Raw genomic sequence first — 71,293 nt, 5'->3', positions numbered from 1 at the left:
TTTATAGTGACATTTGCAAAACTGACTGGCAGATTCTGCCAGCTGAGAGAAACTTCACTTCTTGATCTGCTTCTGTGCTTCTAACAACAGTTCAGTGTGCACAGATCACACAGGCCAACACACATTTTGCTTCCTTAAACGTTACACCAATTCCTGGGTATATTTGGGGTGCAGATTCAAAAAATGGCATCCGTTTTGCCTGATCACATCTAGTTTTGGAGACACGGCATAGCCTCTTTAGTGTTCAAGCAGCTTCCTCATGAGGAAGCCTACACCATGGCTTCCTCATGAGGAAGCTGCTTGAACCATTCACTAATGAGGCTATACTATATCTCCCAAACTAGATGTGATGGGGCAAAACAGATGCCATTTTTTGAATCAGCAGCCCAAATTCATATCAAACCACCATAAAGTTTGGGGAAAACTTTTCTGACCCCCAATTTTGTTGTTGTTGTTTGCAACCTTCAGTCTCGAAAGACTATGGTATTGCGCTCTGAAAGGTGGTTCTGGAACAGTGTCTAGTGTGGCTGAAAAGGCCAATTCGGGAGTGACAGTCCCTTCCACACTGGGAGCAAGTGCAGTCTGTCCCTGGCCTGTCTCCCTGGCTATGGGCCTTCCTTCTTTGCCTCTTAGCCTCAGACTGTTGGCCAAGTGTCTCTTCAAACTGGGAAAGGCCATGCTGCACAGCCTGCCTCCAAGCGGGCCGCTCAGAGGCCAGGGTTTCCCACCTGGAGGTCCACTCCTAAGGCCTTCAGATCCCTCTTGCAGATGTCCTTGTATCGCAGCTGTGGTCTACCTGTAGGGCGCTTTCCTTGCACGAGTTCACCATAGAGGAGATCCTTTGGGATCCGGCCATCATCCATTCTCACAACATGACCGAGTCAACGCAGGCGTCTCTGTTTCAGCAGTGCATAAATGCTAGGGATTCCAGCTCATTCCAGGACTGTGTTGTTTGGAACTTTGTCCTGCCAGGTGATGCCGAGGATGCATCGGAGGCAGCACATGTGGAAAGCGTTCAGTTTCCTCTCCTATTGTGAGTGAAGAGTCCATGACTCGCTGCAGTACAGAAGTGTACTCAGGATGCAAGCTCTGTAGACCTGGATCTTGGTATGTTCCGTCAGCTTCTTGTTGGACCAGACTCTCTTTATGAGTCTGGAAAACGTAGTAGCCTCAATTTTGTAGGCCTGTGTTATCTAATGAGGCTTTTTACTGGATGCAGATAAACATAACCTCCTGCTAAAGTCTGCATATCAAGCTACAATTGAAAATATAGAAACATGGCTGGTTAAAAAGTTGGCAGCCAAGTTTTGAAGAGCCAAAGAGGATTTGAAAACCAGCACCAAAAACTCTTTGCTCCAAACTTAGAAAGACAAGTAGCAATTTTCACATGTTACGTCGTTCTGAGTTGGTCTGATCGTTAAAGGTTTCAGGAACAGGGCTAATCACAGCCTTGTTCAGGCCCACTGATCCCAAGTAAGATGGCCCAGGCTGCAACCAAACATTCCAAATGCATCCAGTAAGGATTTTCCAGGCATGGAGATAGAGTGACCAGGACAATGAATTTGCTTAGTTGCTGTATGGCAGGCATTTGTAATGGCGCAGGAACACGACTGGACAAATAAAAAATTAACCACTTATCAAACTTCGCTTAACAACGGACCACATATATGATGGTTTTCAAAGCGCAGCAAAGAGGCTCTTAATGAGGCAGTCAGGTCTCCCATAGCCTGTAGCAGAGTGTCTGTTTACACAACAAAGACGCTCTTGATGCAAAGAAGAGTCAATCGGTCTCCAGTAGCCTGTGCAGCCACTAGTTTCTGGCATTGAGTATCTCTTAACACAACAAAGGCACTAGATTAGGCTGAATGTTCACTTAATGACCTAATCACATAACAACAGGGATCGGAAATAGTATCCTTGTCGTTAAGTGCACATACCTGTAAGTAAAAGGAGGCAACTCTAGACTTGGGGCAAAATGAGTGGACAGCCCAGAATTTAACCAACTCAGGGACACACAAAGCTTCTGCAAGTGTGTGTCTCAAACCATGGGTCTCTTTTCTCCTCTCACAAATGCAGTACTGATATGTCTCTTCCTTTTGGAAACAAAGAAATAAGAAAGTGGAGGTGTGATAGAAACAACCTACCCAATCAGCTCACACTACCTGATCATGGCTTGTGTGTTCACCTGCAGGCTGTAATACTAGCAATATGAAAGTCTTCACCCATTTTTGCCCAGCTCACAGATACACTTTTGATTCCTGTTGCGTATATGCAGAGTTGGGCAGAAATGGTTTAAGAGGGAAATTATGGAATGCACAGCCCAGCAGCTGCATTTTCCAAGATGGCTACCATGTACTGTAAGGTACAGTGTTACAAGTGGATGCAGAGTCTTACATATAACATATAGCAGAAAGTAGCGAGGTTCAACCAAGTCACACTGCTACTACCTAGGGTAGATTTTTGCAAAGGCACAGAATGGTCACAAGGTGGCAGCAGATGCAATGAAATTGGGACATACCATGGGTAGTGTGTCTACAGTGTGTTTGCATCAACTATTTAATCCCCATTACAAGACTTGAAAATCTCTCTCAAATCCCTGGTGACTGTCTCACCCTCCAGCTGATTCTCATTATTTCTTCACAAATAAGACACCTCTTGCTGCTTGAGGGTGATGTGTCCTCATGTGCTATGGAAGCTGCAGGCTCCTGAGTTTTATGCTTGTAATGGGTAACATTTGCTTTGCTTCATCACATTTTTATCCTGCCTTTCCTCCAGAGAGCTCAGGGGGCACATATGGGACCCCTCCTTTTATTTTCACACAAACCCTATGGGGTAGGTTAGGCTGAGTGATGACGTCTGGTTCAGTAGGGACTGAATCTGGGTCTCTCTTGTTCTAGCCTTGCATTCCATGCGATCCACATCACACCACACTGGCTGTTGGTAGGTGCTGCTTTGACCAAACATGGAGATGTTCCAAAGGGAGAAGTGTCATTTGTTGCATTTTTGGTCTGTTAGACACCTTTTAGAGCAGGAGTGGCCAACCTTTCAACGTTAGGGCTCCTGAACTATCAACAATTGTGCAGAGGATGGGATTTCAGCAGGTGCAGCTTGTCATTTGTGAGATGGGAAGCTACACCTGCTGAAATTCCCTCTCTATGCAACTGTTGAAGGTCCAGGAGCCTAAAGCCATTTCTGCCCATATATGCAACAGGGACCAAATGTGTACACCTGTGGTGGGCCAGGCACAAATGGGTTAAAGTTGAAAGGTTGGCCACCCCTGTGTTGAGGATCCTGGCCAGGGGGGGAAAAAAAAACAACTTGCATCACAATCCTCTCTAGCTCCTGTCCATACACAAACATAGAACCTGTATGCACTTTTTCATGTGCAAACATTTGTTATCTTTAAAAATGGTGTCCTGCCTTTCCCCTCCAGTCCTGGAAGTCTTCAGAGGGGTTGACGGAATCGCAATGCCAACATTACAATTCAGTTCAAAAGAAAGATGCGGTCATGCGCTTTTCAGAGGTATAGGAGGAACTATTACTGCGGTGATTCTTACAACACTCCTGCAAGGTGGGCCAGTGTGGTGCTAGGGGGGAAGTGGGACAGAGAGAGTGGCTGGCCAGAGGCAAAGGCTGAGCTGCTATTTGAATGGGGCATTTTCCTCAAAGGCAGCATCACCGGTGGCACTTCTGCCTTGGCATAACAGACACAGGCCCAGAGACCCCTCCCCTTCCTCCCCCCTCCGGAACTGGGCCCTCCTGCCTTCCTCTGACTCATCCTTGCAGACAATGAGCCCTGCTCCCTCTCGCCCAGCCTTTTGCTTGGCTCCAGGCCCCTGGAATGTCTCGAATTAATTCTTGGGACGCGCAAGTGCCACTTGCTGGAGCACAGAGTCTGGGGTGGCAGCAGCAGCAGGGCATGCATGGAGAGGCTGGTGGGGGCAGCCAGCCAGCCAGGATTCCTGGGTCCCTCCTGTGCATGTCTGGGGCTCGAGAAGCCTCTCCTTCCCCACGATCAGGGAGTGATTCACGGTGCTGGTTCCGGGCGGGCAATTCCAGCTCTCCCAGCCCGGCGCATTCCTTCCCCATGACTCTCTCCGTCTGGGCTTCCTCGTCCGCTGGTTTCCGTCCCTTTCATCCTCTCCTCCGCCTCCTTCGCTGCATCCCGGCTTGGTTTGTCTGTTGCGAGGCGAGAAGACTGGAGAGAGTCCCCTTCGCTGCCTGCCTGCCTGCCTGGCCTCGCTTGCGTCTCTGCGGCCAGCGTTGCTCTGCTTGGACCAAACAACACGCAGAGGGTAGCAACGCGGCTCCAATGTGGGTCAGCCGCGACCCACGCAGCCCGCAGACATCCAGGGCTCCACGTGGCGGCTGGGCTCAGTGGCAGGCTGGCACTTCGGGGGGGGGGGCAGTGGAGTAGCTAAGGGGGTGCAGGGGGTAGCAGTCGCACTGGGCAACAAGCTTTAGTGCGGCAACAAGCTGAGCTTGACACTAGTGGCCAAAATTGTGAAAATCTTGGTATGTACGAATAATACCATCATGTTATATATCATTGGAAAGGTCATTTAATGCTGAATGCAATGAAACAAACCACATTAGAATATCTGTATTCTATCAAAAGTTATGACCAATTAACCAGAAAACAAAAACACAACTGCCTTAAGGAACAAAAAGTGAATTTCTTTAACTCAAAACTGGCCTGTGAGACTGTTTGTTCTGAGAGTCAATGAGATGGTATTATGATACAGCATTGAACCAATAAGGTGTTAATATGAGTCGGTTCTCATTTTCATGTATCATAATACAGCTACTCCTGCTATTTGGTAAAGAGGCACTTTTTCAAGTGGCGCTCCTCTTATATTTAGCAGGGAGAGAATAATGGTCCCTCTTCACACTAGCACAGTGTCTCTAACCAGTAAGGGGCATGCTTTTTATTTATTTACTTAATTAAATTTGATTTTGTCATGGGGGGGCTACAAAATCTTCTTTGATCCCAGGTAGCAGATAGATGCCTCAGCTATGCCACTGGTGGGGGGGGGTGGCAGATCAAGTGGGTGGTGAACTGCTGAGGGGAGGAGGCAGGTTTCCCCCCAATTTGGACTTTTTAAAAAAGCATGGGCATGATGTCACTTCCGGTTGTGGTATTACTTCCGGGGCATCATTTTGAGCTCCACACCGGGTTACATGTTCATTAGCTATGCCACTGGGTGGGGGGAATCGTGGCATTAAAGGAGGGAAAAACTAGTTTTTTCCTACATTTTTTCAAAACGGCATTCCCACCTGCAGTCGAAAGTGGTACAGTCCTCTCACCATGTCATGACTCTACCACTTCACTCTTGCCCTGTACACACCTGGGGTAGAAGAATGGACTGCCCCACTTCAGAGGGCTCCTTTCAATGAATGGCACCCTAAACTTCACTGAAAGCAGAAAAGAAACACAATGGGTAGCAGGCAGGTAGCAGTCTTCTCCTTGATTCTTTCAGGATTCATGAGATGAATCATGAGATGATTCATCTCATGGCACACTGACAAGGTGCTAAAATTGTCAAGGCACACCACTGGTTTTTGACAAAGGCACATAGCATTGCAGATGGGGGGCTCACATCCCCCAATAGTCCTACTAATAAATTAGCTCCCCCACCAAAAAAAATTCCATGGCGCACCTGCAGAACATTTATGGCACACCAGTGTGCCACAGCACACTGGTTGAAAATCGTTGCTCTAGGGTTTTGGTTTTTTACTTACAGGGAGTTCCTATGTGGGGGAGTATTTAAAAATGGTTCCCCCCCATGCAGTCTAAAGTGGTGCAGTCCATCAAACCACCTCATTTAATGAGGGGCCTGGTTTGGTAGCAGAGCACCTGCTTTGCATGCAGAAGGTCCTGGGTTCAATGTGGTGTCCCCAGGGTGGGCTCCCAGAATACCCATCCCAATGCCCATGCTGAAAGCCATTTAATGAGGATAATTCTGAACCAGCTGGATCAATGGTCTGACACAGTGCATACCAGTTACCAATGCTGCATGTGACTGGTCCAGCCCGAGACCTCCTGACACCTGAGGCAGCAGGCCAAATGCTGCCCTCCTAACCTGATGGTGATGCTCTTCTAAGCATCCATGTCCCTGACATCCATATGTTTGGCTGAACATGTAGAAGGGGCCCCTCCCCAGCGCATCTTGGGAGTCCCTTTGACATACTGAGCTCAGTGCCCACTGACCATGTGGAGGGGATCATCAAAGAGGGATAGAGGAATCCCCATCCTTGGCTCAACCAGGCCCCTCCCTCCCATTGCCTCCTGGAGTGTGGCAGTATCTGCACTTTGCTAATTTTCCTCTCCCTTTCCCCCCCTTTTCCCTCCCTTTTATTATTATTATTAATTTATACCCCGCCTTTTTGCCCAACGGGCACACAAGGCGGCTTACAACACTTTAAAAAATACAACATTAAAAACAATCATTAACAACAATTTACAATAATTAAAAAATCTAAAAACAAGCAAACCCCGTGGATTTTCATATAAAAGCAAGAACGCCAGCCAGCCTGTCAACAATTAAAAGTTTTTTGAAATAAAAAGGTCTTCAGTCCACGCCGAAACGTTAGCAACAAAGGAGCAGTTCTCAGTTCTAAGGGGAGGATATTCCACAGTTCGGGGGCCACCACCGAGAAGGCCCTCTTCCTGGCCGCCGCCCCTCTCACATCTCTTAGTGGCGGCACAGTCAAAAGGGGCCCCCCCCCAGATGATCTAAGAGCACGGGCAGGATTGTAGGGAAGGAGGCGGTCCCTCAAATACCCCGGACCCGAGCCGTAAAGGGCTTTAAAAGTCAAAACTAGCACCTTGAATTGGGCCCGGAACAGAACCAGCAGCCAGTGTAGCCGCCGGAGCAACATTTCGACAGTGTCAAACCGACATGCCCCAGCAACCATACGAGCAGCCGCGTTCTGTACTAGTTGTAATTTCCGGACCGTCTTCAAAGGCAGCCCCACATTGAGCGCATTGCAATAATCTAATCTAGATGTCACTAGGGCATGGGTTACTGTGGCCAGGTCCGCGCAGCTCAGGTACGGTCGCAGCTACTATATCATGCCTGTTGTCGAACTGGGAATGCTTTGAGTGCCTTGGCAGGAAAATAGCACATAAATATAGTAAATGAATGGCGGGTGTAAGCCTGTGTCTGTGACCCCACCCCCCCACCACAAGTGGTGTAAGACTTTGGCTGGTGTCTCCTGAAAGCAACTCTCTCTCTATTTGGGAGGGAGGAGTGGCTCCCCCAGTGCTTGGCTCCACCTCCTGGCCTTGTCCACACTCAGCAGTTCCTAGGACAGGGGGCTCAGCTGACACTTCTGCAGACCTCAGGCCGCTCAGTTGTCCTGGCTTCTGCCACAGAATCCCTGGGAAGTGGCATTCTGGCTTGGGGAAATGCTGATCACTCTTCTCTCTTATACAGCAGACCCAAAGTGCCCAGTATTCTTTGGGGAAAGCCACAGTCACTCAAACAGGTTTAAATGTGATAGCATTAACTCTGTGTGTACCATTTCGCACAGGTGACAGTGTTTAGTGTTATCCTTAATCTGGAGTAAGAAGTGGTGCTTTGTACAAGACACGACTGGAAGTTCAGCTAAAAAGTGGCAACAGTATCTTCCCCAGCAAAAGAGTTCGGTGTAACCTAAAAGCTTGCATCAGTGAGGCCCAAGCTTACCTGAGAGTCCTGTCTCCACAGTGTTACTTTCTTAAAGCTTGACAGAATAGTTCTTCTGTTACATTTTATATCACTTGTCTTCAAGCGGAGAAAAACTACTTGCTATATTTATGTGAACCACCTCTTAAGTCTAATAAAAGACAAATTTGGCGAAGCTACTGCCATCCCAGAGCAGCCTCTGCTCAGTACAGCCTCTATTTAAAAGGAACTCTGTACATGCTCCAAGCCTTCAAATGTTCCAAAACTCTTCTTGCCCTTTAAAGAGCTTTAAAGTGCCCTTTGAGCACTGAGTCACACTGAGCCCTCCAACAAAGCAAACAACAGAAGCTGGTTCAATGACAGACAACATGTCACTTCACCTAATTTTATTTTTTTTAACCCAGGATTTAAATAGCACCCTTGAGTTTGGTCTCCCTCACAAGCAGAGGCACCAGAACCAAGAATGAAAGGTGAGTCCTGAGCCACAGCAGTGCCCACAATTGAAGCAGGTGTGGGGCAGAAGAGGGTTCTGCACCTTAAGGCTCATCTCCAGGACCAGCCATGCTCTCATCTGTTATGAATTTCTCCACAGCAACCTCAGGCAGAGAGGTACCTCTACCGGCTCTCCTGCCCCTCCCCCACCTTCAGATGACTTACTGGGTGGTGTCAGGGACAGGCTGGTATGAACTAAGGGGACAGGAATGTACAGCCAATGAGGCCATAAGGGCAAGCGCAAGAAAAGCGAGAGTGAGTCACAGGCAGACAGAGGGAGGGAGAAGAAAATTGTGGGGGAGGAGAGCTGGAGGACCCAACAAAAGGAGCTGGAGGCTTAAGCACAAGGAAAATTGGACGGAGTAAATACAATTGAACAAAGCTGAGGGGGAAAAAAGAGCTGGAGGCAGACTTGGAGCTAAAGTACAAAATGAAGAAATTGTGTGGAGGCTGGTTTCATCTTGTAATTAAGAGTTCCTTAGTCTCTGCAAGTCTCTCCCACCAGCTGCCTCCAGTGACATCAGAATAAGGAAACACAACCAAAGCAGGGAATGGTGTCGGAAAATCAGTAGAGGATGTTTACTGCCATGGGATAAAGATATATAACCGCCCCCCCCATCCTAAACCCAGAGGACCTGCAGTGCTCGAGGGCTTATTGAGGGAAAGGCATCTGTTTGTAAGTCTGCAGGTGGAAGGGTTAAATATAGTCACCAAAACAGAACCATGTGCTTCTGTCACTTCCATGGAGGATATGACTGCAAACATCACCCATAGGTCCTAGCATGGGACCTCCTACATGTCCATAGATTAGGTCAACATTTTTTTGCCCCGCCTTTCTACAATGCACATGGGAGGTGGCCAACTGCAAATAAACACATTTAAATATAAGCTAGTCCAACAGCAATGATATAAACTGAGCAAGCCAAACCACCAAGAGTGGTAACTAAAACCAGCAGGCCCTGATGTAATCACTCAAGTGTGCAGACGTACTAGAAGAATTTTCAGCTACCACCCTGACAGTGACATTGTGGGTGCCAAAGGAACAGAGCGCAGGAATATTGGAAGAGTGTTCAGTTACCACCCTGACAGTGACATTGTGGGTGCCAAGTGAACATTCTTGAGAAGGATATTCCAATGACAAGATGCTGGAGAGTGCCTCCCCTGGTAGCTGGTCTCCTGACTTCCAGGGGCAGCAGAGCTGGGAGCCAGGGTCTTGGGCGGTGGAACCATGGGGAATGAGTGAACCCATGTGGGACAGGGTGATTCTTCACCCAAGTCATAGATCATGGTTTGCAGTCACTGGGAGGCTGTTGTCAATTAGGGCTTCTCAGAATGTGCTAAAGCAGTAGTTTACACAAAAGGTAGTCAAATTTTGGTTGCTAGAGACTTCTATTAAGTGAATCTGCAGAGGAGAACATGAAGCTGCCTTCAGCTGCATTAGACTATCCAGCTCAGTGTTGTCTACCTTGGCCATAGGCTCTCCAGGGTTTCGGACACAGGACTTTTCCATTGCTACTTGGGAATGCCAACTACTGGATCTGGAACCTTCTGCATGCCAAGGGTGTGTTCTACCATTGAGGTGCAACCCTCTCTCAGAAACAGTAGAGCACTTATATTTTGCTTCTCATAGTCAACCCCAGCCTTTCAAAGACCTGATCACAGCCTACCAGATTTCCAGGTTGTCTCCCATCCAAGTCCAGACCTGCTTATCTTCAAAAGCCAGAATGGCATTGAGGTGCCTTCTGGGCTTGGACAGGAAAGGAAATGAGGCATACAGCTGTACTTCCAAGCTTTCCTTCTCATAAAGGAAAGCTGAATGTCTCTTCACACCTGGGTGGTTTGCAGCCTGATGCGGAAGTGCTGCTGATTTCTGTTTGATGTGCTTTCTTATTGTATATTTTGGGTCAGGTAGGACTGGAAAAGGGCAAAGACCACAGGTTCAGGGGACTTGATCCAATTGACGAAGTTTAGCCATGGAACGTGTCAAAGTTCCTGACCATGTGTAGAGTGCACAGTCAGGCCCCACACACCTGAAGCTGGAGGAAGCATTTCAAGGTCAAAGGAGGTTGATTCAAGGCATATCAAAACTCCACAAATCTTGAGAGTTTGATACTGTTTTTCAAAATATCTTTCTCCAAGGCAGTGAACAGCCAAAACTAACATCACCAAAACACAATCCCAAGTTATAAGACAGTTGAAAACAGACAACATAAAATAAAAACAGATTAAATAAGTAGAGAAAGAAACACAGAAAACTTTTTTAAAATTCTATTGCCAAACAGGAAGGACTTTGCTTGCCTCCAGATGGGATGGCAGGAAGGCAGCCATACAGCCTTCATTCCTGAGTTCTGGGGTTATGGCAGAAAAGGCCCCTGCATCTTATGGACAACCTGGCAGCCACATAAGAAAGATTTTTTCAGCACTGCCTCATTGATAGATCTCAACTTTTGGAAGCGAGGATTTCAAGTGGATCAGGGTTTTATGGAATGAAAGAGAGAGAAGCTTTAACAGAAAATAAAGAGAAAGAGAGAACCACCACAAAAAGTCTGAAAAGGTATGATCCAGGTCAATATCTGACACAATGAACTGCCTGGATAGGAAGCCACCTGTGCAGGAGCCCTGTGTAAGCCACCTTAAGCTTGCTGGAGAAGAAGCTGCTTAGAAGCACTACAAGTAAATAAAGCAAAGAGGAAGAGGTATAGGAAAAATACTACTACAGGTGGGACCTTGGAATCCACTAATTTGGTATCCACTGATTTGACTTACCACTGATACCGAGGCCCACCTTTAAATGCCTTACAACAAGGGGAAAAAGCACCAAAATCCAATTTCCTACTTCACACTGTTAAATAATTATAAATTCCTTCCATTAGATTCCATTAATCACCCCATGTAGTAGCTGAACGGAGTATAGTGTCTATACCAAGGCATTCTAGGGCAACAATGGAGGAGCAAGAAAGTGGGTCTTTAAAGCTATTTTTCCACTGATTTGGTATCCACTGATGTTTTGTAATCCATTGGAGTTCTGGAACAGAACCCAGTGAATAACAAGGCATGACCTGTATAGGCAAAATATTAGTGAGGGCTGGTATAGCGTAGCAGCCAAGGCCACAAGCCTGGAAGACCCTAATTCAAGTTTCATCCTCAGTCATGAACTCACTAAAATGGTTTTGCACAAGCCACTCTCTCAGCCCCCCCCCCCCCCAATCTGCAATATCAGAATCATACTGATTTACCTTACAGGGTTGTTTAAAGGTTCCTGATCTGATCTAGATAAATGTTAGTCATCTTTACTACTACTGTGACTGCTGAGGTTGAGAAATGGGACAACAATGCAACACATTTATAAAGAATAAGGCTCCCTGTTTCATTTTTTAAAAAAAGGAATCCACAAACTCTGGCTTGTGAAGTGACATGCTGTTTTATTTTATTTCCTTTGCTCCTGAAATCAAACTCATAAAATTAAAATTCTCTATTGGAGCAGAAGATATAAATAGCATCCTCTCTGTGTGAGCACCAAGGTCAGGTGATTGGAAGGAGGAAAGATTGGACATTAGTGTAGATTCTACTTAAGAAGTAGCAACTTGCTCACTTCCTGTAGGGTCCCAGCCACTGACAAAAGAAATGGCAAGAGGCTAAACTGAAAGTAGACCCCGCTCCTCTCCCAGACTTAGCACCCAATATACTCTCTATATACAAATAATCTAAAGATCACATTCATGTTCTCCCTTAAACTGCTCCACAGAGGGAAACACAGTCGATCATGCATTTCCTTGCAGAAGTGCCCCCAGCTAGGAGGATCTGGAAGCTACAAGGGTCCCCACCGCTGTGCCCCAGTATGAAAATAAAATCACCCCAATATGGGGCATTAGACACTGGGAGTTAGAGACCCCTTTTGCTCCGCCCCTAACACTGCAAATATCTGGGGGAGGTGCTGCAGCAAAAGGGACCACCAAAACTTTTTCCTGAAACAGATACAAGGTCACATTAAGAAATGTGTGTGCAAAAGTGTCACAGCCCAGGATTCCAGGGCAGAGGAAAAGGTCCTTCTGGTATCTTCAGGAAAAGTCAGAGGTAATCAAAGTTGATTCGGTCTCCTCTCTCATTCATTTGAAATGTTGACAGAAATATCTGTAAGGGGAAAAAAGGTATGTGTCAAGGAAGGAATTCCAAAGACATGGAGACTGAGACGCCACAGTCAAGCCTGATGAGAGAGCCAAAGCAAGGGGGCATGGGATGGGGGACCCACATTCGTTCCCACATTGGCTGAGTGCTGCATATTTGCCATAGTCAAAGAAAATCCAGGTGATCCAATGAGAATCATGCTGATTCCGGTGAGCATATAAGGCTGCCTTCAACTGGGTCAGGCCTCTGGGCCAACTAGCTTGTTGTTGTTGTTGTTGTTGTGAGTGGCAGGTCTTTCCCCACCTCACCTGTGGATGCTCGAGACTGACCCAGGGACCGTCTGCACTCAGAGCTTCCCTCTGCCACTGAGCTATGGCTCTTTCCCATATAATTGTGCAAGTATATTTGTTGGAGCTGTCTCTCAATTGAAGAAATCTTTGATTAATCAAATTGTTGATTACATTTGCATATGAACAAGCTAACAGTTCTGAAGAAAATAAATAATTCACACTTCCTTTGTTTTTCAATGATGTGTATATACTGCATCATGAATCAGGCACTCATCTTAGAAGAAGCATTCCTTCTTCACTCTCACACTGGTGAGAATGCCTCTTCCCAGATACTGTCTCCAATTTTCAGTTTCCATAAGTACTTGTATTAAAAACCATTAACTCAATTGCCAAACTATTCAGGGGTGCCTTTTAAGACAATTAGAAGGTTTAATAAATTAAATGGCTGCACTCCTAATATTTATCTTGCTGCGGAGAGTGCAAATGCAGGGGAGAGGGTATACTGAAATGGAGGGCATGAAAGGGTTACCAAGTTTTCCCTCACAGTTTCTGAGGACTAGGAACTTTGTTTGCTTAAGTCAGGGGTGTCCAAAGTTTTTGGCAGGAGGGCCACATCAGCTCTCTGACACTGTGTCGGGGGCCGGGGGAAAAAAAGAATTAATTTACATTTAAAATTTGAATAAATTTACATAAGTTTACATAAATGAATATATTAAAGATGAACTCATATGAATGAATGAAGGTCTTGCAATAGCTCAATGCCTATAAAAGGCCTTGTACAAAGCAAAGCTGGCCTTTCCTTTGCTGCCACTGCTGCGTCACAAATATGAAAGAGCAAGCAGTGGAGGGAGCTCTCATCCCACAGCTCACACAAGAGGTCAAACAGTTGCCCTCACACTGAGAGAAGTTGTGTTGGGCCAGTGCGGGCTTCAACAAATCTCTGGAGGGCCAGAGGCTCATTGGAGACTGGGGGCTCCCTGAGGGCCGCATTGAGAGACGTCGAGGGCCGCAAGTGGCCCCCGGGCTGGGGTTTGGGCACCCCTGGCTTAAGTGAAAGATGCCAAGCCAATATAAATTGTTCTGTCCTCTGGCAGTCATGAAGGGGTCAGGCATAGCTGTGGCTCAAGACTGGAAATACTTGTTCTCACCTTCAGTGTATCAGTGATTCCTGAGCTGAATGGCCTCCGGTCTCTTCAATTGGAGCTAGAAACAGGAAAAGAGAGAGCTCTAACTGGCAGAAGAGTGGGGAATGAGGGTTCTTCTGTTATGGGTTGTACCCCCCCAAACCCCAGGAATTAAGTAACAAAGAAGGAATACTCACTGGTGAATTTCTCCCGCCGCCTGCAACGGGCATAGGTGATTATACCACCAATGGCAATAGCCAGAACAACAGCTCCCAGTGATGCTCCTATCAGAAGCCACATATTGAAATTGTCAGGGGGCTGGGGGTCTCTGCCTGGAAGGATGGGGAAAAGAACACTTTAAGTTCATCCCAGTTTCCTAGAGAACTGATCTGTTTCTCATTCAGACTACCTCCACCACCAACACCTTCCCAGTTGTTCAGACAAACTTTCCCAGCATCCATTATCCAAAGCCCCTTTTCACTGTTGACAAAGTTATTTCCAACAAGCCCAGCTAGGTGACCTGCCACTAGGAATAAAACTCAAAGACACAAAAAGTCATAAAAATTCACAATTTTCGGTCCTGAATTTGGAAAAAGGAGTTTGTTTTATCCCAGTAGCATTCACTTTTCAAACCAGAAACCTCAGAAGATTTTGTACGCACTTCGGGGGGGAAGGGGTTGGTAGAGTCACACAGAACTCCACATCTATATCCTGTAGCCCAGTGATTCTCACACCTCTAGCATTGGGACCCACTTTTTAGAATGAAAATCTGTCAGGGCCCACCAGAAGTGATGTCATGGCTGGAAGTGACATCATCAAGCAGGAACATCTTAGGAACAAGCAGGAACATTTAATAATCTTAGGCTGCAATCCTACCCACACTTACCCAGGAGTAAGTCCCATTTACTATCATTATTAAAACAATATACATAGTAGCATGTTTAAAGTACAGGTCTGTAATATCTCCCCGAATGCAGTTACATACCATAGTAGCTTCTAGTCTAATATATTACAAATAAAACATTGAAATGAATAGGGACCCACCTGAAATTGGCTCATGATCCACCTGGTGGGTCCTGACCCACAGTTTGAGAAACACTGTACAGTGTATCCTTAAATGTAGTTCAAAACTGTCACCATCCTCCCCCCTCCCTTACTGCTTACTAGTGGAAGGCCAAGGAAGCACCATGGATGGCAGAAGTGCAGGCCCCAGTGCATGGTGGGTAGGGCTTGGTTTTGGCTACTCACATGTGGAGCAGAAATCATTCTTATTCTGGCGTTGGCACACAGAGCAATCCATACACTTTTCCAGGTCTGGACTCCAGGATTTTCCTCCAGGGCACACAGGAGCTAGGAGGGAGAGGGGAGACACAGGAAAAGGAGGGAGAAAAAATTAACCTTAAAAAAATGTCAACCTCCAGTATTGGCAACCTTCAGTCTCGAAAGACTATGGTATCGCGCTCTGAAAGGTGGTTCTGGCACAGCGTCTAGTGTGGCTGAAAAGGCCAATCCGGGAGTGACAATCCCTTCCACACCGGGAGCAAGTGCAGTCTGTCCCTGGTCTGTCTCCCTGGCTATGGGCCTTCCTTCTTTGCCTCTTAGCCTCAGACTGTTGGCCAAGTGTCTCTTCAAACTGGGAAAGGCCATGCTGCACAGCCTGCCTCCAAGCGGGCCGCTCAGAGGCCAGGGTTTCCCACTTGTTGAGGTCCATCCCTAAGGCCTTCAGATCCCTCTTGCAGATGTCAACCTCCACTGCCTTAAATAATGATAGTATGAATGCACATCTATCAGAGGAACATCTTATCTCTGGCCTCCAGGGAGAACTAAAGGTCTTGGGGGTCTGCAATGCAAAACATGCTTCCTATCCAATATGGGGGAGGGGGTCATCATACTTTTGAGTAAACTTGCTTTGGACTGTGCTGTCACTTGAAAGTTAGGATCTCCTGACATCCACAGACCCAAGTAAGGCTGCAATCCTAGCCACACTTTCCTGGGAGTAAGCTCCATTGACTATAATGGGACATACTTCTGAGTAGACAGGCATAGGCTTGGGATCAAAGTCTGCAAAAGGAGCTGGAAATAGCAAAGGAGGAAGCAGAGAGAAAAGTGATGGGAGAGGAAATGAGATGAATGAAAGGCGAACCTGGCAAGTTAGAACATGAGGAGGTTTAACAGCTGGATGAAAAAGAAAACCCCCATCAATGAGGGACCACCGCCCAGAGCTGCCCTCCCTCCCCCTCTGACGCCAAGGGCTATTTGCAGAGGGGTCGCGTCAGTGGGGAGGGAGCAGTGGGGGGGGGTGTCGTGTTTCACCCCGAAACCTGAACCAGTCCAGGGCAGGAGGTGGGGATGGGGTCGGGGGATCGAGTTTGAGGGGCAGCATCACGTGGCAGGTGGGGGGAAGGGAAGGAGAGGGCTCATCCACCCCCCCACCACCTCCCTCCAGTTTCAAGTGACTTCATTGATAAAATATGCCCCGCCGTGCAGGCAAACAGATGGCACTCTGCCCAGAGCTGGAGCGGGGAAGGTGGGGCGAATGTGTGGGTGAGTCACTCTGTGGGTCGCATGATGCGGACGTCAGCCTGCCTTCCCACCCCCCCCCGGTGCATTCCCACTGCTGCTCTGTCTCGCACTCCTGCCCCATTTACAGGAATCAGGAAACTTTCACCCCCTCCCCCCCAAAATCAGCCAATGCGGAAGCAGGAGGGGGGGGGGAGAGGCTATGCCTGCAATCAACGCGTGGTGGGAAGGGCTTAGGTCCAACCGGGGCTCAGCCCCGCAACGCATGCAAAGTGGCAGCGCGGGAGTGTTTCTGGGCATGTGCAGACTGCTTGTGTTTCCAAGGCAGGCTTGAGCCTCTCTGCTTCTGCAGCGCAGATGAACTGAACTGATCACTCAGCCCGACATTCAACAGGCTCATCGCTGGCTGATCGAGCCATGGGCTGCACCTGTTGAACTAGTCTGGCCAGCCACTGCACCAGTGAGCGGCGGCGGCGGCGACAATCCAAGCCCAGGACTTCCCCACATCACAACCGCAGCGCATGGAAACAACAACAAGGGTGTCTAGACACAACAGAGCTCTGTGGGACGCGAAGGCGCGCACACTTGCCAGCAGCCTGTTCAAGAGCGGCTCGCCCTGTCTGGCTGGCCGCACTCAGTGGCGTAGCCGGAGGGGGGCAAAGCACCCAGTTTGCAGGCAGACTCCCCGCTGCGTGCAAACGGACCCTCCCCGTCCCCTCAGGAACCGGGCGTACGCCTCCGTGTGACTCCCCCCTGCCCAGAAGGGGAGAGGCCACTTGCACGCTGCGGGGAGGCTCTTGGTGCTTTGCCCCCCCCTCCGGCTACGCCACCGACTTACTACTGCTTCACGTTCTCCGATCCCGACGTGGGCAGCCAGCCAGCCCCCGCCCGTCCCGAGCCATCCTGCCCCATCTAGCAAACTTTCAGCCTCCAGCAGCGCCCCCCTCCCCAGAAGTTTTCCCCTTCATTCACTCCAACGCGTGGGGAGCAAGGAAGGGAAGATCACCGAGAACCAACTCAGAGCCCTATCCTAGCCACACTTTCCTGGGAGTAAGCTCCATTGACTATAATGGGACTTACTTACTAGGATTGGGCTCTCATTCATTCCCACCTACCTACTCACTACTCGACCAACTTAGTGACTATACTTTTCCCAACTCATCCACATTCCCCCCCCCCCCAGGAGGCAGTTCCTGGAGCTTTGGGCAGCCTCAAGCAGAAGTTCAACTGGTACAGCCTCGACCTCATGCCCCATTGCGTTTCTGCTTGCTCGACAGCAGAGGAAGACACGTGTCTTTCGCTAGGAAAGGAAAACTGGCCTCATTCACACACACACCCTTACCTGGGATCGGTTCCCCCCAGGCTGATCTGAGCAGCAGGGGGACAAGCCAAAGCAGGGGTGTCAAGGCTGGCATCTCGGGGTGCCTCTTCTTCTCCCTCCTCTTGCTAAGGATGGAAGCCCGAGTGAGCGACTGATCCACTGCCTCTCTGTGACTCAGCGCCAAAAAACTTTCCTCGGCTCACTACTAGAGACGCCCACACGGATCCGGCAGGCGAGGGATTGGTGGGCGGCTTGCCAGGACTCCTGGGTCCCATCCTTTGATCGGGGGAGGGGGGGATCCAGCATGTTAAAGCAGGGAAAGTCAAGAGCCAGAAATCGTGGGTCTTCTGGGGAGCGGTCTACTCGATTAAACCAGGAGGCTTGGGAGTCAGGACTCCTGGGTTCTCTGGAAGGGGTCCACCAGTTACAGCAAAATTGTCACTCTACCTTTGAACTCTCTTTGAAGTGATCCGAGTTCAACAGGTTATATTTTCACAGCGCTTCTTATATTTTACTTTTAAAGTGGTAAATGGAGAATGAGTGCACGAGAGATGAATGACATCTCTTTTGTGTAGAGCAGAGGTGCTCAAACCCGGGCCCGGGAGGTCTTCCAATCCGGCCCGTGGGAAGCCCCCAGTCTCCAATAAACCTCTGGTCCTCCAGAGACTTGCTGGAGCCCACGCTGACCTGATGAAACTGCTCTCAGACTGTTTGGCCTCTTGCATGATCTGTGGAACTAGGGCTCTCTCAACTGCTTGCTGTTTCACATCTGTTATGCAGCAGTGGCAGTGAAGGAAGGCCGACCTTGCTTTGTGCAAGGTCTTTTATAGGCCTTGAACTATTGCAAGACCTTCATTCATTCATGTTAAGTTCCACCTCTAATATATTCATTTATGTAAATTTATTCAAATTTTAAATGTAAATCAATTCTTTTCTACCTGGTCCCTGATACAGTGTCAGAGAGATGATGTGGCCCTCCTGCCAAAACGTTTGGACACCCCTGGTGTAGGGGGTACCAAGAGCAGGGTGACCAGATGTCCTCTTTTTCCAGGACATGTCCTCTTTCTTTAGCCTGGAAAAGTGTCCTGGAAAAGAACTTAAATGTCCTCCTTCTCCCTGTGAGCAGCCCTTGCAGGCAGCACATAACCATCTTGTAATTAATAAATTATATGTAACATTTTAAATTTGATAATGAGTAATAGAGTGTTTAAATTAATCACATGAAATTAATCTATGAGTGTTTTTAGCTTTTATTTTGCCATGTTCTACATTTTTCTTGACTGTCCTATTTTGGGGTGCTTGTCCTCTTTTACGGTTATGACATCTGGTCACCCTGACCAAGAGGGGAGAGAGATCCAGGCAATCAGAGTTTCTGAGCAGGGCAGAGAACTTAGGCCTCCTAGACGTGTTGGAAAGCCAGTGGATTGAAATAAGATGTGCTGGATTGCCTGGGCTGAAAGTGTTTAATCTCTTTCAGAAAAGACACCATAGGAAGACTTTAAAAAAACAAAACACACACCTTATAGCACAAGGAAAGGAATTGGGAGAGAAGGGGCTGGGAACTAGAAGTCCTGAAATATTTGGAAGTGGCAGTTTTCTGCCTTCTTACAGAATAGCAAGTATGGTGGTAGGTATGTAATTTGCTAAAATTAGAAGTGTTACAGCCTAGTTGATCTGTAAGCCCCCTTGTCCATCTGTCTAGTTTTGTTTACTCAGTGGTACTCTCGACATGCTCTGAGGCTCCCTCATCTTTAGTATGTCAAACTTTCCACAGCGGAATCTTAGAAATGGAAAGACATCATGGATCTAAGCCTTCTAATGGGGAGTGTCCAGGAAATATAATTCCAGAGGTCTTTGGAAAAGGAAAGGATCTGAAAAGAATCTAGTCGGTCAGAATATACAGACTTCAAACCGTTTGTTGTCTTGATACAATTTTTGTATCTTTTTTAAAAAGCAAATTAAAAATACCCACAGTGATGTATATACTGTAACTTTGAAGGTTCAACCTTGCCTTTCAGTAGAGATGTGCTCATACACTGGCACACTCAAGAGAAAAGAATACAAACATGTGTTTTGCATTAAGTTCAGAAGCCAAAGGAGCAAAGCTTTTTCCATGGCTGCTGCGCAAATGGAATCGGTGGCCTGCCAAACCATCTTTGAAAGCCCAACTTTGCAATGTACAGTTTCCCCAGAACCCTCCAGGAAGGACCTGCTCACATCTTAGGTGTCAATAAAGAGTGTGTTTCTCTGGCTATACAACATCTTGCTTCCACAATACAGAAGTGTCCAGAATTGCAAGAGGCAGTTCATGCTCCTGGTGTTGTGCAATCCAGGAATTCCCCAGTGAACCGGGCAGGATGATGCCTGCCAAAGAGCTACAACTCTCAGGCAAATCACAATACTCCGGGATCCATTTAGTACACATGAACAACTGGATCTGAGTTGGACTTTGTCAGAAGCCAAGTGCAACTTAAAATGCCCGAATGGAACATGTGAATTGCTTGCTTGAAGGCCTTTGCCCATCTTTCCTTTACCACAAAGTAACCACAGTTATCCCCAACTAGGGTTGCCAACTTTTTGTTCCTGGCAGAGCTCCTGTGCTTTAAAACAGCTGCACACCAGGCAGAGATTAGGACATACATCTTCACCTGCCAGTCACACGAGGTTGCTTTCTACGAGCTTTGGCCATTCTTGAATCTAGCTGTACATTCAGCTCTAGCCAAGGTCTTGGACCTTTTCCCAGCACTCCTCCTTGGGATCTTCTAACTGCATATATTGTACTAGGCATTGAACTGGGAACTTCTGCATGAATGCTTTGGGCCATTGGAAAAAAGTTGCAGCAGAAAAAAAAGTTAGTAATTTCCATTTGTAGGGTGTGACCAAAGGAGAGAGGAGTGGAACTCTGGAACATTTCCTTAGGCAGGAGTGGTGATGTCACCAGCAGGAATGGTGATGTCACTAGCAGGAGTGCTCAGGTGCTGCCTTTGCCGCCCCCCCCCCAAAAGCCTTAGTTGAGAAATAGCATCAGGCTCGCCAGAAGGCAAACTGAGAAATTTACTTAGGGAGCATGCCACTTGTTCCAAATTGTTACCTGAGAGACTATAGGTGGGTTCTGTTACACTGACAGGCAATCCTAGATATGTCTGCCCAGAAGCACATCACAGTGTTCAATGGAGCTTGTTCTCAAGAAAGTGAGCATAGAAGTGCAGCTTAAGCCTATGATCCTGTGCAAATTTACCAGGGAGTAAGTCCAAGTTGAACAAAGTGGGACTTAATATGCATAGGCTTGTATGGTAATATGCTTTTTAATACTATATCTATTTAGGATATTTTTTTCAATTCCAATTTTCCATTTTTATACCCTTGTTTTAAAATGTATCCTACTCCATTGGGCTGGACACAGTTTAAATGCAGCTGCAAGATAGAAATAAGTGGCAAGAGAAGAAAACAATGCAATGTTTTGTGGCAGAGCTAAGGCATCTGGCACCTGGGGGCACAAACATTTTTAACACCCCTCCATACCCCATTTCTCTCATTTTAACACTCCCTTGCACTATATACTCATACACTGGGTACCTTGAGGGGGTGTTCTAGAGGCCCTCCAAAAGGCACTTCGAGTTTTTGAAGTGTCTTGAAGCCTTGACGTGCCTTAAAGTGCCCCTAAAGATGTGGTATCCAGGGCAATGTACCCTCCTGACCCCCCTTTAGATATGCCACTGGGTTTTCTTGCTTTTTGCTTTCGTCATAGTCTTAATGGGACATGGCTATGGAGCTCCTGGACTTTAAAATATACTACTACAACACAGGTAATTGTGTGACTGCAGGATAGAGTAGTCATCAACCCTAACCACCCCACTACAGAGCACCTTCTCCTTTAAATGGCTGCAGGGCAGGCCACAATTCCCCAGGTGCAGTTATTCCCTCCCAACCTGGAGCAGAGCACTCAACAGTGCCTCTAGCCTGGAGGTAGTGTGAACTTTACCAGCTAATCATGGGGATTTTTCCATCAGTCTCTGTGTACCATCCCATTGGTTGGGTTGAAGTGTTGTCTGAACCAGAGAAAGTCACACAGCACCCAAAAAGCTGAATCAAAAAGTAAAGCAACTTTTCTTCCAGCACCAATGAGGTTCCCTCTGAAAGGGGCCAGACGATTCCTGCCTTCCCATAAAGGTTGGCACATCTGCCTGCCTTACAGCATGCGATCATGCTCACAGGGTTCTTCTTGACCTGAATTGCACATTCACGTGCCCCTACTTGTCCTTTATTGGAGATCTCAGTCCCACAAGCTCTACTTCCTGTAAAGCCATTCATACCATACTGGGCAAAGGAGATGGTGGGAGGGACTCCCCATCCTTTTGTTCCCTCCTTCTACTGTACTCCCCTCTGGGCTTTCCTCATTATCCTTAGTGAGAGATCCTGTGGCACCACCTGCTGACCAATCCATGAATTGCTATTATTTGTTTCCATCTGAACAATTGTCAACCATGGCACATAGGCCCTTGGATACTGGCACAGCTGCAAACCCAAAGGTAGACAGATTCTAGGCAGTTTGAAAACAGTGTTATTTATTTCAAACACTTCTAATCTCTAACCAGTCCTTTCTCTTGCAACAGTGAATAGCACTGAGTGTCTGCTTTCTCTTGGTGAATACCATGTCCTCGAACCATTGCTACTGCTGGCCAAACACTCCTCAACAAACAAAAACTGTGCAGAAGTACCATCAAGGGACAAAAAGGGGGGCTAGCAATGAAATCTTAGGCAGGTCTACTCAAAAGTAAACCCCATTAAATTAAATTGGAATTATGTCAGGAAAATGTGTACAGGTTGAATGTACTTATTTGAGGATTTTCAATCTGCAGATCTGGCTCAACGCAAGTCCCCCAGACCAGTGGTGTAGCTAAGGGGGTGCAGGGGGTAGCAGTTGCACCAGGCACCAAGCCTTAGGGGGGCAACAAGCTGACCTTGACTGTAGTGACCAAAATTGTGAAAATCTTGGTATGTATGAATAATACCATCATGTTATAGATCTTTGGAAAGGTAATTTAATGCAGAATACAATAAAACAAACTGCATTGGAATATCTGTATTCTATCAAAAGTTATGGCCAATTAAGCAGAAAATGAAAGCACAATTGCCTTATGGAACACAAAGTGGATTTTCTTAACTCAAAACTGACCTATGAGACTGATTGTTCTGACAGCCAGTGACATATTATCATGTTATTGACATGTTGCAATGACATGCTATCATGATACAGCATGAAACCAATCAGGTGTTAATAAGAGTCAGCTCTCATTTCCATGTTTCATAATACAGTTACCCCTGTTAACTGGGTAAAAGGCACTTTTCCAAGTGGTGCCCCTCTTATATTTAGCAAGGGGAAAATAACCATCCCTTTTCACCACAGCACAGTGTCTCGAACCTATCAGGGGCATACTTTTTCTTTATTTACTTCATTTGATTTTGTCTGGGTGAGGCCATAAATCTTCTTTAACCCCAGGTAGCAGATAGATGCCTTAGCTACGCCACTGACTGGGGGGAGGCAGCAGAGCAATTACGTGGCAAGCTGCTGGGGGGAGGAGGTAGGTTCCTCCTTGCTTTAAAAAAAAAGCCCAGGTGTGACATCACTTCCTGTTGTGACATCACTGCTGGGGCAACATTTTGAACTTGGCACCGGGCTAAACGATCATTAGCTACGCAACTGCCCCAGACTCACATTGAGCCAGACTTGGCCCAACCTGAACCCTCCAAAGGTGACTAGAGTTGTGCTCTGGTTGCCCCCAGTGGGTTTTCTGAAGCCTGCAGAGGCCATGTGCATCTGCCAGCCCCCTCTGCAGGCTCCAGAATGGCCCTGGAGCACATAAAAGCAACTTCTAGTTTCCTGAGGTTAATTGAAAGTGACTTATTTGCCCTTATAAGGCTTCCCCAGGCCTCAAAATGCCTTGTAAGGGCAAAAAAGTAACTTCTGATTTCTCAAAGGAAACGGGAATTCACTTTTTCTGCACTCCAGGACCATTCTGAAACCCACAGAGGCCATGCGCAGATGGCTTCAAAAAACCCTCCGGAGGCTTCAACCCTCTGCAGGCTTCAAAAAACACTCCGGAGGGTTAATCTTCTGAGGGTTAAAGGTGCCAAAACCTTGGATTTCAATATCCACGGTTTTTTGTATCCGTGGGGGGGGGGGGGGGGTCTGAGACCAAATCCCTTGTGGATACCAAAACACCGCCTGTGTAGGATTGCTGCCTTAGTATGGTTTTTACTTATAAATTATATTTAAAATCTTCTGAACACCATCCTTGCGCTGACTATGGGGCATCTATCCACCATCATGTTCATGCAAATCTATACATTTATCTAAGTAGCCAGGTGAATATTTTTGTATTCTGATTTATCCAAACCATATGTCCAAATGAACCCCTTTGAGTGCCTGGTAAAAACTACTGTTTTTTTGCACTGTCCAAGATTGTGGTGATATTCCAGTTGTTGAAATCTCATTAAAAGAGGTGGTCATATAAGGAATTGATTTAGAAGTCAAGGATTTTACAAGGTACAAGGACAGACCATCAAGTCCAGCAGACTGTCACTTTTCAGTGATTTGATCTCTGGGTACTTCTTATGCTGCTTTCCATTATCCGTTTGTGAGCTGGGTCACTTGGAGTCCTCTGTGCAGTTGCAAGTGAAATGTTCACAGCCATTTTTAATAAGGTAAGGATGCTCATGTTTTCAGAGTTCAAAGATCCAGCTGTTTCCTACTCATCACTAAGTGTGCACAGGTTGCTTCAGGTCCCGACTGCTGACTGCTGCCATAATTGCAGCCTAATGAAGTCGGACTGAGCTCTGTCAGACCTTGTCATGATGAAACATCTTGCTGTTAATCAGATCCTTTACCGTTACTTCCCGGCAAACATGATTAAACAATGAGAGCTGTCGGGCTGGTTCTCTTTAAAACTATTATATAATCTACTCCAATTTTCTTTGTGAAAGATTTATTCAGCAGACACAACAGATTTAGGCTTCAAGAAAAAAGGGTGTGGGAAAACTTTATAGTCATACCACAATTTACATGTTACAGCTGTCTGGCCAATTCACAGAAGCTGACGTGGGGGGCAGCGCCATCGTGGGGGTGCAGGTGGTGCGGGCTGCACTGGGTGTCGCGCAAGGGGGGTGACGCGCACTGTGGGGGTGATGCGCTAAAAGTGCAGTAGTTAGGAATAATACCATCATGTTATATACTGTTGGCTGTGGAATTTACAGCTGAATGCAATGAAAAAAACGGAGTGAAATATCTCCTTTCTATCAAAAGTTATTGGCAAAAAACCGGAAAACAAAAAATGCATGGAGCTCTATGGAAAGTGAAACTGAGCCGTATCATGCATTTATTCGCGAGTAGGCAAACTTGCCTTAGTCCATTGGAAAGGGCAGGCTGAGAGAAATCCAATGACACAAAAATAGTCCTGATCCAATGAATGTAGCCGCCAAAAAACACCTGAGGAGGAGGCCCCTCCCTCCAAGCTGACAAATGTATTGAGCCCTATGGAAAGCGAGACTAAGCCACATGGTCATGTTTCCTTGCAAGTAAGCAAACGTGCCTTGGCTGCTGGGCAAGTCAGGCAAAGGGAAATGTGAGGCTACCAGAATGGTCCTGATCTGATGGAACTGGAGCTCAACAACAAATGCTCAAAAAGGTAGCCCCTCACCCCCATAAAAAGAATGAAACAGAGGCTTGAGAAGATAAAGTGATTTTTTTTCTATTTTAGACTTGTAAAGCCAGGTGAGTCCTGATAGTGATATGCTTTGAAATATAAGAACTTAAATTGAACTGGGTACTGGGTAGCGCTGAAAATCTTACTGATTCTTTTCTTGGAGGGGAGGGGGTGTATTATTGCAGGCAGCCTACAGAGAAAATTCACTTGGTGGAACACTTCCCTTTATTTAATTATTTGTTTTTCTTTAATTTAATTATTTATAATTATTTTAATTTGTTTTATGATGCCACTTCTGGCCATGACATCACTTCCAATGGGTCCTGGACAGATAGTCATTCTAAAAAGTGGGTCCCGGTGCTAAACATTTGAGAACTGCTGCAATAGGATGTTAGTAAGTTGACACCCGGGGGTGTGTGTGTGTGCGTGTGACACCACGAGTGACTAAAATCACAGTTTGTAAGAATAATACCATCATGTTATATATCAATCAATGCATAATTTCATGCAGAATGCAGTGAAACAAACCTCAGTGAAATATCTTTAGTCTATCAACAGGTACAGCAAAAAAAACCCAGTGGGGGTGGGGCGATGGTAAATCACCACGCCCACCACCTGGGGTGTTGCCCCACCCACTGCATGAGGTGATGCGTTGGCCTCCCGCACCGGGTGACGCAAACCCTAGTGACGCCACTAGTGGAACAATACATTCAGTATTTAGCCATGGGGTGACAGAAATCAACTAGATTTACAGGTCAGTCCTATAATTCCAAAAATCTGTTCTGAGTGACATAGGATATGGCAGCTGCCTTCAGACCCCTGTGCCCCTATTGGCATGACTGACACCACACTGGCACAACCCAAGCCCCACCAGTGGTAGTGCCCCAGACACTAGCGTAACACACATGCCCTGAAGACACATGCATTGATCATTTACATGTATCCCCAAGCATGCATATGTGGAAATCTTGTTGTCTTTGCTCACAATGTACACTCTCACAGTGTGCCACCATAATACTAGAAAGAGAATAGGAAGTGACTCAGGGCCCAACCCTATCCAGCTTTCCAGCATCGGTGCAGCTGCAATGCAGCCCCGAGTTAAAGGAACAAATGCTCCCATACCTTGAGGAGGCCTCTGTGACTGCCTCCCTACCACAAGATGCAGCGCGCACCCCATTGGCACAGCTGCACCGGCACTGGAAAACAGAATAGGATTTGGCCCAGCGCAATCCTATACGTGCCACTCAGAATTAAGTCCCATTAAGCAGTGGCGTAGCAAGAGGGAGTGCAAAGCACTAAGTTTTGCGGGTCCCTGAACAATGCTGTGCAAGCGGACCCTCCCCCTCTCCTTCAGAGCCCCCGTTTTGCCCCCACTGCCTGGAATGGCTCCAAAGGGGAGGGGGAAGGGCCGCTTGCACCGCACGTTCAGGCACCTGCAAAACTTAGTGCTTTGCACCCCCAATAGCTATGCCACTGTGATTGAGTTCCGTTGGACTTACTCCCAGCTTTGGTTGCCATTTATTGAGAAAAATCAATACAATGAGTAAAAGCAATGCTATCTAATAAGAAAAGAAAAGCATGCAATTATGAATGAGAGAAGCAAAAGATGATTGTTAAATGAAGCTGTACAACTTCTCCCAGGAAACGAAAGGGGCTTCTGGGAGAGGCAACACTGAACAGGAGGAGGCTATTTCCTGTTCCTGAAGAAGAAGAGAAGAATTTGGCTCTACAGAAGAAGTTAGTTACAGTGATTCCATTTACTGCACACACTCCTGCTCACATTCTGGCTTACACCTTCCCCCCCACATTCTCTCTCACATCCTCTTACTCATGGCAGGGGGGATTCCCTTGGGTGGGAGAAGAGGGCAAAGCCTTCGATAGACCTAAGTGAAGACCTGTAATTAAAACTCACTAATTGAAAAGAGAACAAGTCTCGTTTGACTCACCCCAGGCTCTTACCCAAGGGGACATCAACATTCATTGGAAATTTCGCTTGAGGCAGGGAATTGCTGCTTCACTGAAAGAGACACTCCAGTTATTTCTAGCTCTTATCAAACATCAGGTGATGAGTTCACTTTGATCTGGAATAACTTTCAGGTACATTCCAGTTACCCAATTTTGAGGTGATGCAAAGCTCATCAGCACCTGACTGTTTCTAGCAGAAGGATGTACCGCTTCAAAGAGCCATGAGAGTGCCAGTTCTCAGAGAGCACAGGGCCTGGTTCCCAGAGAGCATAGGGCTTCCTTTCCTCCGGAAAGCCAAATCCCTTGGCTTCTAAAATACAGAGATACCTAGGCTTTCCTGCGAACACAGCCCATGCTTCCCAAGAGGCAGTGCATGGAACCAAAGTTTGGTTCAGGGTGTCCAGCAGTCCCTCTGGGGTTTATACTATGCTGGCACACCCTAACCCAGTGCCCAAATGGAGAGGAGATATGGGTGGAATAGGGAGGGGAAAGAAAACGCCATATTCTATGCCCCCTCCAGATGGCAGACAGCACCCAATCATCAGTGGAATGCTGCACCAATGCTGGAGTTGGTTTATCTCCAAAAGCACCAGTAGAAACCAGTGAGGAGGAGAAAAGCCACCAGAAAATACCAACTCATGCCACCTCCCCCGTACTCCACCCTCCAACAACACAGCACATCAGAGCACCCCAACCTTGGTGCTGTAGCCCCTGCTTGGGAGACTAGACTTCAGATAATAGGGTGTACCATACTGGACTATACCAGTCTGGTCTCATGTTGTACACACTTAGAGCAGCCTCACAGGAACTGTGGTGATGGAAACAATGGAGAAAGGGCCATCTGCATGCCAAAGGAGCACTTTGCACAGAGAGCTGGCTACCCTCAGAACACAGATGGGAAGGGTACAGGATGAACATTGCTCTCCTCAGCTCCCTTGTTATGGATGCCCTGCCCCAGGAGGACTCCACGCCCAAATGAAGCCTCCACTCTGTCACCCCAACAGATGGCACAAGAACAAAGTACCTCACAAGTAAGCAAGCAGGGATGGGAAGGCCACACCTCAAAGCATGAAAGCTGCATTGGGCTCTTGTGTCTTCCCCTCCCTTCAATATTGGCAGAGGCAGCTAGAAAATTGTTAGGCAATGTTAATGCATACTCCTGACATATACTTGTTGCCCAACTAGCCTTGTCTTCAGGCAGCGCACAGCAGTGAGCATATGCAATCTCCATGTGAATGCCAGGTGTTCCAACCATTGTCACTGCTGACCAAACACTCATCCAGAGCCCTTTGGTTTCACAGGATCGCAGCTTTGCAACCCTGGGCAGAACAGTTGTTGCTGTGACGGCCAGAGCAAACATTGCCGTGAAGCGACCAGAAATGGTCGGAAGGGCAGTGAATGGAGAATCCCCCAGCAGCCCCATCTCTTTGCTCCCCTCTCCAGCCTGCCACTTCACCAAGGGACTTGCTGAGAGCAAGCAAGGTCACGACAGCAGCAAACCCCTTCTTCCTCCGTCACTGCTGGAGGGAGAACTAAAAAGAAGCTGCAGTGGGTCCAGATTGTCTCTCCCCCCCCCCCCACACACACACAGTGGTTCCAAAGCACCAAATAGGCAGGAAGAGGGCATTTGGAGCCCTCCCTTCCCTTTATGCGCAATGAGGGCAGCATTCAGTCTTGCAGTGCTCCCCGATGCTCCTGTTTGTAGTGCTGGGTTCCCAGTAGCCACTGTTCCTGTACATTACAAGCAGAAGTGGTGTGGAGCAGGGAGGCCGCATGTGTTTTGGTCATAAGTAAAGAGAGGGAGTAAAGTAAAGATACCAACCGTATTGGCCTCTGCCTTTCCATTGGACCATTTCAGCGACGTGGAGGGGGGAGGGATTTGCTGCATGGGAAACAGCCTATCCTCCAGAACTACTTTACCCAGGCTTCGCGTACTGGAGAGGACACTCTGCTCCAGAACCACCATTCAGAGCGTGACACCATAGTCTTCCGAGACTGAAGGATGCCAACAAAGAGAGGGGGGACCTCCCATCCCCCCTGTCATTTCATGGGGGCACATGCACTGCACCTGTGTGTGCATGTGCAGAGGCAGCACTGAAGGGGATTACAGGGGCATGTCCTGGTCACCACTCATTTAGATTCCCTGCTACTCTGTGTTTCTCTTTGCTCCTCGTAGGCAGCTGTCCAAGACGGGCAGAGGACCTTCGATGTGCCAAGCCACACAGACCACAGGGAAGCCCACAGCATGCCTGGCAGTAGGGACCAACGAGATTCCGGTTGTTCTTCTGTGAGTTCACTAACCTTGTTCCGGAGAGACTGTCGCTTTGCAGACTCTTTGACAATGATATAACTAACTAGGGCAGCCAGACATTCCTGGTCCCCCACTGCTCTTCTGCCTGTTGGACAGCTTGCCAAGTCACAAGAGCCCAGCTGGGATGAGATAGTTGGCAACCCCATGGGTGTTCCTCCCACAGATGCTGCTCTACCCAGGGATGCAATTACAGTAAATGTAAAACTTCAGCTCACCAACGCTTGTTGTTACTTTGTTTTAATCATATTATATAGTTTTCATTGGTTAAAAATCTTTTAAAAATTCAAACCTAAACAGTTTTAAAATTGTTTTCTGAAATGGTTATTGATTCATTTTGAGGTTTAAGTAGAACTCTTATTCTGCATGAGATATATCTAAGGGTGCAATCCTATACTTAAAAAAAATGCTTCTGAGTGGCATAAGATATGGTGTAAAGCCCTCAGATGCCAGCCAAACTTTGTTCTGACCACGATATGACATGACTTCACCCCAACAACGGTGGAATGTCACTTTGATGCTGCTGCAACTTCATGTAACGTACCCCAGATGCCAGTCCAAATCCAGCTGGCGCAAATCCCAAAATGAGGCATGAGCAGGGTATGGACTGAATGTGGAAGGGAGGAGCTGACAGACACCATATCCTAGATCCCTTCCCAGATGACAGGCACTCCTCTGATGTTCGCGTAATGTTACAGCAGCATCTGCGCTGATGTAAGGCTAATTGCACTCGTAGAAATCAATGGAGAGCTAGAAATCAATGGAGAGCAAATACAATACAATAAAATAAACACCCCAAACTCCCAGCTCTCCCACCTGTTCTGTTATGACTTAACATATGGTAGTCAATTGCAACACTCCCACCCCTGTACTTGATCCCTTGCTAGGGAGACAATGATAGCATGTATGACATGCTGCTGTATTACATGTGAGCATGTTAGGTATGCTTAGGGCACATAAAGGGGAATAGCACTGTAGAGAAAAGTCACTTTGCACAAACTGCTTACTGCCCTTAGAACATAGATAGGCAGAGTACTTGGTTAACACTTGTCTTCTCAGAATTCTCATTGCAGGTATGTTGCCCCAGAACACTGCATATGAACATCCAGCTTCCACTCCATCACTCCAGCACCTTGTCCCCAACCATGACCTGCTGGCTGCCACATGCCTCTGAGAAGCTTACAAGGAGGGCATGAGGGCAGGCTTCTTCTCCTGTTCTTTGTCCTCTGCCTCTGGTATTTAGAACATGGAGGCTCAATTTGATTATCATGGCTGATGCAGCTTCCATAAACCGAGCTGAAATGGAGGAGCTCTGAGTGAGGAACCAAGGGTACGTGTGGCTGGAGTGGTTTGACCAGGTGGGTGGAATTTTAACACTTCCACATTTTGGAGGCATTGGCCTTCTCTGGTTCTGCTTTCCCCATCAGTCTGACTGGTTCATGTATGCTTAATGTGTCCAATCACAGAGGTAATCAAAAGTGCTCTGATCTCTGCAGCCTTTCATCTGATCAGTTTGCCTTGGGTTCCATGCCTTGGTCATGCTAGGAGGTGACCAAACCGGAAAAACCGACTTTTTGTTGGTCAAAGTGCACAGTGCACATGGCATGTCACAGGCTAGCATTAATGAACAAAAACAAGTCCCTACCACAAAGGCCTTACAAGCTATACTGGAACCAGGAAGAGAGAAAGAGGGAAAGAGGGGAAAAAAACATTTCTCTATCCATGGTATACATAATGTTATACATCTCAAACATGTTTCCCTCCCTTAACTGCCTTTTTTTCATGCTAAAACATCTCAAACGCTGTAGCCTTTCCTCATAAGAAAGATGCTCCAGCCCTCTGATCATTTTGACTGTCCTCTTTTGCACCTTCTCATATATGTAAGACTGGGATTTTTTTTTGTCCCAGAGTGCATCATTTTACACATTGAAACACATTTGGTTGCCCATTCACCAATGTTGGAGAGGTCCTTTGGGGGCTCTTCACAATCTGCTTTGGCTTTTATCACCCTGAAACATTTGATATCTCTAAATCAGCCATTTTCAATCACTGTGCCATGGCACACTGGTGTGCTGCAAATGGTCCCCAGGTGTGCTGTGGGAATTTGGGAGAGGATCATTTATTAGTAGGGCCATTGGGGGATGTGAGGTTCCCTCCCCCACTGACAGCATAATATGCCTTGTCAATTGTCCAAAAACCGATGGTGTGCCTGACTTGTCAGTGTGCTGTGTTATGAAAAAGGCTGAAAATCACTGCTCTAAATGTGGCCACTTTACTATTTACTCCTAACTCCAGATTATTTATAAACAAATGAAAAAGCACCAGTCCCAATACAGATTCTTGGGGGACCTCATTTCTTACTTCTTTCCACTGTGAAAAACTGCCCATTTATTCCTACTATTTACTTCTTGTTCTTACCCGGTTACCAATCCATAAAAGGACCTGTCCTCTTATTCCATGAGCACTAAATTTACTCAACAGTCTTTGGTCTGAGTTTGCACCATTTTATTCATTCATTTATTTTAAACTCTTTATATACTATTATTGGTCCAAAGATTCCATGGCAGTTCACAAATTTAGAAAAAGCAATGAATAAAACCAGTTAAAAGGAAACAAAATACTAAAAACAAACAAACAAAAGTCACCAAATAAACTATTAAGCTGTTGTATACAAAAGGTGGGTTGAAAACTGGGAAATTCATTTGCAGTTGGACATGCAGGGACAGGCTTGTGTGATGGGTTGATTGCACTCAACAGCTTTGCTGTCACACAAAACTTGGCATGCTTTTATTTGGTTGAATTACAGTGAATCTTTGTTCTGGGAAGATAGTCCAGAAGGATTTGAAGAAAGGCGTTTGTTTACTGCTTCTGTGTGGATGGAATGAGCCCTTTGTACTGTGCTCACACTTTTCCTGCTGGGACTCCTACATCCCTTATCATCAACCCAGGAGTCCTGAGTGGGTTCACAGCCTGCATCTGTTAGGCCCCAGCCACTTCCTCTCAGAGCAGATGCAGCTTGGATATGGAGAATACAGAACATTCATTGCAAAAGGAGGAAGTAGCATCTAGTGAGAGGAGAAGGGGGTCTCCTAAATGACTTGTGGGAGGAAAAGAGGCGGTATTTTTGGCAGCTGTTCTTGTTTCTTAGGAGTTTCATTTCAGCTTTGTGTTTGCCAGTGTCTGGCCTGATTTATTCAGGAAGTTTCTGATGATATGGAAAAAGCCTTCTCTTTCCAGCATCCGAACACATAACAGAAAGAGAAGAGCTGATGCGAAGGGGAAGAATATAAGCCAGTGGACAAACACCAGGAGAAAAGGCAGCCAGGCAATCCTAACGGAAAAGGTAAAGAAGGAAGGGGCTTTTAACAAGATAATGAAACATTTGTCAAAAGGCTTGTTGCTATGCATAGAACCAGACATGATCCAGCCCATGGATTCATGGAACTGGTGAGGAAATCGAAGGAAGGAGGGCAAAGGAATGAGGCTTTGATGGGATTATGAAAGAGAAACCTGTTAAATGCATTGGTTCTTTCCAAACAGCCCTAGGGATACTGTATAGTGGATTTCCTAATCGCCTTTAGAGTGCATTAAAATGTGGGTTGCTTATGCAGTAGTCTTTAGCAATCCCCCTCAAACAACCGCACAGAAAAGTATTCCTCTTCCAAACAGCCATTGTGATGTTTTGGCATAAGTTGGATCCTGCTAAATTGTCCCACTCACCTGCATCCTTTTCTGCAAGATAAAAATTAAGGAAGTTTCTTCTGTATTTTCAGTCCTATTCTTCTCCCAGAGAACTCAGGAGTTCTGGCTCCAACTTTCCAGTTTATCACATTCCTCCTCCAGATTCTAGGAATGTGAAAGTAGAACTCCCTCCTGAAAGATGGGCATGATTTAATTTTAGCTAGGAATCTCTCTCTCTCTCTCTTGTGTGTGTGTGTGTGTGTGTGTGTGTGTGTGTGTGTGTGTTTCAGTCCAAGGGCTTAACTCCTGGCACACTAATGAGCCAAGTGATAAATTAGCCAAATAGGGTTTCTGAGCATGTGTAGAGTGTGTGGGAAACATGGCTTGGATGGATGTTACAGTTTATTTCACAGAGAATTCCAAAGCCTCCTTGGAGTTGTTTCATAGAGAAAAACCAGAAAGAAACTAGGAACTAGATCTGCTGGGTTGTTTTAGAGACAGGTGTTAGTGTTGTACAGTATATTGAACTGAATAGCCTGATACTCTTTGGAGAAGAGGAACAGTTTAATCTGCTGCCTGGCAAGGGTCCAGAGCCTGAATTCTATAAGGGAACTGAAGAACTGAGGCATACTGAGCAATTGTTCAGGGAAACAAAAAGGGAACCAAAAGCTAGAATGAGAAGGAGAAACTGCAGATGTATAGCTCAATGGCAGAGCACACACTTGCTTTGCAAGGGTACATCCTCAATGAAAAGGGGTCTCAGAGAGCAGGTCTGGGCTGGGCAAGACCTTTCTTTTGCTGGAGAGTTACTGACCTAACGTAGACAGTTATGGCATGCGGGTGAACCAAGAAGGTAGCTTCATCCATGTTCACCTGATGATATCAACTGCAATGAAATCATAGCCCATTTTGCAAGCACAGGTTAGTCTACAGAAACATTCTAAAGTTCAGAATCATCGTCATAAAGATCATAAGATCATCATCATCATAAATTATAAATTAAAAAATAGTAAATTTGATTCTTAAACGTATTATTAATAGTAATAGTAATGATAAAAATTAAAATAAAATAATTGTAACCACTTTAAAGAGACTTTAAACAGTCATAGCCAGTTCTTTAAAATCTCTATTCAGAAGTCCTTACCTTTAGAAAATACTCCACCCTTAGAAAATCCAGACATGCATCCCTTCCAAACCTCTCCTGCTCCTCTGAGACAAGGGATCTCCCCTACCTGTTTTTAGGTAGCTCATAACCCAATAGCCTCCCTTTGGGGTCACAATCCCCTTCACAGAGGGAACTGCTCCTGGTGGCATCACTCCCACTCCCATGGAGGATTGCTATCCAGTACCCATCCTCAGTACATCCTTGCTTGGAACGTTGCCAACCTCAAGCCAGCAAGTCTCCTATCTTTCATATCCCCCTCCCTTTTACAATATACGCCAGACTACAATCTGAAAGGCACAAGAGTAAAGCAGCTGGTCCTTACAAGGAATGAGGCCAGGCTACTCCTGAAATCCCAGAGAAATTTAGGTTGTGAGGGTTTGAACCTAGAAGGAAGCTGGAGCAACCTGGAAAGGAAGGTGGTGGTACCTAATAAAGGCCCTGCTGGCTTTAGGGTGGCCACCTATTTCCTCTAACAGCTGCATTGCAAGCACATATTCCATGCATGAAGCCTTCATGCAACATGTGCATGTGCCTCTAACAGCTGCATTGCAAGCACATATTCCATGCATGAAGCCTTCATGCAACATGTGCATGTGCCTCTAACAGCTGCATTGCAAGCACATATTCCATGCATGAAGCCTTCCTTTGCTGGAAACGTCATTTGTTGTGCAGCTGTTCAAGACATAGGAGTGCTACTGAAAAAGAAATGCCAGCTGTACCTAGTTCCCTTTCCCCTCAAAATGTGGAGCCAGGGGTCTCAACAGCGAGGCTAATCTCTTCCACAACCCTCCCTTCTCTCTCCACAGATGGCTGCTGTTGTTGCTGGTCTGGCCCGACTCTTTCAGCCAGCCCTGGCCTTCTCGGGGGGCGACACTGGTTGCCAAGGCCTAGCCCCCTGGTACCTCCTCTTGGGTCTACGCCTGGTAGCTCTTTTTATTGCTGATGGGCCTTGGTCTTCTGCCAGTCCTGACCTGGCCTGTAACTGGACCCTGGTGGCGGTGGATATTCGGCCGTTCTGCAGCGCACTCTGCTTCAACCAACGTTTCTCGGCACCCATATCCTCAGCGTGGGGATTTGCTTTTTTGGTTGCCCTGCTCCCAGTGGGGCTCATGAGGCTCATAAAGACTGGGCATAAGCACCAGAGAAATGCAGCAGTAAATGCTGATGAAGGGCAGGCAGATCCCTCTGGTGTGCACCACACCCTGACTGCCAGATTCAATGAGATTACAGGAGAAAATTCACCAGCCAGCATGGCTACTTCCAGAATTGACATGATTCCATTAGAACGCAAGACAGCTCTTCACTGCACTTGGCGCGCTGTGGCCTTCAGCTTCTGTGTGATTCTACTTCTGGCGAGCGAGCTGTGTTTCCTCTGGGTTGTAATCTCTCTGCAGATTCCACCCGTGTCTGAAACTACTTTCTTGTGCTATCCAGGATCACAAACTTGCCCCAAGGCTCTAGAATGTGTCTTGGCAGGTCAACCCGACAAGCAGATGGCACTATGGATACTGGCTTTGACAGCATTTGTCAACATGGCTGCTTGCCTGGCCTACCTTCTCCTAAAGCTAGGGAAGGTTTTCCGATGCCAGAGAAGATAATGAAGCAAATGAGAAAGAAAGCAGGGAACTCAGCTGTGAAGGGGAAAAAGAAAAACAAACAAACAGTGAAGCATTTTTAATAATTCTTGATACAGCATTCAGTAGTAAACCTAACAAATTAGCCTACAGAGGTTCAATTTGGATGAAAAACTCCTGAAGTTTCTGGCCCAAATATATATTTTATATATATATTAAGTTCACTATTTTCAATTTTGGTTTTTCAATCTGTTCTCTTCCAGCCATCTTCCTGTCAAGGGATGTGACCCATCTCCTTGGTAGAGTTCTGGAGGAAGACCCTGGCTTGGCTTTGCCACAAAGGCCTGGCAAAAGCTGGCCCTTTAATAGAGGCAATTAAAGGCCTGTGCTGAGTCACTCAGTAGGTGTAAAGAGTTCGCCTGAGTGACCACAAGACCAGCTGGAATTGGGTGGGGCTAATTAGCCCAAGTCTGCAGTACACAGGCACCCATTGGCCAGCAGAGCAATAAAATCAGAACAGCCACCACTGGTAAAATGGGCTCATGGGATGGCTGGAGGTGGAGCACTCTGCACACTTTGTGAGGCTGGATATGTTTGGTTCCCTGCATTGGAACCCACGCTTGTTGCCTGCTTTGAGTATCTGTAAATCCTGTAAATAGAGACTTTGGTGAAGGAAGCCGCTGTCTGTCTGTCTGTTCTTCGCTGGCGCTAGCTTTGCAGCTGCATCAGCTACACACACACTCCCGCGAACTGTGCCAGGCCAAGCGACCTCGGACCGTGGGAGTGAACTCAGCCAGCATTTACTGGATGCATCAACACTTCCACCCATAGGTTTATTTCTATTATGGTTTTAATTTTTAAATTGTAAGGTTTTCAATGAACTTGAGAAAGCTTCAGAGCTGTTTTGGGGACTCTGGTCAAAAGAAGATATACAGATCTAGTAAGAATAATAACACAAAGCAGAGACTTTCAAAAAATATAATTTCATTTTACCTTAAAAAGAAATTGCTTTAAAAAAAAAAAAGTATCCCAAGAACACGAATGAAGTAATTCTGTGTTGAGCTTTTTAAATGTTGTGCTTTTTTAATCTCCCCTGGGGGCTGGGGGATAAGAATAGGCCCTCAGTTTGGCTATACTTGTTGTAAGAGGCGACTAAACAGCCACCGGGTAGATGGGACTCCTTAGCCTGGGAAGGCAGCTCATCTGAGAGAAGGAAAACTCTGATCCCAAACCTCCACTGCCTTGTGGCTACATCCAGATAAGGAAAAGGCTTCAGGAGTCGACCTCGAGGCAAAATCCGGAGCCGGAGTCCCTGAGGCAGTTCATGGCTGAACACAGTCATGTTCTGGCAACTCCTGTGACGCTGCTGGAACCAACCATATTGGCTTCTCCATTGGACCATTTCAGCGGTGTGGAGAGGGGGGATTTGCTGCATGGGAAACAGTCTATCCTCCATATCTACCTTACCCAGGCTTCGTGCACTGGAGAGGACACTCTGTTCCAGAACCACCATTCAGAGCGCGATACCATAGTCTTCCGAGACTGAAGGATGCCAACATGGCTTTTTTAATTCAAATGAATTGATAAGATTATCTTTTTAAAGTGGACTTTTAAAAGTGGCCTGGCTGGAATGTCTTTTTATTCTGCTCTGTGTTATGTCAGTTCATAACATTATAGAATTAGGAAATGAGTTTTGGAATTAGTTATCAGTATGAAGTCAAGTGATTTCTTAAATGCAGAATGTATCAACCTGCGGAGGGCTGGTTGGTATGGGAAATGGCACTCAGCCTTTGCCTCCAAGCTGTGGCTGGATGGATTGGGCCTGAATGGAAAGGAATGAAATGCTAACACCCAAGAAGGTCTCTGGTGGGAAGCCTCCAAAGTCAGTCAGTGGGGTCTGAGCAAATCTGCTGATCCACTCCTCCCCCTGGGCAGTAGAAAAACAAATAGAGCATGAGCTCCCTTTTGGAAGTTGCATAGAGAGTCAGGGTTTGATCTGGCAAAAGTCTCCAGTGACCATGAAATGCAATTGCTAGGAAATGGCCATTGTTACCTTTCAGGCAATTATCACTTGTTGTTTTCCATGGGGGGAGGGAATTGCTGCAATGGTCAGTGACTGGGACACTGTGGCTTGCTTTGCATTTCCTGCATCCAGTGGAATGTGCACCTATTTGGGAGGCACTAAATGCCAGGCAAATAGGGTTTACTCCGCAGAGATGGGTAAAGGTGCTTTATCCTCTCTGCATTAGATTCCACTGTTGGTATGGTAGCTTTCAAATGGGAAGTGAGGGCTGTGTGCATCCCCAGACTTTTCTTAGCTCTGAGAAAGTGGAGAGTTATGACCTGATGTCAGGTGGGTTGCAGATGCTGCAATTTTATAAAGTGTTATAGTTGAACAGCTTTCCAAGAACAGAACCTCCGCCCTCTTTCCAACCGACACCACCGCTCGCTCCAAGAAAACAAGAAGATTGGCTGGGTTGATTTCTGTGAATGGAGTGAGGAGGAAGCTGGATGGATGCTGCCTGTTGGAATTCATGTGTCAGAAAGCAACTCTATTAATGCAGAATTCATCATGCTGTCACTCTCAGCATACATGTGCAGGCGCGCACACACGTTAAAGGCTGCCAAACTAGGCAACCCCACAGCTTCCTGGACCTTTGTTCAGGGCAGGCCGCAAGCGAACTCTTGTCTTTCCATGAGGCTGCTTCTTCAGCCCCCAGCTTTGCTTCTGTTGCTCCTTTTTTGCATTCCTTCTTCTTCCTTCATTTCTTCTCTTTAGACACATTCCCTTCTCTGTTTCATCATTTGTCGTGGGGCCAACATACACGTAACATTAAATTCATAGTTTGCCTGTCTGTTGTTTTTCTTTAAGGGCGCAGTCCTTTCCAGCACTGGCATAGCAGTGCCAATGGGACATGTACTGCATCCTGCAGTTGGGTGTCACTCAAGGAGGCCTCCTCAAAGTAAGGGAATGTTTGTTCCCTTATCTCAGAGCTGCATTGCCCTTATGTCAGTGTTGGAAAGCACTGACATAAGGGGTTAGGATTGCATCCTAAAGCTCCACCAGCAGCCATGGGGTGGTGGTGGACAGGTCGATGAAAGTGTCAACCCAATGTACGGCGGCAGTAAAGAAGGCCAATTCTATGCTTGGGATCATTAGGAAAGGTATTGAGAACAAAACGGCTAATATTATAATGCCGTTGTACAGATCTATGGTATGGCCACACCTGGAGTATTGTGTCCAGTTCTGGTTGCAGCATCTCAAAAAAGACATAGTGGAAATGGAAAAGGTGCAAAAGAGAGCGACTAAGATGATTACAGGGCTGGGGCACCTTTCTTATGAGGAAAGGCTATGGCGTTTGGGCCTCTTCAGCCTAGAAAAGAGATGCCTGAGGGGGGACATGATTGAGACATACAAAATTATGCAGGGGATGGACAGAGTGGATAGGGAGATGCTCTTTACACTCTCACATAACACCAGAACCAGGGGACAGCCACTAAAATTGAGTGTTGGTAGAGTTAGGACAAAAGAAAATATTTCTTTACTCAGCGTGTGGCTGGTGTGTGGAACTCCTTGCCACAGGATGTGGTGATGGCGACTGGCCTGGATGCCTTTAAAAGGGGATTGGACAAGTTTCTGGAGGAAAAATCCATTATGGGGTACAAGCCATGATGTGTATGTGCAACCTCCTGAGTTTAGAAATGGGCTATGTCAGTATGCCAGATGCAAGGGAGGGCACCAGGATGAGGTCTCTTGTTATCTGGCGTGCTTCCTGGGGCATTTGGTGGGCCGCTGTGAGATACAGGAAGCTGGACTAGATGGGCCTATGGCCTGATCCAGTGGGGCTGTTCTTATGTTCTTATGTTCATGCTGCAGGACCTGGTCCATGCACACAAAAGTGGTTATTTAATCCTTTCCCTTCATATGGCAATCTTGATGAAAACAGACTCCCGCTCAAGCTATTGTTAGCCCTAGACAGGGTGACCAGGACTTCTTATAATTAATAAATTATGTCCTTTTTTTCCAGGACATGTCCTCTTTTTTAGCCTTGTGTCCTGGAAGAGATCTTAAATGTCCTTGTTTTCCCTGTAATTTCCCTGTAGCCTTCTTGTAATTAATAATAATAATAATAATAATAATAATAATAATAATAATAATAATAATAATAATAATACAGGGATTTATATACTGCCTTTCTTGGTCGTCAGATTTCTCTTCAGACTTTAATTCAAGGCGGTTTACATGGGCAGGCTGTTCTAAATCCCCGTAGAGGTTTTTACAATTGAAAAAAGGTTCTGTCTTTCAAGAACCACAACATATCAGATGGATCTTTAATGGTCTGTGTCACTTTCTGGCCTCCAGATTCCTCCCACGCAGACTGACAAGCAACTCCTTCATCTCTCCAAGAGCAGGTGGAATAACTCAGCTGGGCTTGTCAGCTGCATTCAAGGTCTCGCCATTCACGGTGCCGGTGGCCTTGAACTGGCGACCTTAGGATGTTATCTTCAGGCAAATGGAGGCTGAACCCTCTAGACCAGACCTCCTAATTATAAATTAATCAATTTATAATTAATAAATTATATGTAATAAAGTCTGTGCAATATAGTTTTAAATTTAATAATTAGTAATATAGTGTTTAAATCAGTGGTTCTCACACATTTAGCACTAGGACCCACATTTTAGAATGAGAATCTGTCAGGACCCACTGGAAGTGATGTCATGACTGGAAGTGACATCATCAAGCAGGAAACGTTTTAATAATCCTAGGCTGCAATCCTAGTCACACTTACCCAGGAGTGAGTCCCATTGACTATTATTGTTAAAAGAATATACATAGCAGGCTTGTTAAAAGTACAGGTCTCTAACATTTCCCCAAATGCAGTCACATACCATGGTAGCATCAAGTCTAATGTATTAAAAATAAAATATTGAAATGAATGGTGACCCACCTGAAATGGGCTCATGACCCACCTAGTGGGTCCTGACCCACAATTTGAGAAACACTAGTTTAAATTAACCACATGAAATCAATATACAAGTGTTTTTAGCTTTTATTTTGTCACATCCTACATTTTTCTTTGATGTGCTACATTTTGGGGTGCCTTGTCCTCTTTTGCAGTTATGACATCTGGTCACCCTGGCCCTAGGAGATGCCAACACTTCATCCAATATTAAAATCAGTTAATACAATAAAATTCCATGGCAGCAGCAACAATTTGCAACAGCAATGTTGAAAATCAGGGAAGCTAAAATATGTTAAGTGTAATCAACATGTTGTGAAAAAAAATCTAAAATTGACCCTATTAAAACACTCCTTAATCAATGTAAAGCGCCCTACAGGTAGACCACAGCTGCGATACAAGGACATCTGCAAGAGGGATCTGAAGGCCTTAGGAGTGGACCTCAACAAGTGGGAAACCCTGGCCTCTGAGCGGCCTGCTTGGAGGCAGGCTGTGCAGCATGGCCTTTCCCAGTTTGAAGAGACACTTGGCCAACAGTCTGAGGCAAAGAAGGAAGGCCCATAGCCAGGGAGGCAGACCAGGGACAGACTGCACTTGCTCCCAGTGTGGAAGGGATTGTCATTCCTGAATCGGCCTTTTCAGCCACACTAGACGCTGTGCCAGAACCACCATTCAGAGTGTGATACCATAGTATCTTGAGACTGAAGGTTGCCAACAATAATCAATGTTAAGGGGACATTGTTTCCTCAGATAGCCCTGGTTTCCCTCAAAAGGATACAAAACACAGCACTTTTACCATGAGCTACAAAATAATGAAACTCTGTACATAGGATTTTTTGGCTATCAAAAAATATTAAGAAAAGCCTATGACAAGAGGGGTAAAAGAGTTTTTAAAAGTTAAGGAGCAGTGAGGAGAGAGGCTCAGCCTTGTTCAGAGTCAGTCTGCCTTATTCAGGACTGTCAGACCTGAGGGAAATCCATACTTTCCACTTCTAACTACCACACAGGCTGTCAACACCAGTAAGGCACTAGGGTTGTTACAGCCCAATCCTATCCACACTTTCCTGGGAGTAAGCCCCATTGACTCTAATGGGACTTACTTCTGAGTAGACATGCCTGGGATTGGGCTGTAAGTCACTTATCTTCACCTCTTGAGAAGTCAGCTCAGGGGAATGGGAATGGAGTCTTTCAGCTCTTGGTTCTCAGAAGCCACTGGAAGCATTAGGCTCCAGCTCTCAGTCCTGGATGTCACCAGGCTGTTAGCTGTTTGCTTTCGTAACTATTTTTCTTCCTCTTTTCTCAAATAAAATCCTTGTTGTGTTATGTGAAACTTCGCCTGAGTGTTGGGAGAGTTAGAACAGACAAAAGAAAATATTTCTTTACTCAGAATGTGGTTGGTCTGTGGAACTCCTTGCCACAGGATGTGGTGACGGCATCTGGCCTGGATGCCTTTAAAAGGGGATTGGACAAGTTTCTGGAGGAAAAATCCATTATGGGGCACAAGCCATGATGTGTAGGTGCAACCTCCTGATTTTAGAAATAGGTTATGTCAGAATGCCAGATGCAGGGGAGGGCACCAGGATGCAGGTCTTTTGTTATCTGGCATGCTCCCTGGGGCATTTGGTGGGCCACTGAGAGATACAGGAAGCTGGACTAGATGGGTCTATGGCCTGATCCAGTGAGGCTGTTCTTATGTTCTTATGTTCTCATGATAATGATAGTAAAAAGAGGTGCTGCCCCAGATACTCAGGACTTTTATTTGGGGCCAGGTGGCACATGATGCTCAGGCGTGCTAGTTCCGCCCCAATTTTTTTTGTTTGACAAATCCATGGAAGTTGCAAACAAAAGGTGGAATCCAGTGTAGGTTGGGGAAGAGAGGTTCATATAGTCCTTTGTTGTTTTTTCCCCTCTCTACTAAAAAGTTCTAATTCACTCGTAGCTTTTTTTTGGGGGGGGGAGGGGTCATGCAAGAGAAGAAAATGCAAGTATCCAGGCCTGTAGGGAGCACTTCAGCCCTATCCCTATGTCCTTCCAGTGCAGAGAGTGGGACCAGGCCACAAACCCAATCCTTCCTGACTCCTCTCCTCCCTTTATCTTTCATGGCAATAGTCATTGCTGCTCTGTTCTCCTAGCCGCCATGCACTGCCTCCACTGGGATACTTATCTCCTAGCCACCATCTACTCAGGCAAGCAGGTCAATTCGGCTTCATTTGAAAGAAAGAACATCAGAGGCTCATGACATTCTCACAATATTTTGTTTATTTCCAGGCACACATGTGGAGCACAGGTGGAGGTAAGCAGCAGGCACACTCCCACAAGACAGCAAAGCAGCTTGATTCACAGAGATTCACATAGAGAGCAACCCCCTTGCACCCCAAGGTGTCTTCAGCCACCTCTCAGTTTGCTCACCCTACCTCTGACTCAGTGGATTTCCCCGTAAAGCTGCTTCTGTCTCCACACTCAATCTTAGCTTGGGCGGGGATGTGTCATCTTCCACAAACTCCTTTCGCATCCCAAACATTCCAGAAAGATCACTGTACCCAGAGACCATTTCCTTATCAATCAACTTCCTATTGGCTAACCAGGAAGGAACATCAACATTCTGTTGCTAGATTCATGTTGGTCATAATTTCAAGGCACACGCATAACAGTATACTAACATTGTAAGTGTTGGCAACCTTCAGTCTCGAAAGACTATGGTATCGCACTCTGAAAGGTGGTTCTGGAACAGCATCTAGTGTGGCTGAAAAGGCCGATTCGGGAGTGACAATCCCTTCCACACTGGGAGCAAGTGCAGTCTGTCCTTGGTCTGTCTCCCTGGCTATGGGCCTTCCTTCTTTGCCTCTTTGCCTCAGACTGTTGGGCAAGTGTCTCTTCAAACTGGGAAAGGCCATGCTTCACAGCCTGCCTCCAAGCGGGCCGCTCAGAGGCCAGGGTTTCCCACTTGTTGAGGTCCACTCCTAAGGCCTTCAGATCCCTCTTGCAGATGTCCTTGTATCGCAGCTGTGGTCTACCTGTAGGGCGCTTTCCTTGCACGAGTTCTCCATAGAGGAGATCCTTTGGGATCCGGCCATCATCCACTCTCACGACATGACCGAGCCAATGCAGGCGTCTCTGTTTCAGCAGTGCATACATGCTAGGGATTCCAGCAGGTTCCAGGACTGAGTTGTTTGGAACTTTGTCCTGCCAGGTGATGCTGAGAATGCATCGGAGGCAGCGCATGTGGAAAGCGTTCAGTTTCCTCTCCTGTTGTGAGCGAAGAGTCCATGACTTGCTGCAGTACAGAAGTGTACTCAGGATGCAAGCTCTGTAGACCTGGATCTTGGTATGTTCCGTCAGCTTCTTGTTGGACCAGACTCTCTTTGTGAGTCTGGAAAACTCACAGTGGTAGCTGCTTTACCGATGCGTTTGTTTAGCTTGGTATCGAGAGAAAGAGTGTCGGAGATCGTTGAGCCAAGGTACACAAAGTCATGGACAACCTCCAGTTCACGTGCAGAGATTGTAATGCAGGGAGGTGAGTCCACATCCTGAACCATGACCCGTGTTTTCTTCAGGCTGATTGTCAGTCCAAAAGCTTGGCACTAACATTGACATTAGTACTAACATTAGTACAAAACATTGACATTGGTACTAACATTGACATTATCCTGATCATATTGAACATTCATTTTCAGTAACAGAGAAGAACCAACAAAAAGGCAGACATGTGAAGACTGTGCCCAGGGCTTGTCTCCTACCTCCTGGCACCTGAGGTGCCACAGATCAAATGCTGCCTCCCCTTACCTGGTTTTATGCCATTCTCTGCTCCTCCCTCTCCAGGATTGGAAAAAGAAAAGGGTGAGCAAGCAGAAGTGTGAATGAGAGGAGAGTAGTAGAGCATTTAGCACACCATTCACCTCTCTTCTCCTCCATACATCCTTTTCCATTTTGTTCCCCTCTTCCAATCCAGAAGGAGGACGAGGAGTAGTAGAGGTGAGTGGGCTGATGGAGGTGGATGCCCTTCAGTAATTCTCTGCAGGAGGCAACCGCCTCAGTTGGCCTCATGGATGGTTTGAATGTTCTCATGAATGGGCCAAGAGCATCAAGGATCCCTCCCCATTTTTCCTACATGAACGTTAATTTTTGCTTGTTGGGGGCTTTGCTCGTGCCTTACCAGTGCTCTTCTGGCATAGATCTTCTTTAAAAACAATTACTACTTCTCTGCCCCATACAGGCTTTTCTTTTCCCTTTGAAGTACATTGAAGATTTTGAAAAAAATTCATTGAAGATTTTGAAAAACCGAAGATTTTGTGTCACGAGGCAAGTGTGTTAAGATTAGCACTAGCTGATGAATGTGATGTCCTCGCAGGGAGGATGGCGTCTGCCTGGAAAGCTTCCAGCTCATCCAGGCATTTCTATACTGCAAACATAAGGTACATATAAGCTTGATACTAATTTAATTGCCTTTCCATAGAAACCCCTGGGCAGTCTAGTTTGGTCAGAATTGCCTACTGAAGATCCCAAGTCTCTCTTCATTTTCTACAGTTCCCATAGTTTACAGTTTACACAGGGAACAGATCAGCAGCATAAACCCAAAGTTTCCCTAGAAAGACAAAATCACTGCGGGCTTGTGGTCTGTTTTAAAAAAACAACAAAAAACTAATTACAAGTTGAAGAGGGATTTGTAGGAATAATCCACATAATTTGTGGTTTTGGATATTGTCATCTCAGCTCACCACATGTAAAAGAGATTAGCAATGGATTACCTTCTGTTATGTATGCAAGTTATGCAGGATCGAAATCCTGCATAACTGATTGGCCCAGACTTATGGCTGGCCAGTCAGGTGATGGATTGAAATCCTGCCATCTGATTGGCTCTCTAATGTTTCAGTTGCACCAATCATGGGGAGTCTGGATGGGGCTAAAGGTTATAAAAGCCAGGGGTGTTTGCCTTGTGTCAGATTCATTCAGATTCATTGCCAGGTCCTGTTCTGAAGATGGAATAAACGTATTGAGCTGTTATATCTACGCCTTCCTTATTTCGCATGGACCCACTATATAACACTGGCGACGAGGATGGGATTTGATTCCTCCATTCTTAACAACGCTAGGACCAAGAGCTGATTCGCTTAGAGCTGATTCATCACCAGGGAATTGTCGCCCCAGACGAAGAAAGAAGGACCTGCTTCCATAAGCCTGCTGAGCTGCCACGATGACCACCTGAGGTCACATCGAAGAATTTGATCCAGTGTCCCCGGAGCTATGGGACACTTATGCAGAATGTCTTGAGTTCTTCCTTGAAGCCAATGCAGTCAAAGATGCTGCCCTAAAGCAGGCCACCTTGCTCAGCGTCTGTGGCTCTGCCACTTTTGAAATCGCCCAGAATCTCATGGCACCAGCAGAATTAAGGGCTACCAGTTATAAGAACTTCATGGCCCTCCTGAAGAATCACTTCTTGCTCTAGCCATCCCGTATTACACGCCGCCATGCCTTCTACAAGTGAGATCAGGCTGCCAGTGAGTCTGTTCCAGCTTACTTGTCCGTGCTTCGTCATCTTGCACGAAGATGTGACTTCCAAGACCTGGAAGAAATGCTTCTTGACCGGTTCGTACGCAGCCTCTGGGATGAAAGGATTCAGAGGAAGCTCTTTGCAAAGGAAGAGCTGACCTTTCAAGAGGCTGTCAAGGAGGTGCTGGCGTTTGAAAAAGCAAAAGGAGCCGCAAGGGAGATTCGTGCCTCTTGCAGCCCAGCCACAACTTGAAAAGCCGAGGCAGTCCACCATGAGGACACGGCCTCAGACTGTTTGGAAGAAGGGGAGGTGCTACAAATTAATCAAGGTATGTCAAGACGCAATGATTGCCAGGAACCACAAGCACCTAGACCCGGGGCCCGGCAAGCCTCCGATGTCTCCAACCTGGGCCCTTGCGCCAGCTGTGGGGAACCACATGAACGTCGGAGTTGCCGGTTCCGCGATGTGACTTGTCGGGCCTGCGGAAAGAGGGGCCATATTGCCCATGTTTGTTGCAGTAAGCCTTCTCAGGCTCGGAGCCAGAAAGTTCTTCAGGGGTTCTTCAGTTCTGTCAGCCAGGAAGAGCTCTACACTACTTCAGTACATCCCATCCAGAGTGTCCATTTGCCAGCCAAGGAAAAGGTACATGTGACAGTAGAAATTCAAGGGTCTCCCTGCGTAATGGAAGTGGACTCTGGATCAGCGCTCTCTATTATTTCTACAGAGACTTTTCAGCGCCTTTGCCCTAGAAAGGGCCCCAGCCTGGAGCCGATTGAACTTTTGCTTCCATTATAATACTAATGGAGCATAAGAAGAGTGTAATCAAGAATGTAGTACTATGCCACCACACATGCTCTCTAGGATACATGGGCCAACATGCACATGATTCTCCAAACACACATGAGGGATCTTTAACAGCTATCTTGCGGTGCTTCCATGCTGTGTATCACAACTGAAGGGGTTAAAAAACATGCAGGAGTCAAAAATAATTGAAACAAGCTTTACTGGGGGGTTGTTTACAAAATCACAGGTGGAGGAAAAACAATCCAATCCAGCAGAGGCAACAGGACTTAATACATTTTCCAAGGAACATGAAGAAATCACATAGAAATTTCTATGTTTGGCAACTGACTGGTGTGGCAGAAAGCACATGTGTAAAACTAATTTCAGGGGGGATTATTTTGATGCAAGGGGGGAGACACAAGGACCTGCATTTCTCATCTAGGAGGTTCAATGGCCATCACTTACAGTTCTGCAAACAGCCCACTGTCTTGCTGGACAGAAAGCTTTCTAGTTTGGCAATCTTGACCAACTCTCTAAAGTCCTGAAGGGATATTACTGTGTTTACAAATATCCATAGAAGCAGTTGAGGGTCTTCCAATGTCAATCAAGCTCACCAAGTGTTTGTGGAGAACAAATACTGACTGAAGGCTGATCTGGGCACCTTGTCTCTTTGTCAGGGAATGAATGAAGAGTTGGCTCCCTGTCTTTCACAGCCATCAAAAGAAGGTCGAGGAACCCTGACATCCATCCTACACAAGTAAAAGACAGATGGACAAATACAAGCATTCCTGCTTTGAAGGAGAGAGGAGAAAAGACTTTGAAAATAGGAAGAGAGGTACATGTATAGAAAGGGGAAGACATACAGATATCCTTCCTTGTGTTGGCTGTTTCGCACAGTCACCGAAGAGACTGGCCATGTGGAGGTGCCAGAACAGGAATCTCTCATACAGGAGGCAGGAGGTCTGGTCTAGAGGGTAGAGCCTCCGTTTGCCTGAAGATAACATCCGAAGGTCGCCAGTTCGAGGCCACCGGCACCATGAACGGTGAGACCTTGAAGCAGCTGACAAGCCTAGCCGAGTAATGCCAAGTTATTCCACCTGCTCTTTGGCCGCTGTCAGCCTGTGTGGGAGGAAAATGGAGGCCAGAATGTGATACCAGATCATAAAAGATCCATCTGAAATGTTGTGGTTCTTGAAAGACAGAACCTTCTTCAATTGTAAAAATCCCTATTGGGATTTAGTATAGCCTGCCTATGTAAACCGCCTTGAATTAAAGTCTGAGGAGAAATCTGACAACCAAGAAAGGCGGTATATAAATACCTGTACTATTATTATTATTATTATTATTATTATTATTATTATTATTATTATTATTATTAATACGCTCAAATAGAGTGGAGCAAAAATTTGAATTGGGGTCTCAAACCCGGAACAATTATGTCTTTTCCCATGTGGGGTAGGTGAACTCTTTCCATCTCCCCATTTCCTAATTGGCTTTTCCTATTGACATTTTGAGCAAGAAGAGAAAATGGGAGCTAGATGGTGGAGATGGCTGAGCCTAATAAGGGGGTCAACTGCTGTTGAAACTAAGATGATGGGGTGATAGTGCTTCTTATGTTAGCAGGGGCATCCCGGAGCCAGGTTGCTTATTCTTTTGCTTGACTAGACAGACTTCTTGAAACTTTGATAGCAGGATGTGACCATGTTTTTTTAGTCCAGACAGAGTTTCAGTGTAAGCTGCAGTCTCTTTTTGGAAAATTCTACCTTCCACGTGGCTTTTCATGGAAAGAAGGGGGGGAGAGAGAGAAAAAAAGCTTCTGTAACCATTATTCAGTTTCATACTCTCCTTGCAATAATCCTGGATCCAAAGACAACTAATTAGTGCTCAGTATGAACATGGATGTAACAATTATAGTATACGTTTGGCTGCTCCAGTTAGCATAAATCGGCTTTAGTTTAGCCTGGGGTGCCCCCTCAGGGACTCCCAATCTGGCCCGCGGGGAGCCCCCAGTCTCCAATGAGCCTCTGGCCCTCCAGAGATTTGCTGGAGCCCATGGTGGCCCGATGCAACTGCTATCAGCGTGAGGTTGGCTGTTTGACCTCTCATGTGAGCTGTGCGACAAGAGCTGCTTGCTGTTTGACATCTGTGATGCAGTAGCAGCAGCAGAAGGAAACACCTGCCTTGTTTTGTGCAAGGTCTTTTATAGGCCTTGAGCTATTGCAAGACCTTCATTCATTCATATAAGTTCCATCTCTAATATATTCGTTTATGTAAATTTATTCAAATTTTATTCCTGGCCCCCACTACAGTGTCAGAGAGATGATGTGGCCCTCCTGCCAAAAAGTTTGGACAGCCCTGGTTTAGCCTGATAAACTCAATGGGACATTATGGATGTAGCAAAGAGGCTTTAGGTGGGATCCCTCTCCAGCCTTGGGGATCTGATACCTAACAGAGTTAAGGGGAGGGACAGAGAGACACAAGAAGCAGTTTGGATTTGGATAAAGGCAGAAAGAACTGAGAGCTTTCAGTGGATGTTGGCTGAATTGGAAGCAGCCAGTGCGGTGCAGGAAAATACACACTGTTGCTCTGGAGAATCTGACGCAGTATCAGTGGGCTTGCTGTCTGTTTTTAGGAGTCTGCTTGCTTCCAATTGGCTCTGCTTGAATGCCTGTAATTAAAGTATTGTATTACAGGCACCATAACTTCTAGTGCTCTCCCTCTAGTGCAGGGAATGGACAGAGTGGATAGGGAGATGCTCTTTACACTCTCACATAATACCAGAACCAGGGGACATCCACTAAAATTGAGTGTTGGGCGGGTTAGGACAGACAAAAGAAAATATTTCTTTACTCAGCGTGTGGTCGGTCTGTGGAACTCCTTGCCACAGGATGTGGTGCTGGCGTCTAGCCTAGATGCCTTTAAAAGGGGATTGGACAAGTTTCTGGAGGAAAAATCCATTATGGGGTACAAGCCATGATGTGTATGCGCAACCTCCTGATTTTAGAAATGGGTTATGTCAGAATGCCAGATGCAAGGGAGGGCACCAGGATGAGGTCTCTTGTTATCTGGTGTGCTCCCTGGGGCATTTGGTGGGCTGCTGTGAGATACAGGAAGCTGGACTAGATGGGCCTATGGCCTGATCCAGTGGGGCTGTTCTTATGTTCTTAAACCAAAGAACTGAACCCTGTAGCATTGCTCTTGGAACTTTCCTGGCTCAGCATTACAGCAATGAATAATTAGCTGAACAATAATAATTACAATAACCTCAACAGAGCACTAATAAAGAGAGGAAGCGGGCAATAATTGATTCGCAGAAGGGATGGTGCTCAGCCTCTAATTGCTCTAGATTAGCTGAGTTTGCAGTCTGCCCTTTGCATTTCTTTTGTCAGCTCATTTGATTACCTTGCCTTTATGGTTATTGCAGGGGTGGACATACCTGTTGTTATAATATAAATTACCACCTTCGGTTTAATTCCAGCTCTGTCAAAACTATTTTGTACTCCATTGCGTTTGGGACACATGCCGTTCATTATCTTCTTCTTGTAACCCTCATTTTTGAATTAGAGGCGTTCTGGAGCAAAATATATTAACATTAAATATTAAAATTAATATACGGCTTTTCAATGAAAAGTTCACTAAGCGGTTTACAGAGATAATCAAATAACTAATGGCTCCCTGTCCCAAAAGGGCTCACAATCTGAAAAATCTGTGGCTAGTTCTTTTCATTCCGGTCCTCTCCGGGACAGGACACATGCCTGCTCCTGCTCAATCCTACCATGGTTAGTCATTTACACCTGCAGTCTTCTTCCCGAGACACATAGACTGATGCTAAATCTGGGAGTGCAGCTGATATATTTAGGGGGGCAGCACCAGTGTCGGGGTGTGTGTGTGTGTGGAAGCAGGGTCAGAGGGCTGGATTGTCATCCACGGATGGGGAGGAGTTGGAGGGGTAGACAGAAGGCTTTCACAGGCTGGATCCAACCCTGACCTAGGTCCTACATTACACAGCTCTGGGACAGGTTCTACAACCAAGGTCATCAACTAGTTATCCAGGGAAGAGGGCACTTTAATGAAGGAGTGATGAATCAAGGATCTGTCCTCCCCAATGAGTCCCATTACCACTCCATCCATGAGCAGGCAACTGGAGGATCACTAGTATGCCTTTGGAGGTCTCCACTGGTTGATCCCTCATCTACAAAGGATTGTGCTGACTATCCAACCCAACAACATTCTTATCACATGTATTTGCGATGACCTCTTACATCCTGCTGTAATAGTAGGCACTTATTCATACAGCTGGGTGTGAAATTCTTTCCAGGAAATCACCTTTTTCAATGCTGTGTTGATATGCTAGTTTTTGAAAGTTTTTCCTATGTCAAAAGTAGAAAAATTTTAAAGCTTCCTTCCACAACCTCTACTTTCGCTAAAGCAATCCTATTCACTTGAAAGAGAGCATTCTAAAGCAAATAGAAACATGTGTTGCACCCCTTTCACATCTACAGAAGCTGGCATGTTCCTGGGTGCCTCATTCTCCCAAGGGTTTGCTTTCAATCCCACTGCAGACAGTACATGTCTGTTACCTCTTTTTGTTTCAGTGTCATTTTTTTCTGCATTTAATTTCATGTTTGTATCACTGCATCACTGCAAAAAAACTTGTAATCTGGCGCTGTACTGCTGTGCTTTAGTATCATCCTGACCCTCACCTGCTACTATTTTCACTCCAAGAAGCCTGTCCAGTGCCTGTCTGTCTTGGTGTCTCCTCTGAAATGTGCTTGAAGTCGAACTGATTCTCATGGGCATTCAAGGCCATCTAAAGCAACCAAGGTAGCAAGCATACCAGAGCCATTATCTAGTCGTACATGCCAACATCTATTCTTTGCCACACAGATTGTAAAGATTTTGGGTTTTGAAAGTTCTGGCAAATGTCACCTGTCATAGGTAGTGGGATCTTTGCAGCATGGATGTGGTTGAGAAGGAGCAGAGCCCTGGAACATCTCCTTCAGCAGGAACAGTGACATCATCAGCAAGACCACTCAGGTGCTGCCTTTGAAACTTGCTTCAAAAGACCATAGGGGAAAAGAACTTGCAGGCTCAGCAGGCAGCAAACTGAGAAATTTGCCTAGCATTCTAGCCTAATGTCTAGGCTGCCTTTCCCAAAAACTGCCTGAGACACTATATAGCTCATGTTACATTAAGGCTACAATCATATGCAAATATACCCCATTGTAAATCCTATTGACCTACTTCTGAGTAAACTTGCAGAGACCAGCACACTACTATACCTTTTTATATCTCTCTGGGATGTTTTAAAATCCAATATTTCCACGATTATTTTAAATCGATTGCAACCCACTCCATGAATTTGGGATGAAATGAGCTAGTTCTTAAAATGTCATAGAATAAGTTTCAAAGTAGGAGTGATAAGAGAAGAAAACACACTAATGGTGACATTTAAAATTGATGTTTGTGGTTGTACAGTATAGTCATAGCAGGGTGTGCCCACAGTGGTGTCATGACAAGTTCCCTCAATTCAGTGTTTACCACAACATCCTTGATCTTCAGTGCTTGGGTTGGTGGCTTTGAGCCAATACAAATTCAGTTTGTCTGATGGCTTCTTTACCAGTAGCATGGCACTTACCCAGGATATCCTGGTTTCCACTCGTACTATGATGTCTCTGCTCTTACACTGGCACATCTAATGCAGCTGGGAGTTTTCTTTGTGCCAAACATACTGGTTCAACTGCTGATTCTACATCGTCATAGCTCACTCTTCAAAGCTCCTTTACCGCTGAAAACATTACCATGTGATTTTAAAGTCCTTGCCATTGTCCACGGTGCGGCACACTCTGCGTCCAGAAGTTTTGATGCTAGAACTTCATCAGATGCATGGCCTCTACATGGCCTATATACTGTATTTCCCAATGGGGTTCTGCAATTCCACAATTACAAAAGTCAGTTGGTACTGCTTCTTATTTGGGGGGTTAGTTACTATAAGGTTGCGTTTTCTGATTGGCTGCATTGTGCTAGCTTTGCTCACAACTGTTGTGTACTTGCTCTGTTTGATGAACATGTTGGGTTCCAAGTCTCTTTGTGGGATCTCGTTGCTAGAAGATCCACTGTCCAACTGGGCATGTACTGACATGCACTGTTGCGTAGATCGTAGGTGGGGCATTGCTTCCTCCCTTTGTGACCAACGAGCCTGCACCTGCCCTTTCTCACTCACTGCATGTATTTCAGAAGCCGCAGTACCACCGAGGGCTTTCAGTCTTTCTCATGAGGCTTCTACTGTATGCCCCAATGTCTAATCTAATCCAGATCTAATCTGGGCAGGAGGTCTGGCTCAGTAAGTAGAGCTGCCGCCTTGTATGCCTGAAGATCTGAGGCTGCCAGTTCGAAACAACTGGAAGTACCCGAGAACTGATGACACGCTGATATACTGATGAGCTGACCCTCGGTGGCAGAGAGGAGTTGTCATCAAGTGGAGCGTGGGAGGTGAAGGGCCAGAGAGAGGCCAGACCGGGAAGGAAGCCAGCTGGAACTAGGAGTTCTATGAAAGACAAGAACTAGTCAATTGCAAAAATCCCTACGGGGGTTTAGAACAGCCTGCCTATGTAAACCGCCTTGGATTAAAGTCTGAGGAGAAATCTGACAATCAAAGAAAGGCGGTATATAAGTACCTGTATAAATAAATGGGCAGGAGGTCTGGTCTAGAGGGTTGAGCCTCCATTTGCCTGAAGATAACATCCGAAGGTCGCCAGTTCGAGGCCATCGGCACCGTGTGACTTTGAAGCAGCTGACAAGCTGAGCCGAGCTATTCCATCTGCTCTGAGTGTGGGAGGATGGAGGCCAGAATGTGCGACCAGATCAAGAAAGAAACATCTGAATGTTGTGATTTCTTGAAAGATAGAAACCTTCCTTCAAATTGTAAAAATCCCTGCGGGGATTTAAATTGCCTGCCTATGTAAACCGCCTTGAATAAAGTCTAAGGAGAAATCTGAGGACCAAGAAAGGTGGTATAGAAATACCTGTATTATTATTATTATTATTATTATTATTATTATTATTATTATTATTATTATTATAAATAATCTAGAGTAGTTGGTCTCAGCAGCTGGTCTCCCAGGAAGTGGACGCATGTACAACAAACTATTCTACCCCTATTCTCTCTTGTTTCATTTTAGTAGAGGGAACATTAGGTGCCTAGGATTCTGGAAGCTGTGAAGATGGATCAGTGGTCAGCTCTGTGTCGAGATTGACCTCTTCCTTCCATAGACCCAACGCTGAGCTAAGACGCTGTCTGTGAAATTTAGAAGTGCAGGAGTCTTCAGACCTTGCTGCACGACTTCAGGTTTCTAACAGCCAAATTTTGAAGGAATCACAGCTCATCTGCTTCCACCATGTTTTAGCGGTCAAGGGCGCAATCCTAACCAACTTTCCAGCACTGACATAGCTGTGCAAATGTGGCGTGCACTGCATCCTGGAATGCGAGGTAGTCACGGGGGCCTCCTCAAGCTAAGGGCATGTTTGTTACCTTACCTTGGGCTTGCATTGCAGCTAGGTCAGTGCTGGAATATTGGTTAGGATTGTGCCCAAAGAGAGTTCCAGCAAAAGTTAGGCTTGCAACAATTGCATGCTGTGTCCCCCCCCCCCCAAAAAAAAATACCTGGGAGCTGTGCACCTAGAAACACTTCCCACCAGGAAGCCTGTTCTCCTTCAGTTCCATTAATCATGTTGCAAAAAAATATTTAAAAAAAATGGTTGGCAACCTTCAGTCTCGAAAGACTATGGTATAAGCCTACAGCAGCCGGTATTCCCAGGCAATCTCCCATCCAAGTACTAACCAGGCCTGACCCTGCTTAGCTTCCGAGATCAGATAAGATTGGGCATGTCTCAGTTATTGGTGATGACTGTTATCCCCTGTTATTCCTGTTATTCATGAAACATAAGTTTCATGAGTGTAAGGTGACTCCTGAAAACTCTAGACATATTTCACTCTCCCATACTAAAATGGAAGGGGTCAGGGAGTGTACTATCTTTACTCTCTAATTTGCTCTGTAATTATGATCATAATACAAGACCTACGCATACCACAATTAGCATATGCAGGAATTAGGTCATGCAGAAATCTGTAAATCTTACTCTTCTGGGGTGCACTGCGCCGGGAAGCAGTTTAATCATATTTCCACACGCTTGGCACAAGAAAGTAGAGTTTTGAACACATATTTATGTAGTACATGCAAACACTTGGGAAAAACATGGCCATGAGTTCTGCCAAGGCATTAATAATGAATGAATGAACCTTTATTAGGCATAGATAAAGAAACCGTAAAATCAAACATAATCAGTCCTAATCCCGTAATAGTGAAAGGGACTGGCATGCTGGTGTTCCAGTTTATTGGAAGGTGGGGCATCTTTCAAGCAGCAGCTTCCTGTCCAACAATCTTGCTGCTGTTGCATCCTAAGTCACATTTTGCACCTTTCTTTGACAAAATCCGAGAAAAAAAAACAGAAAGTCCCCAACACAAATGACACATGCCACCAAATGTAAGTAAATGTGTGCAAGTAAATTTCTTGTGCACAGTTCATTCCAGAAACCTGAATACAACACTGCAGATGCAGCCTTTGAGGGAATTCTTTTCAGCAGCTGTGTGTTTTGAGCAGCTGCTGTGTTTCCTGTTGTGTAGGTGTTATATGATCCAACAGTTCTTTTAAAATATTTGTATGCCAATTTGATAAGTCTGTGACTGAAAGGTGGGTTACAAATGAAGTAAACAAATCTCATTTCACGGCATGCAACAGAGATCCTGTGAAGTCGTTGCAATTTCATGCATATCTACTCACAGATAAACTCCACTGATAGAAGTAATGACTTCTAAGGCAATTTGTTTAGGATGAATCATATTACGGAAGATGAATGCTCAGTTGCTTGTCCTCGCTGAGATTCTACTGAGAATTGTTTGTACTTATCGATTTCTTCATTATAATGAATGGTCCAATTTTATTGGCACAATGTGCCACTGAATTGAGCAATCTGGAGGCACATGACGCTGTTGCAAAAGGAGGCATGCCAGAGTGCACAGCTTGGACACCAATACAGGCAGCAAGAAGATTAGAAGATAGCCAGATCCACAAACCTGAGATTCAGGAGTTGGGACCTGATATCACATAGGTGTGTACTGTTGAATGACCAAAACCATCTGGTGTCATTATGGAACCCTGCAGCAAAGGGGAAAAAAAATCTTAACATTTTTGAGAATTTAAAAAAAAAATTCCAATGGAGAAATTGCAATATTTTCTTTTTCAGAATGAGTCGAATACTTTATAAACTATTATGTTTAAAATAAGATTGTAGCAGCCAATTACACTGCAGCAAAACTCCTGCTGACACTCCACCCTGCCCCCCACTCTTCTCCTTCCATGCCAATGTGAGCAGGCAGAGATGTTGGCCACCTACACACACTACAGGCACAATCCTATGCGTACCTTCTCAGAAAATAGTCCCATTGTGCTCAGTGGGCTTACTCCCAGGTACATGTGTATAGGATTGCAGCCTAAATTTTGTATGGAAGAGAAAGGGGAAGCTGCGAGTTAGCCCTCCAAAACCTAAGTTATTGGCTAAAAACCTTAGATCTCTCAGTTTAGCTCAGGGGTCTCCAAACCCCGGCCCAGGTGCCAGATGTGGCCCGTGACAAGCCTCTACCTGGCCCGCAGCCAGCCTCTTGTCCCCTGAAAGCCTCTGGCCCACTCAACTGTACATGACCATAGCTGTGCTCTGGTTGTGCCTGGAGGGTATTCTGAGGGCCAGAGAGCTTGAATGAATGAGTCCATTCACTCATTTATTCACTAATCTAAGTTCCATCTCTAATTTATTTATTTAAATTTTATATTTAAAATTATTTTCCGGCCCTCAACACCATGCCAGATATTTCATGTGGCCCTCTGGCCAAAAAGTTTGGAGGCCCCTGGTTTAGCTGAAGAGCCTGAGATGGCCCTTTGAAACCTGCATCTCAGGCCATAAACCAGAGATCTAGCAACCCTGTTACTGGGTGAGTAGACTCAGAGCTGGCCCCAAACCTCCTGATGCCTGAGGCAGCATGCCAAATGCCCCCCATCTGATAATGCCTCTGCTCTTCCCACTTTCCAGTGTTCTCACTCAGCTTCATATTCCCTCCTCCTCTCTGTCCCCATCTTTCTTTTCCAATCCAGGGAGCAGAAGGAGAAGGAGTATCAATGGAGGCAGAAAGGTGAACAGAGATGAGCAGACCCAACCAACCTGCTGCCTAATGCAACTGCTTTAGTTGATGGATGGGCTGGCCCTGAGTGGACTGTTGAGTAGGTGTAGTTCCTTCCTCCTCTCATCCTTGAAGGGTGGAAACAGAGGAGGAGCAAATGCCATGGCTGACTTTCTCCCAGTACAGGTGTGCCCCCATATCCATAGGGGTTCTGTTCCGGAACCCACCCCCCCCAGATACCCAAATCTGAGGATACAAAGGGACGTCCCCCACCCTCCAAAGGTGAGGAATGCTGGGTTCGCCTCACCTGCAGAGTCTTTCCAAGGCCCACAGAAGCTGCATGTGACCACCTGCGGCCACTGTGGGCCTCAGATGGCCAAAAAGGCAAAAAGAAAAAAAAAGAAAAAGGAAATTCCAGTTTTATAGTAAAACTAGAAGCAACATTTTAAATGCAAAAAAGACTTTTACGATAAAAACTGAAGTCACTTTTTTTTTGCCTTTTCGGGCATTCTGAGGCCCACATCTGGTCACACACGGCCTCTGTGGGTCTCAAGCCCCTCCAGAGGTGAGGGGAGCACAGCTCCCCTTGCCTACAGAGGGGCATGGGGAGTGTGTGAGGGAGGCACTCAATTTGTAGTTAAGTGAAACTGCGTATATGGGATCCGCAGAAACAGCTCTCTCCATATGGGTTCCTGCAATTACACAGGCTACTTGGGAGAAGACCTGATGGGCTAGGGGGGAGGAAGAAGTACCTGTGTGAGAGAATCATGCAGGCAGTTCCTCCCCCCAGTCAATTGGGTTGCATGGATGCAAGCCCGCAGGCCCATGTTTTACCAGGCCTTATTTGTGGCTCTGTCCTGTCTTCTATTTCTTTTACATACATTTTGGCCAACTGGCACCCTCTTTCCTGCCCAAGGTCTTGTGGCCTTAACAGCTGTATGACAGGCAGAGCATCTGAGAGCAATGGCTTTCCCTGGCTTGATGATTCCTACTGCAATAAAACACTCCACATCGTGCATCTCTAGCTCTTTTTTAAAAAAAAGTTTATTTATTTATTTATTACAGATACAGGACAGGGAAGTGGGCTAGACTTAGGGATGGGTCTACACGGGTTACACATCAGGATAATGGCCTTGGAATACAACATGCATTCTTAAAAAAAGTTTTTTAAAACAACAGCTAAAAAAAAAGAAATTATTATTATTATTAACAGTATTTATATACCGCTTTTCAATGAAAAGTTCGCAAAGCGGTTTACAGAGAAAATGAAATAACTCATGGCTCTCTGTCCCAAAAAGGCTCACAATCTAAAAAGATGCAAAAGAACCAGCAGACAGCCACTAGAAAAGACACTGCTGGGGTGAGGAGGGTCAGTTTACTCTCCCCCTGCTAAATAAAAGAGGAGCACCCACTTGAAAAAGTGCAATTTTCCACTTGAAATTTTCCATGCAAATGTTACCTCTTTTGTCATTATAATATTTACTAATTAATCTAAACAATCAATATTATTTATCTAAAATTGTCTATTCAGTCATAAAAAGGCTTCCAATAACTTCTTATTTTACCTATTTCTCTCTCTTTCATTCTTTCTGTTAAGACATCTATTTCTGCTATTTCATAAATATCTATTAATTTTTCTCTATTTGGAATGTCTATAGATTTCCACATTTGCACATGTAATATTCTTGCCGCTGTACTAATATGTACAATAAGGTGTTACTTGTGTTAATTTCTGATGTCACATTCAGGAGGAATATTTCAGGTTTGAAATACTTGGTTTGAACTGCCAGGTTTGAATGACAGTACACAGTTCAATATCTCTTGTAACATTTTATGTATCATTTTCCAATATTTCTTTGCTTTTTCACATGTCCACCACATATGATAAAAAGTCCCTTCAATCTCTTTACACTTCCAACACTTGTTTGATGAACCTGAATACATTTTTGCTATTTTTTCTGGAGTCCAATGCCAGCTATAAAACATTTTATATAAATTTTCCGCTTTGATTATCTTAATATTTATATTCCAAATTTGTTTCCAATCATCAATTGGTATATTATATCCAAAATTTTTTGCCCAGAGCACCACTGAGTCTTTCACTATCTCATCCTCCATTCTCATCTCAAGGAGAAAGTTGTAGATTTTAAAATTTATTTTTCGTTGTCAATCAAAAATATTTTATCGAAACTTATATCTTCTACATAGAGACCTATTTTATGGTCTTCTCGTATTCTTGATCTTATTTGCAATTCATTCCACCAGTCCAGATTTATTCCTTTCTCTTCCAACTCATTTTTACTTAAGAGCTCTCCTTTGGTATTTAGCAACTCGCTGTATGATCTGTTTTGATCTTTTTTGATCCAATTTGGATTGGTTGCAATTTTGAGTGGTTTTATCCATCTGGGTAGTTTAGAATATATTTTGTATTTTAGCTGTTCAGTGCATCCCTAGCTCTTGATTTGCTGTGTGTTGTGTAGTGAAGATAGGGTTGTGTTGTGAAGATAGTGAAGGCCCAGTTGCCCTATCAGCTAAAAAGGTGTCAACTTATGAGAACAATGGAGGCAGGAATGAGGGTTCCTGGGTTTTCTTTTAGGGAAAATCCTGCTCAGCAAGTTTAGTTTTTCTGATAGGAAACTACCCGAGGACCCATTAATGCTGGAAGCATGAGTGCTTTGGTTGTGTGGGAGGCCTGGAGTACTTATCTTGGCAGCAGGTTCTGCCAGTGAAATACATATGTTTAGGTTGGGTACCTCCTTGGGCAGATTTAGGGTGATGGGGTGGAGCCAGATTGCACAGGAAGGATAAGTATAGTTGCTCAGAAGGCAGGCGAAGTGAAGAGAGACAGACAAGAAGAAAAAGCACCTTTAAGGAGAACAGGTACTGGGATGCCCTTGAAGCACTTTTAAGGAGAAGGGAACAGGGAACCTTTAAGCACCTTTAATGAGAAGGGAACCGGGATGCCTTTGAAGCACTGGAGGGAGGGAACTAACCAAACAACCCGGGAACCAGAAAAGTGTGAGGGAGACAAATGGTTGGGAGGAAGAAAACGAGAAAAGCAGGCAGTGGAGAGGGAAAAAGTCTATTGGTACAATCCCAAGAAAATAGGAAGGAGGCAAGGAAAAGGGAAGGGCAAGTTAAGGAGGTGCAGGACCAGTCTTGCAGGGGATGAATAGACCTGGCCAAACTGATCAAGAGGTCAGTGGAGTGCCTGACCTATGAGGAAAAGTTAAACCATTGGGGGCATTTTAGGTTAGAGAAAAAGAACATAATTGAGGATGATTGAATTCTGCAAAATGTGGAGCAAGTGGATACAGAGTTTTTCTCTTGTAATTCTGTACTAGAACTTGGTTCATAGCATGAAATTAATGGACAGAAGATTCAGGACAGACAAAACAAAGCTCTTTTCCATAAGTAATTTACAGAATTTCATGTCACAAGATGTGGTGGTGGCCATTGGCTTAAATGGCTTTCCAGGGGATCAGACAAACTCACGGAAGAGACTTCCTTCCTTCCTTCCTTCCTTCCTTCCTTCCTTCCTTCCTTCCTATCTATCTATCTATCTATCTATCTATCTATCTATCTATCTATCTATCTATCTATCTATCTATCTATCTATCTATCTATCTATCTCCTGCTTTTCTTATCCCTGATGGGTAAACTAAAGCAGCTCCCAGAATAAAAGTTAAAAAATTAAATGCATATAAAAATTCATAATATAGTACACTATTTAAAAACAATAGCTCGATTCCATGCTAACTGGCAGAGACACTTTTTTCAAGTGGTGCTTTTCTGATATTCAGCAGGGGAAGAGTAACTATCCTTCTTCACCTTAGCACAGTGTCTTTTCTTGTGGCTGTTTGCTGGTGTGTCTTCGGTATCTTTTTAGATTGTGAACCCTTTTGGGACAAGGTGCCATTTAGAGCCTAATCCTATGCATGTCCACTCAGAAGTAAGTCCCATTAGAATCAATGGGGCTTACTCCCAGGAAAGTGTGGATAGGATCAGGCTATCAGTTAGTTGATTTTTCAATAATAATAATAATAATAATAATAATAATAATAATAATAATAATAATAATAATAATAATAATAATAATAATAATGACAAATCTAAAAGTAAGGGTCAATGGTTATCTGTCAATGGTTAGCACTCATGATGGGTACATGGAGGCTCTCAGTTCAGAGGCCATACCTCTCCCCTCCAGCTCAGTTGCAAGAGTGAGGTAGGGTTTACCGTCACTTCGCTGTGCCTCATGGTCAACTCCCACTGGAGTTCCATTATGACATTATTTGCCAGCGTTTTTAGACAAGTGAAGTGCAGGAAGCTCTGGAGCAAAACCAAAAGCAACGGTTGTGGAACTGGCCCCCTAAAGAGCTGAGAAAGGCTCCCTCTCTCTTCACCTGCGAATGGATGCTCATCTTCTGGGTCCAGAAGGCTTTTATCTCTGCGATATAAAATTATCATCCGTGGCTCTTTTTATCATATGTGGGTGTTTATCATTTTTTTCATATTTTCTAGACTGAGGCGAATCACTTGAAAGCTGGTGTATTTTTTTTTTAAATAAACCTTTTAAATTTATTCTACTTGTATTATAAGCTGCTCTGAAATTTTGAAATTAAAAGTGGGATATAAATAAATTGGTAAATACTGTAAATAAATTCAGCCCTCTCTCTGCAAAGGATGAAACTGTATCTTTTTGCAATCTATTCTTCTTCCACTTCCTTGTGAGACAAAACAAGAAGGGCACAGCGGTAGTGAGAGGGTTCCAAAGTCCCAATCTTTGTATTCCCATTCATCGGCAGTAAATCCCCCTGTTTATGAACAGTACTTCAAATGTTATAAGTAGCAACTTGAAAATTGTACTTTTGAGGAATGATTGACTTCACTCACATTTCCTGTGGATGTCATTCGTGTGCGTTGGCTAGTCTTTCGAGACTGAAGGTTGCCAATACTATACATTCACGTAACCTTTGACCGTCGTGCAGTCCTTTGCTTTGAAATATTATCTTGTTTGAAATATTACCTGGCTGGAAAACTTTCAGCCAGATATGTGCATTTGACTTTCCAGTACACACAAACTCAGAGGGAAAAGGGAGCATTTCTGCTCAGGTTCCTGATGTTTCCGTCCATGCCTTTGGCTTCAATCCTATTGGGGCCTTGTGCTGCTGGAACTAGCATTGCTGTAGTGCAAGGTCCTTTATGGTGGCACAAAAGTTGGGCTGCTGTTGCAAATGGCAAGAGGTGTATCGCATGCAGTAGTGCGTTCTGGAGGCTGCGCAGGCACTGATGAGTTGGCATTGCGGTCAGGGAGAGGAGGTTCTGTGACCAGGGCCTCCGAGAGGAATTTTATCAGAGGGTACAAAGTTTCTTTTGGACCCAAAGGGAGAGGGAATGAAACAGAGCAGAGGGAGGGTGATAATGGAGATCGGCGCAACAGGAGCAGGGAGGGGGCAAAACAGAATGGGGGCAGGGTGGTGATAGCTGGGAAAGTATTTGGTGCACAGATCTGCCAGGCTTCTTGATGCTGAGCCCAGGTCTAGTCGCATGGTGTTGGCAGCTAGATGCAGTAAATCAGAAAACCAAACACACTGCGAAGTCTCTCGAAATCTTTTAAATATAGAAAATCATGACAGAAAATTAGCATCATCATATTTAGGCTCACACAAAAATGGAAAAGTCCTGTGTGTGCCAAAACTGACTTCTGCAGCAGTTGTAGTCCCATCGCTGTGTCCCTGCGCTCCTATACACTCCTTCATGGAAGCAGATCCACAAGCCGAAGAGCTACTGTAGCAGGCCAGTTTCCTTGCAGATTTGTCAATGTGATGTATGCATTCCTCAGCCTAGTGCATATGGTTTGCAGCAAGAGCATGTCTACAGTAGCACCCCCAACAGCCTATGCGGGCAATGTGTCTGGGTGAGATAGGAAAATGAAAGATCCCAGGAAGTTTCTGGACCCCCTCCTTTGGCTCCTGGCAGTGGCGTAGCTAGCCCTGCGTACCACCCTTGGGGGGTGTAACACCACAAATGCCCCAACATCGCTAACAATGCGGAGGGTATGAGCAACCTCATCATGTTATATACCGTTGGATGCGGAATCTCCAGCAGAATGCAATGCAAAAAACTGGATTGAAATATCTCCTTTCCATCAAAAGTTATGGCCAAAAAACCGGAAACCCAAAAATGCATTGAACCCTATGGAAAATGAAACAGCCAAATTGCACGTTTACTCACGAGTAGGCGAACTTGCCATAGTTCGTCGGAAAGGGCAGGCTGAGAGGAATCCAATGACTCCAGAATGGTTCCTATCCAATGAAAGCACCCCCCAAAAAACACCCAAGAAGGAAGTCCCTCCCTTCAAGCAGACAAATGTATTGAGCCCTATGGAAAGCAAAAGTAAGCCACACAGTCGCGTTTACTCGTGAGTAAGCAAATGTGCCTTGGCTCCTGGTCAAGTCAGGCAAAGGGGAACGCAAGGCTGGCTGCATGGCCCCCATCTAATGAAAGTGGAGCTCAACAAATGCTCCAGAAAGCAGCCCCCCTCCCCCAAGAATAAACCAGAGGCTTGAGCTGGTAAGGTGGGCACAGGGGAGGGCTGAAAATCTCACTGATTTTTGTGTGTGTGTGTGTGTGTGTGTGTGTGTGTGTGTGTGTGTGTGTGGGGTGTTATTACAGGCAGGCTACAGAGAAAATTCACTTGGTGAAACAGGGCTGGCTTCCCCTTATTTATCTGTTTTTCTTTAATTTAATTATTTATAATTATTTTATTTTGCTTGATGATGTCACTTCCAGCCATGACATCACTTCCGGTGGTCCTGGACAGATTATCATTCTAAAAAGTGTGTCCCAGTGTTAAAAGTTTGAGAACCACTGCCTTAACTCAAAACAGGCCAATGAGACATCGGGGGGTGACGGTGACACCCTAGTGACCAAAATTCTGGAAATCATGGCTTTTAGGAATAATACCATCATGTTATATATACCGTTTGATGCAGAATTTCAACCATTGCTTATGGGGAAATATTCACTGCATTTATTTTTCTGGCCAATATTATAATTCATTCCATGTCATGACTATTACTATATCTGTCTCACCTACCTCACAGGGTAGTTGTGAGGACAAAATAAGGGGAGGAACCATGTACACCACCTTGAGCTGCTTAGAGGAAGGGTGGTATAAAAAGTGAATTAATTAAACAATAATTAATTAATTATTATTAATAATTAATTAATTAAGTCATATGGGGTGGCAAAAATTTATGGGCCCCAGGTGTCAAATGACTTAGCTATGCCTCTGGCTCCTAGGCCCTTTTTTTGACCCTGGGCCTGGGTATAAATTACCCCCTGCCCTCCCCTCTCATGAGCCCTGTCTGTGACAGTTCAAGACAGGGAAGGGGAGGGCAGGGGTGGGGAGCAGGCTGGAGGGGAAGGATCACAGCAGCAAAATGCTCACACCAGATCCTATTTCAAATTTTTCTGCCCAAACCTTCCCCCTTTCTCTCCTTGGATGTATGGCAGCTATGTAGCAAGCATGAGTCCAAAGAGACCCACTTTACACCATTGGGGGGGGGGGCTATGCAGAGGTAAGTAAAAAAATATTACTTGCTTCTGGTAGGCCTCCTGAACCTTCCCACCCACTGGAGGCAGCTCCACCACTTCAGCTACATCAGCACCAATGGTGGGGGAAGGATCGAACATTAACTAAGTACTACCATTGTTTATTTTAATATTTCTGTTATTAACAAGTACAGTCTGTCAACCATTTACCATATTTATCTTGAACTTTTCATACTGTGTTTTTTTTTTTTTATTGTGATCTGTTACACAAACCCTAATCCTATGTATGTTTATTTGAAAATAACTTCCAATGCATTCAGTGTGATTTGCTCCCAGGTATGTATAGATAGAATTTTAGCCCTAGATTGTATTTAAATGTCTCTAATTCAAAAGGTGTTGTTAACAGGGACATCTGATTCTCCTAAAACAATCACCTTTGAAATAAAGCACTTACAGTACTCAGCAAACGTTTTTCATTAAAACTTGTATGTAATACTCAGCAAACTATGGAAGACCAGCGTTGTGGTCACGGGGAGGCAGAACTAATGATGCCCAAGTGTTGGGAGGCTTCTACCCAAGTCTGTGCGGTTCAAGCCTTTGTTTGTTCTTTAAGCATCCTAATATGAGCCAGAAATTTTTTTAATGGCATTGATGAGCTCATTTGTAATTTCACACACCAGTCGTCAGTTTCAAAGTGGGTGGGCGAAGAGTAGCAAAGAGGATGTGAGACAGGAGAAAAGAGGTGAGGTGAAAAGGGAGGAAGGAATGTGGATAGGAAGGAAGAATCCAGGGTTAGGAGATTCAGGGCCCAATCCTATCCAATTTTCCAGTGCTGGTGCAGCCATGCCAATGGGGCATGCACTGTATCCTGTGGTGGGGAGATAATCACAGAGGCCTCCTTAAGGTATGGGAGCATTTGTTGCCTTACTTTGGGGCTGCATTGCGGCTGCACCGGTGCCAGAAAACTGGATAGGACTGGACCCTCAGAGAGGAGTAGATGAAAAAATGAGGGCAAGAGAAAATGACTTAAGACAGCCGAAATAAAGGACCACAAGAGAAGGGGAAGGGATAAGAGCAGCCTAAGCGCCCTCCTTGGATTCTAACGCTTCCTCTTTGTCTTCCACATCCTTCCTAGTTTACTTCCCTGCATGCAGAGATGGCTGCTGTCGTTGGGGGAATTTCTCGGCTCTTTCAGCCCACAATTGGTGTACTGTCGGCAGAAAAAGTCTGCAAGGGTATCAATCCATGGTACTTCCTCGTTGGCTTTCGCATGGTGATGCTGTTTCTTGCCTATGGGCCCTGGGACTCCCTCAAGAGTGATCTGGTTTGTGTGTGGCCCAAAGACCTTGGGGACACAAAGACGTTCTGCACGGCCCTCTGCTTTAACCAGGAAGTCCCCATCCCCATCTCCTCTGTCTGGGTCCTTCACTTCATGATCACCCTCATCATTGTGGGACTTATGAAGTTTGTGTATGTTACGGCGGAAGACAAAGTGCTTTCAAAGGATGTGGAAGCAGGAGCGAAACCCAAGGCGGAGAGTGGTGTAGCAGCCGGGTCTGGTAGGCAGGCTGGTCAGACTAAATTTGGTGGTTGGAGATATGGAATCTACATCTTGTGCATAGTCCTCATTTTGATCACAGAGCTGACCTTCATATGGACCCTCCTTGGCCTACAGTTACCTATCATGAATCGACGAATTGTGATTTGCCGTCCAAATGACCCTGTATGCCCCGCATCGGCACAGTGTACTCTTAATGGCCGAGCCGACAAGCGAGCCATTTTGTGGGCCTTGGCGTTTTGCGCAGCAGCCAATGCCAGTGTCTGCATTGGATATTTGGCCACACATTGCGGCCAGACCTGTGGCTGCTGTGGGGGCCCTGATGGGAAAGGGAAGGCCAGAGCCAGTGGCCAAGGCAGTCCCAGCGGAGAGGCCACAGGACGCGGCTGTCACTGTAATGGGGCAGGTTGCTGCAATTGCCAGGGAGCTGCTGGTGGATGGGTGGGGATATATGGTTACCCGGGTGGTAGCACGGTGGGAATGGAAGGATGCAAGTGCCAGACAGAGGGGGTGAACTGCTGCTGTCGCCAGGGCAATGACAGCGGCAAAGAAGGGACATGCAATTGCCAGAACAACAGGTGTTGCCCCTGCTACTTCCAGGGAAGTGAAGCAGGTCAAAGCCGGAACTCCATATGCAGCAGAGAGGATTCCGATGGGAAACTACTAAGGGGGGACACTGAAGTGGGAAGTGAAAGGAAGATATGGAGGACTCTGGATGGGAGGAAGCAAATGAGAGAACCATTGAGGACTGTGGCCAACACGGGGCGAAGTAACCCTGCAGGAGGGAGGCCAACAAAAAATGTGGCAAAGTATCAGGTCTGGGGAAAGCGAAAGGTGTAGGGTGTGTGTGTGTGTGTGTGTGTGTGTGTGTGTGTGAGAGAGAGAGAGAGAGAGAGAGAGAGAGAGAGAGAGGATTGTTCACTGAGAGAACTACACTCAAGGATTGCTTGCCTTTGAGGCATGTAAATATTTAACATTTTTATATATTTATGTAACCCAGACTTTGTGTGACACAGCACACAACAGCAAAATGGGTTTGATTCAAACTGGGAAATGTGACTCAAGCATCCAATCTAAAGTGCTTTTCGTTTTCTTCAAAAGCTTCAGATTAAAAAACAACAACAACAACAATGCACAAACGTACTGAAATTTAAATCCTGCTAAAATGTAATTAATCTGAATCAACATGGAATACTCTGGAATTTTCTAAAACTGGTGGACTCATTTTTGTGTGTATGTCTTTTTAAAAAATATTTTTTATGCGGCTTTTCCAACTTATGTTCAAAAGAGAGAAACAATATAAAATGACAGCAGTTTTAAAAAGAGACAGCAACTGTTACCCTGCATGTGCTCAAGCTTGTCTGATTTTGGAAGCTAAGCAACGTCAGGCCTGGTTAGTACTTGGATGGGAGACTGCCTGGGAATACTGGGTGCTGTAGGCTTATACCATAGTCTTTCGAGACTGAAGGTTACCAACCATTTTTTTTTAAAGATAAAAAGAAATTTAATACCCTACATATTATTTAATTTAAAACACCCCCAAAGGATAATAGCATCATAGCCTATATAGGGATCTTGGAAGGTACCTAGTCCAATCCCCAGCTCACTGCAAGCAGCTACAGCATCTTTGACAGAGGCCATCTTGTTTTTCATCATGCAGGCAGTTTGGTTTCTCAACCCCACTTGTGCAACTCCATGATTGACCTATAAGAACTACCTTATGACACAAAAGCCCAGTGACTGTTACATATCTCTGCATGCTCCCAGTTTCCACCCAGAGCACACCACACGATCCATTGTCTTTACAGCCAACTCCTATGACACAGCCACATTTGTTCCTGTTCCTTGAACAGGGATTAACACCTGAAGGTAATACCTGATACAGAATATCGCACATGGGCACCTAAGCTGAAAATGTGCCAGCATCTCAGATGCCAGTGGCCCCACTCAGGCAACAATATGAAGAACGTAAGAAAAGCCCTGCTGAATCAGGCCAAAGTCCAGCATCCTGTTCCCCAGCCCACAAGCAAGAGAGAAAAGCAAACTTCTCTCCAACCATTGCTCTCCTGCAATTTTGTGTGCTGTGCTGAACCCAGAGGCAGTGATTAGCCATTATGACTATTAGCCAGGATCAGGAAGTTGTCCTTTTAAAACCGTCTAAGTCAGTGGTCACCATCACATTTTGTGGCAACGAATTCCGAACTAATTATACACTGTGTGAACACCTCCTTTTGTCTGTCTTAAATTTTCTGCCGGTTCAACGAATGACTTATAGTACTGTAGGAGAGGAAGAAAAACTTCTCTCTATCCGCTCTGCCCACACCATGCATAATTTTATAGGACTCGGTTGTGTCCCCTGTTCCCATTTCTCCCCAAGACCAAAAACCCCAAATGCTGTAGCCTAACCTCACAAGGAAGGGTCTATTAAGTTTAAACCAGTCTATCAGAGCTTGGGGGTGGGGGGCTGTTTCCCCAAACAGGGAGAAAAAAATGAACTAGTTGCAAGATGCCAATCAAGTGGGGAGGGTGCAGCAAGGACAGGATTAATTCCTAAAATTGAGCTCCTCTACACACTTACCTGGGAGTAGGTGCCGTAAGAAGCCTTGCCTCTCCAGATCAGGGAACGCTACTTGTAAGTGACTTCATCAGTCAGGGAAGTTCTTCGTTAAAACTCCAGTTTATTTTCTTTTGAATGTCGCCTCTGATCTCAAGTATTTTTGTCTTCTGTTTTCCATTTTGCCCCCCCCCTTTCCTTCTCTTCCAGTAAAACTTTCTTCTTGTTTTGGATTACACAAACTTGTGTAGTTATTATTTACCAGAAAGAGGTATTTGCCTTCATCTCTATTCAGCATTACTCAGCCTATACTACCTGGCCGGTGAAAGTGAATGTGAAAATGCGGGTGGAAGAAAGTGGAATGAGGTGGGGACAAAGATATTTTCCCCTCCTTCTTTCCCCTTTCCCAGGTAACTTGGCCCAAGAGGGCTTTCACCTAACAGACAGGCACATGCACCCCAGCTGAGACACACACCATAAGATCACATTGCTGGTGGCAGTGACTACAAGTTCATGAATGTAAAAGCATGTTAGTGCATGTTGTATGTGCTAGATGTGAATCCAGGGGAGAAGGAAGCCCAGGTTCACAAGAATGTGCCTGCTTTCTTGTAATGAACTGGCTTCAAGATACCAATCAAGTAGGGAGGATGTAGCAAGAACAGGATTAATCTACTCGATTAATCTACTGTCTACTCGAGAGAGATCACCTCTAGAATTGCAAGAATTCTACCCTCTCAGATAAGTTCCCCATATGACATTTGGTGGCAGCAACATTTGAGAAGTGCGAGTCCAGGATGAAACACAGGGGAAAATTCTTCTCACTGGGATTCAGTAACTTGAGCTTTCAACCTGTCTGGGATTTCCCTAACTACTGACTATGCATAATATGTTCTACCACAGTGATCATAAAAGGATAATTTCAGTTGCCCTTGACAACTGAAATATAGCAAAAACATAGTGAAATGAACATAGACAAGAGTCTAAGTCCAGAGAAAGTAGCAAAATCTAGAGGTTGGTACAAGGAGAGCTGGTTACTAGGTTTCCATGTCCTTTCTTGGCTTTGCAAGGAGAGAGAGAGAGAGAGAGAGAGAGAGAGAGAGAGAGAGAGAGAGAGAGAGAGAGATCCATCATCATGCCCTACTAAGACTATACAAAAAAAAAAATCAGCTTTCAATGTTTTAATTAGAGTGTTCTCACCTTTTATGTGGTTCTACATTGCAACATTTTGCTTCATTACAAGATCTAGTTCATTTTGTCTCAGCCTCTTGAAGTCAACTGCAGTAGTTCAAAACAAATTTATGAAAACTGAAAGGTGGTGGGATAAAAAAAATATTCTAAAGAAATATGAAAGGTATATAAGGCTACAGTCCTTGACACTCTTTCTCGGGAGTAAATCAGTGGGACTTAACTTCTGAGTAGACTTGGGTAGGATTGTGCCATTGGATGAGTGCTAACCTGAATGTTTATTCATAAGTTCTATCGATTGCCTTCAGGTAGAAGTCTCAGGCATATTAGCTGAGGTTTTAAGCTTTTGTGTAACAAGATCTACTTACTGTCTCTCATGTAGACCTTTGGAAATAGAATGGCTAGACCAGCGGTCAGCCACCTTCTTCTGAATAGGGGCCAAAAGTGCACAAGGGGGGATGTGAGTGATGCAGGCCTGATGGTGCTTGGCTGTCCCCCAGGCAGCACCCAGGGACTGCCACCATTAGCTGAGACCCCCGTGTGCTCTCTCATTGCCCTGTCTACTGCCCAGCCATCCTGTCACCATTTTGCCACCATTCCAGCAGCATGTACTGATGAGGATTGGTTGGAATCCCAGACACCCTTTCCCCCTCCCTAACATGCACTTCCGGCATAGTCTGCATAGGTTCCTCTTCCTTTCTCCTTTCTGTGGGGAGAGCAAGGCAGCTGAACCAGAGAGGAAGGAGGACCAGGGTGGCTAGCTCCCTCCTCTGCCTGTCCTTCCCTCCTCTGTCCACAGGCCAGATAATTTCACGTGGTGGGCCTGATCTGGCTCCTGGGCAGTAGGTTGCCTACCCCTTACCTAGTCACTGATCCACGTTTCTTGGTTTGCCATCAGCTGAGCCTGATGCTTCTTCTCAGTGCAGGTCCTTTGAAAGGTTTTTTTCTTCACCGCATCCCTGATTTCATGTGTGTTGACATGGGGTGTGAATTCAGGAAGGAAACGAATTTCCTGGGATTCCCCCCCCCCCGAACA

The 71,293-nt window shown here is 45.6% G+C and overlaps 2 protein-coding genes across 2 annotated transcripts; one reads left to right on the top strand and one right to left on the bottom strand.

Annotated features, from left to right (window-relative positions):
- Positions 1 to 11,564: 11,564 nt before the first annotated feature.
- On the bottom strand, positions 11,565 to 17,709 carry TNFRSF12A (TNF receptor superfamily member 12A). The gene is made up of 5 exons (XM_066631007.1): positions 17,564 to 17,709; positions 14,950 to 15,051; positions 13,899 to 14,033; positions 13,726 to 13,780; positions 11,565 to 12,293 (listed from the first exon to the last, which is right to left on the bottom strand). The coding sequence occupies exons 1-4, from the start codon at positions 17,634 to 17,636 to the stop codon at positions 13,728 to 13,730; spliced, it is 363 nt and encodes a 120-aa protein (XP_066487104.1). The 5' UTR covers positions 17,637 to 17,709; the 3' UTR covers positions 11,565 to 12,293; positions 13,726 to 13,727.
- Positions 17,710 to 32,642: 14,933 nt separating this feature from the next.
- On the top strand, positions 32,643 to 36,614 carry LOC136652058 (uncharacterized). The gene is made up of 2 exons (XM_066628901.1): positions 32,643 to 32,861; positions 35,171 to 36,614. The coding sequence occupies exons 1-2, from the start codon at positions 32,727 to 32,729 to the stop codon at positions 35,960 to 35,962; spliced, it is 927 nt and encodes a 308-aa protein (XP_066484998.1). The 5' UTR covers positions 32,643 to 32,726; the 3' UTR covers positions 35,963 to 36,614.
- Positions 36,615 to 71,293: the final 34,679 nt, after the last annotated feature.

This window comes from Tiliqua scincoides, chromosome 5 (genome assembly GCF_035046505.1).
Source record: "Tiliqua scincoides isolate rTilSci1 chromosome 5, rTilSci1.hap2, whole genome shotgun sequence".
Taxonomy (NCBI): domain Eukaryota; kingdom Metazoa; phylum Chordata; class Lepidosauria; order Squamata; family Scincidae; genus Tiliqua; species Tiliqua scincoides.
The sequence above is the reverse complement of the archived record's forward strand: the minus strand, read 5'-3'. Positions and strand labels throughout refer to the sequence as shown.

What these genes read in the sequence shown, in the direction of transcription:
- TNFRSF12A (XM_066631007.1), bottom strand. Translation starts at nt 17,636, where the DNA reads ATGCCAGCCTTGACACCCCTGCTTTGGCTTGTCCCCCTGCTGCTCAGA. An exon ending in CTGGGGGGAACCGATCCCAG is followed by an intron (nt 15,052 to 17,563) that starts GTAAGGGTGTGT and finishes TCTCCCTCCTAG; the next exon opens with CTCCTGTGTGCCCTGGAGGA. An exon ending in GAATGATTTCTGCTCCACAT is followed by an intron (nt 14,034 to 14,949) that starts GTGAGTAGCCAA and finishes CCATCCTTCCAG; the next exon opens with GCAGAGACCCCCAGCCCCCT.
- LOC136652058 (XM_066628901.1), top strand. Translation starts at nt 32,727, where the DNA reads ATGATATGGAAAAAGCCTTCTCTTTCCAGCATCCGAACACATAACAGA. An exon ending in AGGCAATCCTAACGGAAAAG is followed by an intron (nt 32,862 to 35,170) that starts GTAAAGAAGGAA and finishes CTCTCTCCACAG; the next exon opens with ATGGCTGCTGTTGTTGCTGG.